Source organism: Gobio gobio, assembly GCF_949357685.1.
Source record: "Gobio gobio genome assembly, chromosome: 8".
Classification (NCBI taxonomy): Eukaryota; Metazoa; Chordata; class Actinopteri; order Cypriniformes; family Gobionidae; genus Gobio; species Gobio gobio.
This window is the reverse complement of record NC_137114.1, coordinates 38,577,403-38,649,491: the sequence shown is the minus strand read 5'-3', so window position 1 is coordinate 38,649,491 and position 72,089 is coordinate 38,577,403. Positions and strand designations below refer to the sequence as shown.

Here is a 72,089-nt window from a genome sequence, read left to right as displayed (position 1 = left end):
TGCAGACACAACACTCGTCGTCACAGAGCCTCAGGAACAATGATGAAATGGGGATGAACTTGAAGACGGAGAATCGGCGGCAGCGGTTTCCATTGAGGATGCTAACTGGGGTTGCCACCCGTCCCGTAAAATACGGAATTGTCCCGTATTTACAAGGAAAATGACGCGTCCCGTATAAAACCAATACGGGATGCAAATTGTCCCATATTTTACATAGGTCCACACATAGTTCAATTAACATACAGATTTTGCAGTGTGGAGAATACTGATAGCAAATATAAAGAAATCAATTTCACAATAAGTAGTACAGGAGCTCATTTGTGCGTGATTGCGTTTTAGCTGCTTTGTTGCCATAGCGGCGGAGTCTCGAGAACATGTGCTGTGCCGTGTGCCTGTAAACTTGCGCGTTTTTTTAAAAACATGTCGAGCTTGCGTCGCGTCCACCGTTTGAACGCAAGAGGATCTCCAGATATAGAGATGAATATCAAAAAGGTATCAATGGGTCTGTCCAGTAACTCAGGATGAACTTCAGGCCAACTGCACACTTTATGAGAAGCATTTCAGTGTCTCAGACTGACTGACTTAAAGCAGCAGCGGTGACAGACCGGTCTATGTGACACACACCTCCCTGCTTCTAAAGGTATAATATGCCTATAGTTTTTTTTAATGGATAATATATAATATAATATTCCATACATTATCAGAGCTTGGCAGACAGAATTATTAATTTTTTTGATAGGGTAATTAATAGATTATAGCCTAATAAATGTTATTATTAATTTATAATTTAGCTAGGCTATATTAATCATACATAATAAATAATCCTGTCATATAAAGTTTATGACATTTAAAAAATATTTAGATAAAAATGGGACAAATAATTACATGATAATATAGTCATAATTTAATTAAAAAAATAAACATTTTTGAAATTCAAAAAAGTGATTACTGGTTCAGAATGGCTGCTTAAAGGGACAGTTCACCCAAAAATGAAAATTCTGTCATCATTTACTCACCCTCAAGTTGTTCCAAACATGTATACATTTCTTTGTTATGTTGAACACACAGGGAGACTACTATGGAAGTCAATGGTGCCCCCAAAGCAGCCTGAGTACAAACTTTCTTCTAAATATCTTCTTTTGTGTTCAGCAGAACAAAGAAACTCATACAGGTTTGGACATCATGAGGGCGAGTAAATGATGACAGAATTTTCATTTTGGGTGAACTATCCCTTTAAAGTTCACCAAATAGGCTCTAAAGAGTTCTTTACACTAAAGGTGGCAACCCTAGGTCAGACTAGTGTGTTGGTAACTGGCTGTGTGATTTCGTGATCTGAGCATTTTAGGCCGAAGCGTTTCTGTTGCTGCTCCGTTGGGCTCGACTGTGACATAATTGTGTGAAATAATATTTTCAGAGGTTTACATTGGCAGGCTTATGTATGTTGTATCTATAGCCCTTGCTTTGAATACTTAGGCCTATTATAATTATATATATATATATATATATATATATATATATATATATATATGCATATAGTTGCGGAACGAATATAGTTAATGCGGGCGTGTACGCATTAATTTATACCAGGGTGGTCCAATGCGACTCCATAATGCCATAATGACGCCGCAAAATTCAAAGCACCTTCTCTTAAGTGTTGAGCATCCCCATAGCACCTGCAACAGAAAATATCTGGAGCCGCCACTGTCTCTAACAGCCGTTGTAAAACCTGGTGAACATGCTGGGTGTGTATCTGCATTGAGGGAGAAAAGATGAGAATGTCATCCAGATACACAAAGACAAATTTGTTAATCATGTCACCCAGCACTTCATTGACCATGGTTTGGAAGACAGCCGGTGCGTTACAAAGGCCGAACGGAAGAACGCAGTATTCCCAGTGCCCTGATGGTGTATTAAAAGCTGTCTTCCACTCATCGCCCTCTTTGATACGTACCAAGTGATAAACGTTGCGCAGATCTAACTTGGTAAACACGTGCGCTCCCTGTAATAACTCGAACGCTGACGACATTAAAGGCAAGGGGTGCTTATTCTTAACAGTAATGTCATTCAGCCCTCTATAATCAATGCACGGACGAAGAGACCCGTCCTTCTTTTTGACAAAGAAAAATCCAGCGCCCGCTGGAGATGAGGAGCGGCGAATGAGACCGGCATTAAGAGATTCATTAATGTACTTATCCATAGCCTCTCTCTCTGGTTTAGATAGGGAAAATATGCGACCCTTAGGTGGAGAAGTGTCTGAGAGAAGGTGGATCTCGTCATCATATGACCGGTGAGGAGGCAGGGAAGCCGCCCGGGCCCTACTGAACACCCGATACAGATCAGAGTACTCCGCCGGAACTCACGAGAGATCAACAACCGGAACCTGAAAAGTAGAACACACAACAGGAGAAGAAGCAGGACCGAGACATGAAACATGACACGAAGACTTCCAAGATAACACAACACTGTTCTGCCAATCAACGTGAGGATTATGTTTGGTCAGCAAGTCATGCCCTAAGATGACCGGCAATTGAGACTGTTCTAATAAAAAGAATTCGATCTCCTCACGATGATTGCCAGAGACGAACAGACTCACAGGGGGTGTGCGATGGGTGATAACAGCCATGTGCTGTCCCTTTAAAGTCCAGGCGGAGAGAGATGAAGACAGAGGAATAAAAGGAATATCCCACGATTCGGCCAAACCGGCATCCAGAAAACTTGCCTCCGCACCAGAATCCAGCAACGCCTGTGACTGAAAAGACTGTTTATAATTAATGGTTACAGGAAGTGTGGTGCAGCTTATGGGATACTTTACTGATGACACGCCCACCGAAACTCCCGAAGTCATCGGCGGGCAGTACCCTTTTACCGGGCACGCAGCGGCGATATGCCCCGCCTTACCGCAATACAAGCATAACCCACAGGACAGACGACGATGTCTTTCAGTGGCGGTAAGGCGGAGCTTGCCCAGTTGCATAGGCTCCTCCGGCTGGAGAGAAGAAGGAGCGGTGAATTCGTTCGGCTCAGAGATGGCGAGATGACGAAACGACCGGCGGATGTCTCGTTGACGGTGGCAGGTCGCGACTCTCAACACCAGGTCGATCGCCGTCTCTAGAGATGTTGGAGGATCCCGTGCAGCGATCTCGTCCTGAATGGCAGGATTAAGACCCTCGAGGAATTGAGCCCGTAGTGCAGCTTCATTCCAGCCGCTGGTGATGGCTAGCGTCTTGAACGCGATGGCATAATCTGTGACGGAAGAGGTTCGTTGCAGTAGCCTTACCAGCTCGGCGGCTGCCATATCCCCATGAAGCGACCGATCAAATAAATTCAGCATCTCCGTCTCGAGAGCCTCAAATGAAGTCGTGCATGGAGCCTTGGCCCCCCATACGGCCATTCCCCACTGTCTCGCCCTTCCGGCGAGAAGTGTCAAAACATATGCCACCCTTGACGTTGAAGCAGCGAAAAGCCGTGGCTGAAGGGCGAAGACAAGGGAACACTGCTGCAGGAAGGCCCGGCAGGTGTTGGGGTCGCCGTCGAAGGATGGAGGTGTCGCCGCGTGTGGCTCACGGTCTGCAGGTGCATTTTCAACAGGTGCAGAAGGGAAACGCCCTCCGACCGGGGAAATAATCTGGTCCACCCGGGTACTGAGCTCCGTAAATTGTTCTGACAGGGCACGGAAATCTCTGGCAGCTACACTCAACAGAGATGAATGCTGTTCAATGACCGCTGTCTGTTGATGAAGTGTGGCGTACACCGAATCCGAACTCGCTGACTCCATCATTGGCGTGCTCATTCTGTCACAATGAGTCTCGGAGTCAAATGCAAGTTCACAATGTTTATTAGAAGGATAAAGAGAGCTCTAGAAAAAGTCACAGTCCCCTGCAGACAGACCACACGTGGCGTCCATCGACGTTATCCACTCTGGTGGGTAACCGGAGAGAAATCCTCACACGACAGAAGACTGACGAAAAGACCCAAGCACTGGATAGAAGGCGAAACAGCGCCCGGCAGAGAAAGCAGTTCGTGGGAACCTGGATGACACTGGATCTCGCCTAAAAACGAAGCGCACCAGTCACACCGGAAAGGCAGGGCAGAGTTCTCTCGAGGTAAGTTCTCGTACATCCACAGGCGTCTGAATTCCGGGCATTGACAAGCCTCCAGATGCCTGCGACCGAACCTGAGAATCGCTGAAGAGAGAAACAGAAACAAGAACCTCCGACTGGACTGACAGAGTGACTGAGACCAACCAAGACAATGAGCACGCGACGAGAGACAGGACAATGTGCTATAAAAAGAGAATAACTGATGAGACACGACAGGTGAACAATTAGCGAAACGAGTGGGAGGGGCCAGTGAACCCGTGTGGAACCAACACCAACAGGTAAGAAATACATACAGACACACACGATCACCCAGGAGTCCTGACAGATAGAGATTGTTGTTTTAAGAAATGTTCTAAAGTTGTTGGATGTAGATAGTTATGTTCAAATTAGACATAAGGATTGATTTGATTGTTTGCATCAGTTGTTGCTTTAAATAACGTATTTTCTGTGTCTCACTGCCCATCTGGTTACAGCAACGACAAAGCATATGACCATAGTTACCACACACACAGAAACTACAATAACTGTCCAATTCAAGCCTGGGTTTGATTTTCCGGGGGGTTTTGGATCAGGGGAAGCTTGGATCATCTTTGAAGCTTGAGCAATGTTGGAGCTTTCAGATTTTTCTTTTTCTTTGTCCTCAGACTGAATAGCAAAAAAGAGTGTGCTGCCATTTTGGATTGTGAAACTGAGATTGAATGAATGCTTTTCAGCTGATCCAGCCACCAGCGGTGAGACAGCGGCTGTGTTGAATGCATGACCATTGCTGAAGCTTTCACGAAGCATTTGAAGGTCATAGCTCCACCTGATCTCATAGGATTTAGCTTAAAGGAAAAGACATGCAATTTATATTATTTCATTATCTAAATGTGAAACCTACTTTATGTTGTCAGTGAAAAAGTTAAAGAAATGAAAACCTTGTATTTTAAATTCTGGTATAGTAACTTTATGCTTTACCTGTCCCTTGGTCGAGGTCTTCACCAGGAGCCGTCCAGCTGAGAAGCACAGAGTTCTCCTGGATCTCAGCGATCAGATCTGTGATTTGGTTAGGAGGGAAATTTGGTGGTGTTGTGCCTGTAAAAGCCACCTCAAAACTCTCTCCAGTGGCTGTTCTGCTAAAGCTTCCAACCTCAAGTGGTTCTTCAGAAACTGGAGGCTTTGGAGGGTTCAGCACCACCGTACCTGAAATTAGAGGAACCGCGTGAATCTGCTTGATTCTGTCAGTTTTTCTTCAAGCAGCTGTGTAGCTAATTATATTGACATTTATATTCTTAGTTCCAGTTTGTGCATGAATTCATTGACTGACTCTATCTGCAGGTTACATAGATACAAATGTCTTTATGAGTGAGTAACTGAATCATTGTTGAAAACAATCATTCATTCTGGAACTAAACTTTGAGTCAGTGTTCATTGCTCTCCAGTGTTGAGGAAAGTTACTTAGGAAAGTAATGCATTGCAATATTGCGTTACTTAGTTACTTTTTAAGAAAAGTAATGCATTACATTACTTTGCATTACTTTGTCTCACCTGGGCTGGGCTTGTTTTCTTTTAATAACAAAAAAAGTTCTATTTTTGGGCAAATTACCCTTTCACACCAAAATTTAAATAATAAAATAATAATAATAGGAAAGGAAATGCAAATTCACGCGTGTACAGTATATGCAGGAGAAAGTCATTTTTGCTTATGGTTTAACTGAAGCATCGAAGGTCAGTACATTGGTCAATAAAGTGAGATTAAATGCATAAAAATATTTGCTTTATTTAACATATTTAGTTATTGGAGGTTTGTGTAGTATACTGATTTTGCATTTAATTGATTTTATGAATTTTGAGGAAGATTGAATCTTTTTTGTGCAAATCAGATGAGTAAATGCCTGCTAGTCTAGAACGCCTCTGCACTTCTTTTGCCTTCATGTGCTATCGGAATTATTGTAAATGTAAATGTTTAAAAAAATAGGACATGAATGCCCTCTCAAGTCAAACTTTGAATGCGATGAGCTAGTAATCACGACTTCAGAAGTGGGAAGTAGGATTTTTTTCTAGTAGTTACTTTACTAGTTACTTGAAAAAAGTAATCGGATTACATAACTCAAGTTAATTGTAATGCGTTACCCCAACACTGCTGCTCTCTATTTACTGAGCACCTGTTGAAGATCACTTCACTTGACTAAATGCAACACCATCAAACATAGACTACAGTTTGAGGTAGGATGGCCTAATAATACTTCTGTAAATATTATAATATAAATTACCATACGTTCGTGTAATATAGCCTATATGTGTATATAATATATCCATGTGTATTTGTAAAAATGCTTTATTGATTTAATTAATATAAATTGTCATACTTGAATGTGATAAATATCAGTTGGTTGATAATGATAATGTCATTTACTTGTATGGATATGTCTTGATCGAAATCATGATAGTTGCATTGTGATTTTTGTGTCTTACACACTTTATACCCGTGAACAGCTGCGTACAAACCACGTTACACGAATGAAACACAATAAGAGCCTCAACTATTCCCCCCGGTTTCACAGACGAGGCTTAAGCTAGTCCCAGACTAAAATGCATGTTTGAGCTATTTCAACTGAAAGCAAATTGCATCTTATCTTATAATATCTTAAAATATGTCAGTGCCATTGTTTAGTCTCAAGAAGCACACAAGTAATGTTTTTTTCTTCTTCTAAGGCACATTTATAAAAGCTACTTAAATTCCCTAATTGAACTAAGACATGGCTTAATCTGAGCCCTGTCTGTGAAACCCTTTATTTTTTATTTTATACAAACTTCAAAGTGCTGGAGTGATGCGTAATTACTGGTGGGTGCATTTAGTTTTCCACTTCTAGTGAAGTATTGATGTAACCTTTATAATCTTCATTTGCAGTGCCCTTCGAACTGAACATGTAGACTACACCCTCCTTTTTGGAACAAAGACTCACTTAAGATAGTGGAATAGCCTGTGAAGTCCACTTCGCAGGGCACTTTCGGTTGTTTGGAATGAATTTGTTTTAAGAACTGATTCATTCAAAGGCAAAACAAGTGACTTTACAAACCATTCTGCTTTGGCTTCGCTTTCAACTGTTGTTGCTGGCAAAAATTACATAAAAATGTAATATATTAACTCTTTTTTTTAACTGCTGTATAACAGTAATATCACTTGCAATTGTGCTGTTTGTCTGAATGCAAGTTTTTCTTTTCAGATGTGATTCAAGTTTAAAGGGGCTATATGCGTTTTTCTGAAATTTAAACTCGCGACTGACACCTGTGGCCAAAAAACAGAACTGCTCTTATTTTCTGCTCGCTCTCGCAGCGGTGGTGACGTCACATCCGCAGACAGCGCAGGAAAAAACGACCCGCCAGAAAATAGGAAAAATAGGATACAGGCTTATAGGTGCACCCACTGTGAGCGGACAAGGTGTCAGTATGCTCATCAGGAGATGTTTGAGTCATAAATGGTAAAATAAAAAGGCTATTGTTAAGTTTATTTTGGGGAAAAAGTTGCATATAGCCCCTTTAAATGTATTTTCAAAATGACCCATGGTTTACCGTTTACCACATATCCAGGTACGTATGGGGCACCACTCTTTTTTGGGAGAGTAAAGCTGGCTTGTCCATCTTGATTCTTCACTCTTACTTTCAAGCTGCTTCTCCCTTTTTCAAACTTTGTGAAATATCTAGAATAGATGCCATCATTTTGAAAAGCATCAGCTCCTGAAAAAAAAAAAAGGATCTCCGAGTTATATAATTTGGAAATGTACCTTATTTATTTATATTAAGTTGAGTGCACACTTGGAACAAGAATAATGGATAATTTACCTGCTCCATTGTCCAGGAGTTGTAATGTTTCTGTGGACCCAGAGTCAGTCTCCAGCATAGCCACCACTTCAGCATTTCTTACAGGCCTGTAATTCTGACTGACCTCAGCAAACACTACCATGGGTGTAGTGCCGTCACTGAACTGCTGGTTCATGCGGGTTTTGACTATGATAGGAGGAACATCAGCATGCGCCGCTTGACTCGTTACTGTTATAGTCAGAGACTGAAGTGTTGGACTTTGTATATTGTATTTCCAGTCCCCAGGCTAAACACATGGAGAAAAATAATGGTTTGCTGTAAGTGTATTTGCTGAATCATAAGTCTTGGTCTGAAGTTGTTGTTGATCATATTTTAATAACATTATCTAAAACTCTTGGCCCAGATGTCTTTTATTGTGTTATAATATTTCATGTTTAGCATACATGTTTAAACTTTATGGTCTGAACTATAAAAGTAATAACTGGTTCATAAAAGTTGTCATACCTCTGCAGTTCCTGGAACTTTAAAGGTGACTGTTTTCATGGGTATATCATGACTCATTTGTGTCTGATTGTAGGTTGAGCCACTCGGTGACTGTATGGAAATGCTAGGAAAACTTTTTTCATAGATTATTACAAAGCTGGTTTTGTTCCCAACAGTCTGATCCACTGATACTGTTCCATTGAACCAGTCTGATGTTTTTTTTCCGACACTTTCTAGCTAAAAGAGTGATACAAAAAACGAAACATTAAAATACTCAATTGTGTTGACACTTTCAAAGTATTAATTGTATCATGGACAATGGGCGATCAGTTGCCAAACCTGAACTGGTTCATTTGTGTAATCTCCAGTTGATAATGTAAATGAAGCAAATGCATCCATTAACTGGTTTGAGGTGAACACATCATTGGATACGATGAATTTCCCCCCTATTTTCACCATGAAACAATTTTGCATCACATACGTAACTGGCACAGATGTATTTTGATTTAGATATAGATACTTATTTTTTTTTTACTTACCAGTTTTTTCCGCCATATCCTCCAGTGCTTTAGCTGCATTGGGACCTAAAGCTACTGTGTGTATAATGGCACCACTGGCTATTGCCTTCAGACTACAATCACCAATGTTGTCCGTTGCCTCGCCATCTGTCAGGAAAATGATTTCATCTCCTAATGCATCCCCGTCTTGTGCTAGTACCTGATGGTTAGAAAATAGAGAGCATTTGCCTAGAATAAACTATTTATACACTTCACATATTGTAAACATAAAATGAACAATTAATATGGTACCTGTAAGCCTAGATTGAGGCCTTTACACATGTTTGTTGATCCACCTGGTGTTTTTGGCAACAATTTGATGAGCTTCTCTCTTGTGGACTCGTTGTCAATAGTAGTCAAGGGGCTGAGAGTATTAGCATCAGTACTAAAGGACACAATTCCAACACTGGCATGATCCTCAATGACGGTCCGCAGTAAATGTGTGGCAGCCTGCTGTTGTCGAATGATTCTGGAGTCCTAGAAAAATGAAGTCATTTCATTGGAATGTGTTCATCAGTGTAAAGGATAAAATAATGCAGGCACTATTGTTTCAAATGAAGTTAAGTTTTTTTATGTTTGCATACTGTTGACATGCTTCCTGAGACATCAAGGATGAGACAAACAACCCGTTGCATTCGTTGCACAACTTTGAAAGTTGGTGCTGGTGGAGAGGACGCCATTGGTTTTAGAGAATTAAGCTTGTCTTTATCCACAGAATCCTCAAATATCACGGTCCACGTTGGCTTGTTGCCACACTTTTCATTCTGCAAGTTTGGGGCTTCATAATTGTGTTCGCTTGCTTGACAAAATGTGATCACCTAAAAAAAAAAATGTCACCGAAACACTCAGTTCAATACAAAAGAGAGCTTAATTATCTTTATGTCTTCAGATCACTGAATTTCAACTTTATATCTCAAAATAATGCCTGTTAACTAAAACTGAATATTAGCTTCTTGTAATTCAAACTTTGGTAACACTTTACAATAAGGTTGTATTAGTTAACATTAGTTAATGCATTAGTTAACATGAACTAACCATGGACAACGCCTCTGTTCAGCATTAATTAATATTTGTTAACGTTAGTTCATAAAAATCCAGCTGTTCATGGTTTGTTCATGTTAGTTTACAGTGCAAAGCCCACCGGCAACTATAGTTGCTGCAGTGTATAGTTGTCATTTTCCTTTTGTAAGTATTTTTCTAGATAGTATCTGTGTTTTATATCTCAATGACACACAAGAAAACAACCAAATAAAAGATTTCAAGAGAAAAAAAAGGTATTAACTTCCTTCCTGTCACATGAGACTGCCAACTTCCTACCCCTACTTCCAGGAAGCATAACGAAAGCAAACCCTCCCAAAGAAAGGTTATTTTCATGTTACTAATAATATTTTTTTGTTGACATACATCTACATAATCGTGAAGGTCTCTAGAATCATCCAAACAAAACAATTCTTACAAGAGATCTATAGTTTTTTGTATACTTAGTCAAAAGTCCAAGCAGCAACTATAGTTGCCGGTGGGCAAATTACTTGTAAGTACAATATAATGGGGGAAATGGGATATACTGTGTTAACAGGTTAATAAATCAAGATTTTTGGTCTTTAGTGCTTTTTGCTTTCATAATATCCCACCTAAAACACAACTTAACCCTTTAACTGACATCTCTACTGTACACAAGACCTTAATTCGATAGGGAAAAATATAATATTTTATGATATTATGTCTTGTAAGGGCCAAAATATTGAGGACCCTTCATCCAATTTGGAATGGATGCATTTCAATCTAATCAGTCAATGACCCTAATTCTTTTTATGACTAGTAGCTTATGATTCCATTATAATGTGAAAATGTAGACAAGTAATGAGTTTACATTTACATTATTATATGAAATCACCTACTACAGTCAGCCATTGAATACTATGGGACTATTTATTTATTTATTTATTTTTGTTATATAGATGTAATTTTTTCGTCATTATATTAATTTATTTTCATTTAATGTTTTGATACACAATGCCCTGTTAGGGCAACTCAATGGCTGCACTTTGTTCTGCACTATGTTCACCACTTTTTTTAAGATATTTGTTGTTTGTTGTATTTTCATATTCAACAGATTATAAGATAGATGCAGCTTTTTTGAGTTTGGATCGAATGTTCTTCGACTTTTATACATAATAAATTTGTTTGTGAATAAAGATTGATCTGTTGAAAGCAGTTATTTTGAGTTAGATGCCCAATGTTCTCATCCTAGTCCAATTTGACATCGAAGGGGTGCATATAACATATTTGCCCACCGGCAACTATAGTTGCCGCACATTCAAATACGATTTTCAAGAAAAAAAACTAAAACCTGGGGAAAATAAATGCAGAACATGTTCACATAGGACACTATTAACATGACTATGTGCATGAAACCATTCAGACACAAATAGGTTAACTAATGTTAGCAAGATTTTAATAATACATTAGTAAATGTCGAAATTAACATAAACAAAGATAAATAAATGCTTTTTAAGTGGTTCATTATCAGTTCATGTTAACTAATGAACCTTATTGTAAAGTGTTACCCAAACTTTATATTTTGCAAATGGTACGTGTGTTACGGAATGGTTGAGTTAACAAAGCGCACAATGAAGAATGAATTGGATTAATATTTAATAAACACAACCAAACACCATCTCAAACAAGGAAGAACATGTGACAGAACAAAGAAAATGTATACATGTTACCGTAACACTTTACAATAACAGTACATGAATAATCATATATTAATACATGAATTAATAGTTAATTCAACATGAACTCATGATTAGTGAATATATGAACTAATCATGAACAAATGAAGAGCTATCATAAACTAAGACAGGAGTCATAAGGATTCATGCATGAATAACAGCAGCATTAATACATGTTTTTACATGTTTGATAATTAATGCATTAATTAACATGTATGGGTAAACTAAATCAAACAGGCTTTCTAAGAATGAATAACAAATATTTTGACTTTGAAATACACCTTAAAATGTATTATTGTCATAATTTAAACAATTTTTTATCAGAAGCTTCATCATAAATATTACTGAAAGCCACAGGAATAGTTTTTCATTACTTTCACTGATCACCCTTATCAAACATAGAAAATACTAAATCTGCTATATTTTATCTCAAAAGGTCTCAGTCTGTTTTGTGATATTCTCTTTCCCATCAAACTAAACCTACTGTGACTTATAACAGTTCCTGAGAAATCAGTTCCCAAAAAATAACCAAACAGGAAGCATGCAGTAAAGTCAGGAAGTGAGGGATCGTCTGCTGGGATCCGTACAGTTCTCTCTCCACCCAGACACAGGCCGTGATGATACTGTACCTCCATTCTCTTAACTGGGCTGAATACTAGTTATAGTTACATGTGTATTTGATAGTAAGTTTATGATAAATCATGAGCTGAATTTGATAAGTAGTTAACAGTGAATTAATCATGATGTGCCCCCTCAAGTAAAGTCATGACACAATGATGCATTAACAAGCCATGAGTTGATGTTAGTGTATGGTTAGTTAATAATTAATTAATCATGATGTGCCCCCTCAAGTAAAGTCATGACATAGTCATACAGTAACAAGCCATTAGTTGATGTTAGTGTATGGTAAGTTAACCATGGTATAGTAATGCCGTGCCCCCTGAAGTAAAGTCATGACACAATGATGCACTAACAATTCATTCATTACAAAATGAATAAACATATACACTAAGAATCCTTATTCCTTTACACCCTTGGTACAAAAAAACAAAGATAATAAGTATTTGTAGGCTAGTTCTTTTATTTATATTTATATAATTAAACATATATGGACTTAAAAGAAAGCCCAAACAGTTGTGGCAGTTGTGGCCGGTTAGAAAGTCGGACTTGTAACCGGAAGGTTGCGCGTTCGAGTCTCAGGTCCGGCAGGAATTGTCGGTGGGGGGAGTGAATAACCAGCGCCCTCCTCCACCCTCAATACCATGACTGAGGTGAGACCCTTGAGCAAGGCACCGAACCCCCAACTGCTCCCCGGGCGCCCTGGCAATATGGCTGCCCACTGCTCCTGGTGTGTGTGTTCACTACTGTGTGTGTGCACTTGGATGGGTTAAATGCAGAGCACAAATTCCAAGTATGGGTCACCATACTTGGCCACACGCCACTTCACTCACTTTTTCACTTTCAAACATACCTGTAAAGACCCACATAAGGCATGTTTACATGTAAAACAGGGCGCTTCCACCGGCTAATGCTAATCGAAGCATATAAGTTAATTAAAAAATACAGTTATTAAAGTACACACCTCCAGAAATATCCCAATACAACAATCATACAAACATGTCTTAAATTATTATTTCAGTTAACCAAAGCAGTCAACATATATTATTTGATGAAAATGCCAGCAATACCGAAGGAACACTGCTAACGCATTAGGAGCACCGAGAGCACCACTAATGAGTATCCCACCAGAAACAAACCCTACATACTGTAGTTCCGGGAAGAAAACTAGCTGTGTGTAGAATAATTTAACTATAAAAATCTGAAAACGGTTTATATCAAATTAAAATGATTAGTGATAGTTATTAGTCTATTTTCCACGTTTGATTAGACAAATGTGTGTAATTAATGGCTCACAAAAATGGCTAAAAATCAAAGCTGCAGATGGCAGATTATAATAGGCTATTACAGTTTAAATTATGACAGTATTAAATCACATGTTTAATTCAAAGTCAGAGTACTTCTTATTTATTCTTAAGGAGCCTGTTTGATTTAGTTTAACCATACATGTTAATTAATGCATTAATTATCAAACATGTACTAACATGTATTAAAGGGGCTATATGCGTTTTTCTGAAATTTAAACTCGCGACTGACACCTGTGGCCAAAAAACAGAACTGCTCTTATTTTCGGCTCGCTCTCGCAGCAGTGGTGACGTCACATCCGCAGACAGCGCGGGAAAAAACGACCCGCCAGAAAATAGGAAAAATAGGATACAGGCTTATAGGTGCACCCACTGTGAGCGGACAAGGTGTCAGTATGCTCATCAGGAGATGTTTGAGTCATAAATGGTAAAATAAAAAGGCTATTGTTACGTTTATTTTGGGGAAAAAGTTGCATATAGCCCCTTTAATGCTGCTGTGCTGTTATTCATGCATGAATCCTTATGACTCCTGTCTTAGTTCATGATAGCTCCTCATTTGTTCATGATTAGTTCATATCTTCACTTATCATGAGTTCATGTTTAATAAACTATTAATTCATGTATTAATACATGATTATTCATGTACTGTTATTGTAAAGTGTTACCCATGTGACAAACAAAGGGAAGTAATGAGGTGATTAACTGTACTGTGTATTGTACGTTTAATAAATTACTAAAATAATTGTCTGGAACGTGTGGAAACATGCAAAATCTGTACTTACAGAATCATGGCTTGGTTGGTACATTATGGAGCCGTCTGTGTTTTGAGAGCTGTTTGGAAAAAACGTGCACCCCTTGGTAGGTAGTGAAGTTTGTGGATCAGTGCTGCATTGTTTAAAAGCTCCATAATCAGTAAGATTAAAAATGCCTCCCTTAATGCTTTTGCTACACCTACAAACAAGCAAAAAATATACATTTAATATCAAGGACATTTTAAAAATATTTATATTTTTATTAACAGTTTGACACCTTGTAGCTTCAACCTGGCCATTAGAGATGTAGAATGGCTTTGTTTCACTGTATTCATTATATACGCCCCATCTCAGATGAGCCCATTCATGAACCAAGACCCTTCCTGCAAATAAACAAACAAACTAAGTGAAAACTGTAAAACAAACCGGGGGGTATTCCAGAAAGCAGCAGCCTGTACCATGAAGGCAGTTTCGCTGGCTAGCCAGGTAAGTTTCAGTTTAGATTGCGCTAATCCTGGGTTTTAGGTACCATGAAAGTGGCTTGGCTTTTAGCGGCGCGCACTCAAAAAAATTATTTGTTGAATTTACTCAAAAAAGCAGCGTCAAGTGGTTCCACGCAACTACTGTATATGGAGTCATTTTTACAAATAACAATTTTGTTATATGAACAAAAGAAATTCACGGACAAAATTTCTTTGAGTAAATACAAACCATTTTATTGTGTCACTGTTACATAATATTTATGTGTGCAGTTTAATTAATAATGTTATGTTAAATTTATAAAAGTTTATGTTAGGTGAATACATTTATCGATTTAATTTAACTTATCAAATTAACTATTTGCTCTACCAAGTGGAAAACTATTAAAGGTCCCCTTCTTCGCGATTCCATTGTTCAAACTTTAGTTAGTGTGTAATGTTGCTGTTAGAGCATAAATAATACCTGTAAAATTATAAAGCTCAAAGTTCAATGCCAAGCGAGATATTTTATTGAACAGAAGTTCCCTTTCAAAGCCTACAGCGAACGGCTGGCTTGGACTACATCCTGGTACTTCCTTCTTTAATTACGTCAGTAGAGCAGTAGAACAGACTAACCTCCGCCCACAAAGAAACGCGAAAAAGGGGGCGCGGTCTTGTTGCTGTCCCACGTGGAGAAGCGGAAGGTCGCGTGGAGAAAAGGAACTGTTGTGTTGAGTGTGTTTATCGCCATGTCATCGAGACGCTGTTATTTTCATCCAGGAGTCAAATCTCCTTTGTTTGGCTTTCCCAGGGACGCTGTAGAGATTATTGAACGCATACATCTCTCCGTTAAGAGGCGTGACCTTTCCAACGTGCGCTAAGCTGCTGTCAAATTACAACACAGGAACCGCTTTCACGTGCGCTAAATTGTGGTCGAATCACAGCACAGGAACCGCTTGCACAATCAGAACTCGTTACGTGTTTCTGAAGGAGGGACTTTATAGCACAAGGAAATCACCAGCCGTTTTTAGGACACTGGAAACAGCGGTATACAGATAAGTAAATAGTGTGAAAAATACTGTGTTTTTTTACACGCGAAACATGAACACATGTTATATTGCACACTGTAAACACAATCAAAGCTTCAAAAAAACACGAAGAACGGGACCTTTAAATAACAAGTTTATTTTTAGAAGCAAAATGCAAATATAACTCATTGGACAAACTTAATTTAATTGAGGGCAGGAATTCCATCCAATAAATGTGTGTATATGAGTGCCCACAGCCTAAACACAGACATCACTCTTCTGAATAATAATGGTAACCACAAAATTACAGAAACTCCTCTAAATGTCCAACATAACATTAAACAACATAAACTAAAACATCTTTCCCTTTACTGAAAAACACATAAAATAATCAAACAATTAATCACCATAGAAACTAATGCAAACACGGGAAACAACAGAAAACCAACTCAAACATAGACCAAACGTAACAAATATGCCTTTCAGACGTACACGTATAAATGTTATAGGAGGATAAATAATGTTCACCTCTTGGTCCGTAAGGCTGAGCGATAGCATTTTTTAGGAGGAAGTTTGGTGTGAAATGAATGTAATCTCCCTCAACTCCACATGCACCGTACTGATGAGTGTATGGCTCATCTGAACCAGCATTATCGATTCTTATTTTGGCCTGTGTTCGACATAGAGATCGGGTCAGCAACATCATATGTGAATGAAATGACTGGAAATTAATATTTTACAATATATAATGCTCTATGCCATAAATAATGCTCTACCTTTTCAAAGGACTCTGTTCTTGCTTTGTCAAAACCTGTATTATTCCAGTGGGGTGGAACTAGTATCGTAGCCTCTTTGAAATAAACCTTTTCATCCAATGCTTGATGAAGATGAACCGACCCTTCAGTGACCATTTGCTGTCAGAATGAAAGTGAAAAGATAAAATAAGAAAAAACTCTGCTCTGTGAATTCAGAAGTAATTATTTAATTTATTCATTTCACAAATACTGCCAACAAAATGTGGTAACATACTGTAGATTTCTAAGATTAAAAAACAATTGGAACACACAATCTATAACATCTTTCACAAAAGCCACTAAAAACATTAGTGCACATAAAAGTTTGTTAAGACAAAAAGAAGCACATTTACCTTTATTTTATCAATCAGCGTGTTGTCCTGTGGTACTTTTGAACTTATCGCAATGGTAATGTCAACATAACCGTTTCCATCTAGTTTGATTCCAGTGGAGGTGGACGACAGCAACATCCATAATAAGACAAACAGCGCTCTTGAGTCCATAGCTGTAGAGTTAAGATGAACAAAAACTCCCAAACCCCTACCAAGTCAACCCTATATTTAAACCCTATCAAGTCAAATATTAACTTGAAGGACACAGATGGAATGTCATATATTGGATATGAATCATGATATCTATATAACTGGGCTAGGTCATGTAAGACACATAATTACAGTACAATGGGGCAGCATGTTAGAGATGCTATCAACAGCTGTTTATTTCACTTTACATGACTGTTATTGCACATGAACCTACAGTGCTACTCTCACACGGACCACAAAAGAAGGCTCAAACACACAGTAAAAAAACTGTAATATTGTGAAATATTATTATAATTTAAAATAGCTGTTTTCTATTTGAACATGTTTTAAAATGTAATTTATTCCTGCGATAGTATAGCTTATTAAAATAAATAAATAACGACACATGAATCGATCAATTTGTCACTTTTATAATTCAAAGTTATTTCAAAAACCACAAATCCCTTTACTCTCATAAATGTATGTCACAATCAGCAACTTGGTTATTATTTAACAGAATATGATGTTTACTTTGGGCATGTGATAAAAAAAATGCTTTGATCTTGAATTTTAAATCAGTGCATTGACTGATTGATTTTCATCATTTATCACAACTTTTCACTAATCTTTTGTCAAATCAGCTTAGATTCACATATGTTGTTCGGATTTACAGTGTGACTGTCTTTAATCATTTCTGTACATGATAATCTAATGCAACATCACATTGTTAAAACACATTTTAATTAAAAAATTTAATTTTCAAATGAAGTGTCTTCATGTTACATTTACAACTGTAGTGTGATGAGGGGTGTGAACGCAGCGAAAACTTTAGCACCCCTAATTTGGTCAAAGAAAGAATTAACACTCCCATCGCTGAGCCCCCAGAGATCGGTGATGTCAGTGCGCGCCACCCACGGGTCCCGCCACTCGCATCCCACTCTGTCACCAGCCTCCTGGCAGAGCAGACCCCAGTGGAACGTGCGTCCTTCCCTGGTCTCCTCTGTCAGGACGCAGCCGTTAACCGCACCCCCACACCGGGACGCCCAACAGCCTCCCTTGTCCGGGTCGGTAACGCTGCATCGCTGCCCCACACCGGGTACGTCTGTAGTCCGAATGACCCCGCTGGTGCAGTTCCTGGGAGCCTGGCTTCAGATTCCAGGGCTGTCCCGCTGGGTCGCGAAGACAGTCAGGCGCGGCTAAGCGATTCAGTTCGCGCAGGTTCCTCCCTGTTTCCGGGGAGTCCGCTTTACTATGGTCGGGGCCAATGCCCCTGTCATGCGAGCGGAGGTTGCCACCCTACTGGCGAAGGGTGCGATCGAACCTGTCCCTCCAGCCGAGATGAAGTCCGGGTTTTACAGCCCCTACTTCATTGTACCCAAAAAGACCGGTGGGTTGAGGCCAATCCGGGACCTGCGCATCTTGAACCCTTACCTACACAGGTTTCCGTTCAAGATGTTGACAGCGAAACGCCTTTTCGAATGCGTTCGTCCCGGCGATTGGTTTGCAGCGATCGACCTGTAGGATGCCTACTTTCATGTCTCCATCCTACCTCGACACAGACCGTTCCTACGGTTTGCTTTCGAGGGGCGGGCATACCAGTACGCGGTCCTCCCATTCGGGCTATCTCTGTCCCCTCGCGTCTTTACGAAGATTGCCGAGGCAGCCCTTGCGCCCCTACGGCAGCACGGGGTTCGCATCCTGAACTACCTCGACGACTGGCTCATACTGAGTCACTCTCGAGAGCAGGTTTGCGAACACAGAGATCTGGTTCTCCACCACTTAGCCTGTCTGGGCCTTCGGGTCAACTGGGAGAAGAGCAAACTCTGCCCCTTGCAGAGGATCTCTTTTCTCGGTATGGAGATCGACTCGGTCGCCATGTGCGCGCAGCTTACGAGCGAGCGCGCGCAGTCTCTGCTGACTTGCCTCCGTCAAATCGAGAGCAAGAGTGCGGTTCCACTGAAACATTTTCAGAGGCTCCTGGGGCATATGGCATCTGCAGCCGCGGTAACGCCACTGGGATTGCTACATATGAGACCGCTTCAGCACTGGCTTCGTGATCGAGTCCCGAGATGGGCATGGCGGTCTGGCACGCTCCGGGTCCAAATAACCCGGGCCTGCTTACAGACACTCACTCCGTGGTCGAACCTCAGTTTTCTACGGGCCGGCGTGTCCTTAGAACGAGTTTCCAGGCATGTTGTTGTATCAACGGATGCCTCCTCCACGGGCTGGGGTGCCATGTGCAATGGACAAGCAGCCGCGGGCTCCTGGACAGGACCCCAGCGCCTTCTGCATGTCAATTGCCTCGAGTTGCTGGCAGTACGGTTCGCCCTGCACCGCTTCCGAGCGTTGCTGAGGGGTCAACACGTACTTGTCCGGACAGACAACACGGCCACTGTAGCGTACATCAACCACCAGGGCGGTCTACGCTCCCGCCGTATGTCTTAACTCGCCCGCCATCTCGTTTTATGGAGTCAGAAGCACCTGAGGTCCCTTCGTGCTATCCACATCCCGGGAGACCTGAACCGTGCAGCCGACGAGCTCTCACGGATTCAGCCACTTCCTGGAGAATGGAGACTCCATCCCCAGACGGTCCAGCTGATTTGGGAACAGTTCGGCGACGCACAGGTAGATCTGTTTGCCTCCCACGACTCTTCCCACTGCAGCCTGTTCTATTCCCTGACCGAGGGCACGCTCGGCACGGATGCACTGGCGCACAGCTGGCCCCAGGGCCTACGCTTATATGTGTTTCCCCCAGTGAGCCTTCTCGCACGAGTACTGTGCAAGATCAGGGAGGACAAGGAGCAGGTCATGTTGGTCGCCCCGTATTGGCACGGCCAGACCTGGTTCTCAGAACTGCTACTCCTTGCGACAGCCCCTCCCTGGCCTATCCCTCTGAGACCGGACCTCCTCTCTCAGAGACGGGGCACCCTTTGGCACCCGCGTCCAGCGCTCTGGAAGCTCCACGTGTGGCTTCTAGACGGGACGCGGCAGGTTTGAGTGGCCTGCCAGCTACGGTGGCCGCCACCATCACTTCCGCTAGGGCAGAGTCTACACGACACCTCTATGCGTTGAAGTGGAACCTCTTCGTCACCTGGTGCTCTTCCCGCCAAGAAGACCCCTGGAATTGCCCGATTGGGTCCGTGCTTGAGTTTCTCCAAGAGGGGCTGGAGCGAAGGCTGTCTCCCTCCACCCTGAAAGTGTATGTGGCTGCAATATCTGCCCATCACGACCTCTTGGGAGACAAAAAGGTAAGTCAGCACGACCTGATCATCAGGTTCCTGAGGGGGGCGAGGAGACTGAATCCTCCTCGCTCTCCTCTCGTTCCCTCTTGGGACCTCTCAGTAGTCCTAAGTGCTCTGCAGAGGCCTCCCTTTGAGCCTTTGCGGTCGGCCGATATTAAGTTTATGTCGATGAAGACGGCTCTTAGAGGGGTGCTTAGGATCACCTCGCCAGGTTGAAGCGCTCTGAGGACACAGTTGCATCACAACAGAACGTTCAACCTGGGGGACCCCAGTGTACCCTTTGGCCGCGGCCCCATCAAGGGTGGAGAAGGCGGAGGAGACTGTAGACCGATCACGGGAAGACAACGGGGACTTCCAGGACCGGGCAATCTCCTCATGCAGCTCGGGAAAGAAAGGTATTGGGGGCGGGGACTGACGTGAGTCAGCGCGGGCTCCCAAAAACCAATCATCGAGCCGCGAGCGTTCGGGACAGGGTGGAGGGTTCCACTCTAACCCTAAACTCGCGGCTGCCCGAGACAGCATGGCTGTCAGTTCTGGGTCCGACTCGGGCAATGCTGGCTCGCCCGAAGGCGGCAGCACAGCCGAGTCATCATCCTCAGAGGACTCGAGCCCACCTTGTGATGCGGTGACCGACATCGCATCATCCTCCAAACGAACGCCGAGCGCGAGGGAGCCGGAGCTGGCCCCGCGATTTCAGTCTGAACACTCACGGGTTGCGGAGCGCTAGAGGGGGGTGTGGCCCGAGGCATGAGCGTCGGGGCTTTGTTCCACAACGTAACCCTCAGGTCACCCTGACCACCAGCCGAAGTACCGGCCACGGGGGGCACGGTAGATCGGGGTGTGGTTGAGGGGACTTTCACTTCATTATGAAGATCCTTAAGTCTCGACCGCAGCACCGCGATGGTCATGTTCCCTCAGTGGGAACATGACTCATCCACAAACGCTGCTTGAGCATGCTGAACGCCCAAGCATACCAAGCAGAGATTGTGCCCATCAAAGGAAGTCAACGACCGGCCACACCCAGAAGTACACGGGCGAGACATCCTGAAAAGGATGTGCCACGTGTAAGCTCTTTTAGGAGAGGAAGCTTCGCAGAGACGCCGAAGCGCCCAGGGACCACACACCAGCTGTCAGATGGACCACTGCGCAGATCAGCAGGCAGGCAGTATGCGATCACTGGAACGCGCCATAGATCCAACGCCTCTGGAAAGCTGCTCGTCTCGAAGGCTTGACAAAGACTCAGTTGTAGGCTTGAAGGAGTGAAGAGGTACTCTTGGCTCCAAAGCCAAAGATTGGTTTTACGATCTAATTTTTGAAGCGTCAAAGTGGTAGTTGCGTACTGTCAATGGAGAGACAGAAATCTCTCAGATTTATTAAAAATATCTTAATATATGAATAATTTGTATTCTGAAGATAAACGAAAGTCTTACGGGTTAGGAACAACATGAGGGTGAGTAAATGATGGCATAATTTTTATTTGAATAAAAAGAATGAATGAACAAAAAAATGTGCTTTAAATCATCATAATGAAAAGTTTAATACATGCCTTTTTACTGTTACAGTACATACACTTTTTTTGTTCATCTGTATTTGAAGGTGCTCACATTTCAGAGGAAGAAAAATCGATTGAGAATCTATTATAAATGAGAATCATAAATGACAATACTTGTAAAAATATTCAGAAAGTAAGACATTCTGTTTGATAGAGATTATGGTTTTAAGAAATGTTCTAAAGTTGTTGGATGTAGATAGTTATGTTAAAATTAGACATAAGGATTGATTTGATTGTTTGCATCAGCTGTTCCTTTAAACAAGGTGTTTTCTGCGTCTCACTGCCCATGTGGTTATAGCAACGACAAAGCATATGACCATAGTTACCACACACACAGAAACTACAATAACTGTCAAATTCAAGCCTGGGTTTGATATTCCGGGGGGTTTTGGATAAGGGGAAGCTTCTGGATGAGGAGAAGTTGCTGGATCAGGGGAAGTTGCTGGATCAGGGGTAGCTTGGATCATCTTTGAAGCTTGAGCAATGTTGGAGCTTTTAGATTTTTCTTTTTCTTTGTCCTCAGACTGAATAGCAAAAAAGAGTGTGCTGCCATTTTGGATTGTGAAACTGAGATTGAATGAATGCTTTTCAGCTGATCCAGCCACCAGCGGTGAGACAGCGGCTGTGTTGACTGCATGACCATTGCTGAAGCTTTCACGAAGCATTTGAAGGTCATAGCTCCACCTGATCTCATAGGATTTAGCTTAAAGGAAAAGACATGCAATTTATATTATTTCATTATCTAAATGTGAAACCTATTTTATGTTGTCAGTGAAGAAGTTAAAGAAATGAAAACCTTGTATTTTAAATTCTGGTATAGTAACTTTATGCTTTACCTGTCCCTTGGTCGAGGTCTTCACCAGGAGCCGTCCAGCTGAGAAGCACAGAGTTCTCCTGGATCTCAGCGCTCAGATCTGTGATTTGGTTAGGAGGGAAATTTGGTGGAGTTGTGCCTGTAAAAGCCACCTCAAAACTCTCTCCAGTGGCTGTTCTGCTAAAGCTTCCAACCTCAAGTGGTTCTTCAGAAACTGGAGGCTTTGGAGGGTTCAGCTCCACCGTACCTGAAATTAGAGGAACCGCATGAATCTGCTTGATTCTGTCAGTTTTTCTTCAAGCAGCTGTGTAGCTAATTATATTGACATTTATATTCTTAGTTCCAGTTTGTGCATGAATTCATTGACTGACTCTATCTGCAGGTTACATAGATACAAATGTCTTTATGAGTGAGTAACTGAATCATTGTTGAAAACAATCATTCATTCTGGAACTAAACTTTGAGTCAGTGTTCATTGCTCTCCAGTGTTGAGGAAAGTTACTTAGGAAAGTAATGCATTGCAATATTGCGTTACTTAGTTACTTTTTAAGAAAAGTAATGCATTACATGACTTTGCATTACTTTATCTCACCTGGGCTGGGCTTGTTTTCTTTTAATAACAAAAAAAGTTCTATTTTTGGGCAAATTACCCTTTCACACCAAAATTTAAATAATAAAATAATAATAATAGGAAAGGAAATGCAAATTCACGCGTGTACAGTATATGCAGGAGAAAGTCATTTTTGCTTATGGTTTAACTGAAGCATCGAAGGTCAGTACATTGGTCAATAAAGTGAGATTAAATGCATAAAAATATTTGCTTTATTTAACATATTTAGTTATTGGAGGTTTGTGTAGTATTCTGATTTTGCATTTAATTGATTTTATGAATTTTGAGGAAGATTGAATCTTTTTTTGTGCAAATCAGATGAGTAAATGCCTGCTAGTCTAGAACTACAATAACTATAATGTTTACACACAACGCCTCTGCACTTATTTTGCCTTCATGTGCTATCGGAATTATTGTAAATGTAAATGTTTAAAAAAATAGGACATGAATGCCCTCTCAAGTCAAACTTTGAATGCGATGAGCTAGTAATCACGACTTCAGAAGTGGGAAGTAGGATTTTTTTCTAGTAGTTATTTTACTAGTTACTTGAAAAAAGTAATCGGATTACATAACTCAAGTTAATTGTAATGCGTTACCCCAACACTGCTGCTCTCTATTTACTGAGCACCTGTTGAAGATCACTTCACTTGACTAAATGCAACACCATCAAACATAGACTACAGTTTGAGGTAGGATGGTCTAATAATACTTCTGTAAATATTATAATATAAATTACCATACGTTCGTGTAATATAGCCTATATGTGTATATAATACATCCATGTGTATTTGTAAAAATGCATTATTGATTTAATTAATATAAATTGTCATACTTGAATGTGATAAATATCATTTGGTTGATAATGATAATGTCATTTAGTTGTATGGATATGTCTTGATCGAAATCATGATAGTTGCATTGTGATTTTTGTGTCTTGCACACTTTATACCCGTGAACAGCTGCGTACAAACCACGTTACACGAATGAAACACAATAAGAGCCTCAACTATTCCCCCCGGTTTCACAGACGAGGCTTAAGCTAGTCCCAGACTAAAATGCATGTTTGAGCCATTTCAACTGAAAGCAAATAGCATCTTATCTTATAATATCTTAAAATATGTCAGTGCCATTGTTTTGTCTCAAGAAGCACACAAGTAATGTTTTTTTCTTCTTCTAAGGCACATTTATAAAAGCTACTGTAATTCCCTAATTGAACAAAGACATGGCTTAATCTGAGCCCTTATTTTTTATTTTATACAAACTTCAAAGTGCTGGAGTGATGCGTAATTACTGGTGGGTGCATTTTGTTTTCCACTTCTAGTGAAGTATTGATGTAACATTTATAATTGTCATTTGCAGTGCCCTTCGAACTGAACATGTAGACTACACCCTCCTTTTTGGAACAAAGTCTCACTTAAGATAGTGGAATAGCCTGTGAAGTCCACTTTGCAGGGCACTTTCAGTTGTTTGGAATGAATTTGTTTTAAGAACGTATTCATTCAAAGGCAAAACAAGTGACTTTACAAACCATTCTGCTTTGGCTTCGCTTTAAACTATTGTTGCTGGCAAAAAAACCCTCAATATTAACTTTTTTTTTTAAATTGCTGTATAACAGTAATATCACTTGCAATTGTGCTGTTGGTCTGAATGCAAGTTTTTCTTTTCAGATGTGATCCAAGTTTAAATGTATTTTCAAAATGACCCATGGTTTACCGTTTACCACATATCCAGGTACGTATGGGGCACCACTCTTTTTTGGGAGAGTAAAGCTGGCTTGTCCATCTTGATTCTTCACTCTTACTTTCAAGCTGCTTCTCCCATTTTCAAACTTTGTGAAATATCTGGAATAGATGCCATCATTTTGAATAGCATCAGCTCCTGAAAAAAAAAAAAAGAATCTCTGAGTTATATAGTTTGGAAATGTACCTTATTTATTTATATTAAGTTGAGTGCACACTTGGAACAAGAATAATGGGTAATTTACCTGCTCCATTGTCCAGGAGTTGTAATGTTTGTGATTTCCCAGTTTGGGACTCCAGTGTAGCCCACACTTCAGCATTTATTACAGGCCTGTAATTCTGACTGACCTCAGCAAACACTACCATGGGTGTAGTGCCGTCACTGAACTGCTGGTTCATGCGGGTTTTGACTATGATAGGAGGAACATCAGCACGCGTCGCTTGACTCGTTACGGTTATAGTCAGAGACTGAAGTGTTGGAGTTTGTATAGTGTATTTCCAGTCCCCAGGCTAAACACATAGATAGGATAAGCAGAAAAAAATATGGTTTGCTGTAAGTGTATTTGCTGAATCATCAGTCTTATTCTGAAGTTGTTGTTGATCATATTTTAATAACATTATCTTAAACTCTTGGCCCAGATGTCTTTTATTGTGTTATAACATTTCATGTTTAGCATACATGTTTAAAGTTTATGGTCTAAACTATAAAATTAATAACTGGTTCATAAAAGTTGTCATACCTCTGCAGTTCCTGGAATTTTAAAGGTGACTGTTTTCATGGGTATATCATGACTCATTTGTGTCTGATTGTAGGTTGAGCCACTCGGTGACTGTATGGAAATGCTAGGAAAACTTTTTTCATAGATTATTACGAAGCTGGTTTTGTTCCCAACAGTCTGATCCACTGATACTGTTCCATTGAACCAGTCTGATGTTTTTATTCCGACACTTTCTAGCTAAAGGAGTGATACAAAAAACGAAACATTAAAATACTCAATTGTGATGACACTTTCAAAGTATTAATTGTATCATGGACAATGGGCGATCAGTTGCCAAACCTGAACTGGTTCATTTGTGTAATCTCCAGTTGATAATGTAAGTGAAGCAAATGCATCCATTAACTGGTTTGAGGTGAACACATCATTGGATACGATGAATTTCCCCCCTATTTTCACCATGAAACAATTTTGCATTACATACATAACTGGCACATATGTATTTTGATTTAGATATAGATACTCTTTTTTTTTTACTTACCAGTTTTTTCCGCCATTTCCTCCAGTGCTTTAGCTGCATTGGGACCTAAAGCTAATGTGTGTATAATGGCACCACTGGCTATTGCCTTCAGACTACAATCACCAATGTTGTCCGTTGCCTCGCCATCTGTCAGGAAAATGATTTCATCTCCTAATGCATCCCCATTGTCTCGTGCTAGTACCTGATGGTTAGAAAATAGAGAGCATTTGCCTAGAATAAACTATTTATACACTTCACATATTGTAAACATAAAATGAACAATTAATATGGTACCTGTAAGCCTAGATTGAGGCCTTTACACATGTTTGTTGATCCACCTGGTGTTTTTGGCAACAATTTGATGAGCTTCTCTCGTGTGGAATCATTGTCAATAGTAGTCAATTGGCTGAGAGTATTAGCATCAGTACTAAAGGACACAATTCCAACACTGGCATGATCCTCAATGACGGTCCGCAGTAAATGTGTGGCAGCCTGCTGTTGTCGAATGATTCTGGAGTCCTAGAAAAATGAAGTCATTTCATTGGAATGTGTTCATCAGTGTGTAAAGGAGAAAATTATGCAGGCACTATTGTTTCAAATTAAATTAAGTTTTTTTTTTATTTTTTATGTTTGCATACTGTTGACATGCTTCCTGAGACATCAAGGATGAGACAAACAACCCGTTGCATTCGTTGCACAACTTTGAAAGTTGGTACTGGTGGAGAGGACGTCATTGGTTTTAGAGAATTAAGCTTGTCTTTATCCACAGAATCCTCAAATATCACGGTCCACGTTGGCTTGTTGCCACACTTTTCATTCTGCAAGTTTGGGGCTTCATAATTGTGTTCACTTGCTTGACAAAATGTGATCACCTAAAAAAAATGTCACGAAACACTCAGTTCAATACAAAAGAGAGCTTAATTATCTTTATGTCTTCAGATCACTGAATTTCAACTTTATATCTCAAAATAATGCCTGTTAACTAAAACTGAATATTAGCTTCTTGTAATTCAAACTTTGGTAACACTTTACAATAAGGTTGTATTAGTTAACATTAGTTAATGCATTAGTCAACATGAAGTAACCATGGACAACGCCTCTGTTCAGCATTAATTAATATTTGTTAACGTTAGTTCATAAAAATCCAGCTGTTCATGGTTTGTTCATGTTAGTTTACAGTGCAAAGCCCACCGGCAACTATAGTTGCTGCAGTGTATAGTTGTAATTTTCCTTTTGTAAATATTTTTCTAGATAGTATCCGTGTTTTAGATCTCAATGACACACAAGAAAATAACCAAATAAAGGATTTCAAGAGAAAAAAAAAGGTATTAACTTCCTTCCTGTCACATGAGACTGCCAACTTCCTACCCCTACTTCCAGGAAGCATAACGAAGGCAAACCCTCCCAAAGAAAGGTTATTTTCATGTTACTAATAATATTTTTTTGTTGACATTATATATATATATATCTACATGATCGTGAAGGTCTCTAGAATCATCCAAACAAAACAATTCTTACAAGAGATCTATAGTTTTTTGTATGCTTAGTCAAAAGTCCAAGCAGCAACTATAGTTGCCGGTGGGCAAATTACTTGTAAGTACAATATAATGGGGGAAATGGGATATACTGTGTTAACAGGTTAATAAATACAAGATTTTTGGTCTTTAGTGCTTTTTGCTTTCATAATATCCCACCTAAAACATAACTTAACCCTTTAACTGACATCTCTACTGTACACTAGACCTTAATTCGATAGGGAAAAATATAATATTATATGATATTATGTCTTGTAAGGGCCAAAATATTGAGGACCCTTCATCCAATTTGGAATGGATGCATTTCAATCTAATCAGTCAATGACCCTAATTCTTTTTATGACTAATTGCTTATGATTCCATTATAATGTGAAAATTTTGTAATGAGTTTACATTTACATTATTATATGAAATCACCTACTACAGTCAGCCATTGAATACTATGGGACTATTTATTTATTTATTTTTGTTATATAGATGTCATTTTATCGTCATTATATTAATTTATTTTCATTTAACATTTTGATACACAATGCCCTGTTAGGGCAACTCAATGGCTGCACTTTGTTCTGCACTATGTTCACCACTTTAAGACTTTTGTTGTTGTTTTAAGATATTTGTTGTTTGTTGTATTTTCTTATTCAACAGATTATAAGATAGATGCAGCTTTTTTGAGTTTGCATCGAATGTTCTTCGACTTTTATACATAATAAATTTGTTTGTGAATAAAGATTGATCTGTTGAAAGCAGTTATTTTGAGTTAGATGCCAAATGTTCTCATCCTAGTCCAATTTGACATCGAAGGGGTGCATATAACATATTTGCCCACCGGCAACTATAGTTGCCGCACATTCAAATACGATTTTCAAGAAAAAAAACTAAAACCTGGGGAAAATAAATGCAGAACATGTTCACATAGGACACTATTAACATGACTATGCATGAAACCATTCCGAAAAATTTGGGCACAAATGGGTTAACTAATGTTAGCAAGATTTTAATAATACATTAGTAAATGTCGACATTAACATAAACAAAGATAAATAAATGCTTTATAAGTGATTCATTATTAGGTCATGTTCTAATGAACCTTATTGTAAAGTGTTACCCAAACTTTATATTTTGCAAATGGTATGTGTGTTACGGAATGGTTGAGTTAACAAAGCGCACAATGAAGAATGAATTGGATTAATATTTAATAAACACAACCAAACACTATCTCAAACAAGGAAGAACATGTGACAGAACAAAGAACATGTATACATGTGACAAACAAAGGGAAGTAATGAGGTGATTAACGAGATGATAAATGAACAACAGGTGATAGGGATTAGCCCCAGGACAGCACTGTACTGTGTATTGTACGTTTAATAAATTACTAAAATAATTGTCTGGAACGTGTGGAAACATGCAAAATCTGTACTTACAGAATCATGGCTTGGTAGGTACATTATGGAGCCGTCTGTGTTTTGAGATCTGTCTGGAAAAAACGTGCACCCCTTGGTAGGTAGTGAAGTTTGTGGATCAGTGCTGCATTGTTCAAAAGCTCCATCATCAGTAAGATTAAAAATGCGTCCCTTAATGCTTTTGCTACACCTACAAATAAGCAACAAATCTACATTTAATATCAAGGACATTATACAAATATTTTTCTTTTTATTAACAGTTTGTGACCTTGTAGCTTCAACCTGGCCATTAGAGATGTAGAATGGCTTTGTTTCACTGTATTCATCATATACGCCCCATCTCAGATGAGCCCATTCATGAACCAAGACCTTTCCTGCAAATAAACAAACAAACTAACTACCAGTAAAACAAACAGGGGGGTATTCCAGAAAGCAGCAGCCTGTACCATGAAGGCAGTTTTGCTGGCTAGCCAGGTAAGTTTCAGTTTAGATTGCGCTAATTCTGGGTTTTTGGTACCATGAAAGTTGCTTGGCTTTTAGCGGCGCGCACTCAAAAAAATTATTTGTTGAATTTGCTCAAAAAACCAGCGTCAAGTGGTTCCACGCAACTACTGTATATCAAGTCATTTTTACAAATAACAATTTTCTTATATGAACAAAAGAAATTCAAGTAAAGCTGACAACATTTCTTTGAGTAAATACAAACCATTTGATTGTGTCTCTGTTACATAATATTCATATATGCAGTTTACTTAATATTGTTATGTTAAATTTAGAAAAGTTTATGTTAGGTGAACACATTTATCGATTTAATTTAACTTATTAAATTAACTATTTGCTCTACCAAGTGGAAAATATTTTTAGAAGCAAAATGCAAAGAAAAATCATTGGACAAACTTAATTTAATTGAGGGCAGGAATTCCATCCAATTAATGTGTGAGTGCCCACAGCCTAAGACATCACTCTTCTGAATAATAATAACCACAAAATTACAGAAACTCCTCTAAATGTCCAACATAACTGAACATTAAACACTAACATAAACTAACAACATCTTTCCCTTTACTGAAAAACACATAAAATAACACTTTAATCCCTAAATTTACTCTCCTAATGCAACCCTGCAGTCCCTTGCAACCCTGAGTTTGATCAGCTATACCATCATGGTACAGGCCCCAGACCACTAACGTGACAAACACAGGACTATATATACAAACACAGACCAATCAAAAGAGAAACTGGTGCAGAGACTCAATCAAACAATTAATCACCCCAGAAGTATAATATAATAATGGTAACCACAAAATTACAGAAACTCCTCTAAATGTCCAACATAACATTAAAAAACATAAACTAACAACATCTTTCCCTTTACTGAAAAACACATAAAATAATCAAACAATTAATCACCATAGAAACTAATGCAAACACAGGAAACAACAGAAAACCAACTCAAACATAGACCAAACGTAACAAATATGCCTTTCAGACGTACACGTATAAATGTTATAGGAGGATAAATAATGTTCACCTCTTGGTCCGTAAGGCTGAGCGACAGCGTCTTTTAGGAGGAAGTTTGGTGTGAAATGAATGTAATCTCCCTCAACTCCACATGCACCGTACTGACGAGTGTATGGCTCATCTGAACCAGCATTATCGATTCTTATTTTGGCCTGTGTTCGACATAGAGATCGGGTCAGCAACATCATATGTGAATGAAATGACTAGAAATTAATTAATTTTACAAGATATAATGCCATTATGCTCTACCTTTTCAAAGGACTCTGTTCTTGCTTTGTCAAAACCTGTACTATTCCAGTGGGGTGGAACTAGTATCGTAGCTTCTTTGAAATAGACCTTTTTATCCAATGCTTTATGAAGATGAACCGACCCTTCAGTGACCATTTGCTGTCAGAATGAAAGTGAAAAGATAAAATAAGAAAAAACTCTGCTCAGTGAATTCAGAAGTAATTATTTAATTTGTTCATTTCACAAATACTGCCAACAAAATGTGGTAACATACTGTAGATTTCTAAGATTAAAAAACAATTGGAACACACAATCTATAACATCTTTCACAAAAGCCACTAAAAACATTAGTGCACATAAAAGTTTGTTAAGACAAAAAGAAGCACATTTACCTTTATTTTATCAATCAGCGTGTTGTCCTGTGGTACTTTTGAACTGATTGCAATTGTAATGTCAACATAACCGTTTCCATCTAGTTTGATTCCAGTGGAGGTGGACGACAGCAACATCCATAATAAGACAAACAGCGCTCTTGAGTCCATAGCTGTAGAGTTAAGATGAACAAAAACCCCTACCAAGTCAACCCTATATTTAAACCCTATCAAGTCAAATATTAACTTGAAGGACACAGATGGAATGTCATATATTGGATATGAATCATGATATCTATATAACTGGGCTAGGTCATGTAAGACACATAATTACAGTACAATGGGGCAGCATGTTAGAGATGCTATCAACAGCTGTTTATTTCACTTTACATGACTGTTATTGCACATGAACCTACAGTGCTACTCTCACACGGACCACAAAAGAAGGATCAAACCACAGTAAAAAAACTGTAATATTGTGAAATATTTTTATAATTTAAAATATCTGTTTTCTATTTGAATATGTTTTAAAATGTAATTTATTCCTGCGATAGTATAGCTTATTAAAATAAATAAATAACGACACATGAATCGATCAATTTGTCACTTCTATAATTCAAAGTTATTTCAAAAACCACAAATCCCTTTACTCTCATAAATGTGTCACAATCAGCAGCTTGGTTATTATTTAATAGAATATGATGTTTACTCTTGGCATGTGATAAAAAATGCTTTGATCTTGAATTTTAAATCAGTGCATTGACTGAATGCTGTCTGTCACTGCACTGTAAAAAAAGATTTTCATAATTTATCACAACTTTTCTTTAATCATTTCTGTACATGATAATCTAATGTGACATCACATTGTTAAAACACATTTTAATTTAAAAATTACATTTTCAAATGAAGTGTCTTCATGTTACATTTACAACTGTAGTGTGATGAGGGGTGTGAACGCAGCGAAAACTTTACAGTGGGTGGGAAACCGTCTTGTATTGCTCTAGAATCACAAACTGCATTTATGACAAAGAATTGCAGTTTCCATTGTAGGTGCCATGATAATCTATCAATAAAAGTATGCACCTTATCACCTGCTGCCACTGCAGAACATGATGACTAAAAGACAGGGAGGAGCCGTCGTTTAAAGGAGACTGAGGCGATCATGAATTGGTGAACATATTATGGAACTAATCACAACTTTTTAGGGGGGCTGAAGCCCTCCTAAAAATGGTCTAGAGACGCCCCTGGTGCACAACAGCATATATACTCGATACTTAAAGGAACACTCCACCGTTTTTAGAAATAGGGCTTATTCAACTTCTTTCCTACATTTAGATATGTGGGCAAATGCATTTTTGTCTCAGTGCATGCATTGTTTTAGTTTGGCAGGGTCGCCGCTAGCTTAGCTTAGCATAATGAATGGAATCCTATGTTGCCAGCTAGCATGTCCCGAGTAAAAAATCCCAAAAAAACCCCCCCACCTAATTACTTCTTGTGGCCTGCGTATTCTCAACGAGTACAAATAGCGATGCAGATTAAGACTAGGCGATTTTCGAGGCAGATATTGATTTAGGACTGTATTATGGGGAAGCACAGGCAAAGCACTTCTAAGCACTTCTACCCCTTCTAAGGTTAAAATAGGTGGAATCACAATTTTAGTACGAGAACGAGTAAAGAGCATATACTTCCTTTTTAAAAGAATTTATAACCAATTTTAATTTTAACAATGAAGATTGCAATACCTGAACGGAATCTTGTTGCTCTATGGCTTTATTCATGGACTGTGCTACTGTATAAATGATTGTATCATCAGCGTATAATTGTAGTTTAGCTATAGTAAACTCATAACCTAGGTCATTAATATTTATTGAAAATAAAGCTGGTGCTAAGATTGATCCCTGTGGGACACCTTTATTAATTTTTAAAATTTATAGAAGTGAAATTTTCGACTGAGACACACTGCGTTCTTTCTGATAAATAATTATTAAACCAATTTATACTCATTTTGCTAAAACCTACGCAGCTGAGTCTATCCAACAAAATGTTGTGATCTACAGAATCAAAGGCTTTTGAGAGATCAACAAACAGAGCAGCACAGTGTGGACTATTATCTAAAGAAGTAATAATATTGTTTGTGAGAAGCATGGCCGCTGTTACAGTACTATGTCCTGACCTGAATTCATTTAAAATATTATTTTCCGTTAAAAATCGTTTAATTTGATTGTTTACGGAAGACTCAAACTTTTGCCATCACTGATAACCTTGAAATAGGACAGTAGTTATCTAATTCATAGGGCTCACCACCTTTTAGCAACGGCAGAACCATAGCTGATTTCCATGCATGAATTATTTCATTAGAATTTAAACTTAAATTAAAAATAGAAGCAATAGGTTCTGCTATGAGATCTGCAGCAATTTTTAAAAAAACAAGACTCTATATTATCAGGCCATGCTGATTTTTTACAATCTAAATTGAATAGGGCTTTATGAACTTGTGCTACTAAAATAGGAGTAAAAGTAAAAAGATGGGTAGAGCGACATGTATCAGCTTCAACACTCCCTTTTACTTATATTCCTTTAAATAATAATAATAATAATAATGCATTTTATTTAATGGCGCCTTTCACAACACCCAAGGTCACCTCACAAGCAAAATACAGATCAATACACAACACAACACGAACACTTCGCATATACAGATAAAGTGCAGTCAAGACTCAATAAAACATGTTATAAATAAGCCTGTATAAAAAGATATGTTTTAAGACGTGTTTTAAAAGTCAATAAACAATCGCTTTTGCAAAAATCAAGCGGAAGGGAGTTCCATAGGCGGGGGGCAGCATAACTAAAAGATCTGGCACCCATGGTAGTCAGTCGAATCCGAGGTACCACAAGCGAAATTGAAGATGAAGATCTCAGAGTACGTGAAGGAGTGTAAACATGAAGAAGTTGAGAAAGGTACTGGGGTGCAAGATTATGAAGTGCCTTGTAAGTAAGAAGCGGGATCTTGAATTCAACTCGATACTTTACTGGAAGCCAGTGCAATTGCTGAAGAACTGGAGAAATGTGCTCAGTAGAAGGTGATCTAGAAAGAACACGTGCTGCAGAGTTTTGAACCAACTGAAGCTTATGTAGCAATTTAGAGGGGACACCTGTGAGAAGACCATTGCAATAGTCTATATGTGAAGTGACTAATGCATGAATAAGAACTGCGGTATTGTTGGTTGAGAGGAAGGGACGGAGACGGTTAATTTTACGCAAATGGAAGTATGCAGTTTGCGTGATATTATTAATGTTTATTAGAATTTCAAATGATAGTGTGCTATCCATGATAACACCCAAACTTTTAACCTGTGAGGAAGGAGATATTGCATTATTGTCAATGTACAAAGAAAAACTATTAGATTTCGATAAAACGGATCTAGTGCCTTAAATTTCAGCTAAACAGCTGGACAAAGGTGTTGGAGGAAAAGAACCAGTCAGTTTGGCAGACAGGTAAAGTTGGGTGTCATCCGCATAACAATGAAAATTAATACCATGTTTTTTCAAAATATAACCAAGGGGAAGCATATAAATAATGAAAAGTAGTGGGCCCAAAACAGAACCCTGGGGAACACCAGTGGTGACTGCAGATGTTCTTGATTTAAAACTGTTTAATTCAACATGCTGAGTGCGTCCAGAAAGATATGACCTAAACCAAGAAAGAGCAGTGCCAGCAATCCCAATTAAATGACTAGAATCAGAGGCTGACTCAGCAACAATAACGTGGTTATTAAAAGTAAAAGTACCAAATGTTTTTTTTCCCCTTTATAATTATTTCCTTTACTTTTAAATAGTCAGGTAAACCAGTAGTGGATTTTAGACCAGAAACTGATTTGGTCAACTTCCAAAATTTTGAGGGATCATTTAGATTTTCATTTATACTAATATGCATTAATTCATATGCTTAACTAATGGATCGTCTCAGGGCATGTCAGTGTTGCAGTCCCAGCCAGCCAACAGGTTGCTGATACCATATGTTGGCTATATTAAGTTGGATGTTGAGCTTTGTGGTCAGGTAAGCATTGTCCCGCAAGATGGCTGTATAGGCAAGTGACCGGCTTAAGTTAAAAAAACATTTTTTTATTTGTCCATGTCATATTCCCAGGTGGCATGAGGAAGTCATGTATTGAAGGAATGACCAGTTTTCGTGAGTCATGTTAGACTGAGATTGCAGTCCATGTCATATTCCCAGGTGGCATGAGGAAGTCGTGTATTAAATGAGTGACCAGTCTTCGGTGAGTCATGTTAGACTGAGATTGTAGTCCATGTCATATTCCCAGGTGGCATGAGGAAGTTGTGTTGTATACCGGCTGTCACAATGAAAGAGGTGCCTGTAGCAGAAGTTCCATCAGAAGATGTCGATCTGCCAATGTTGGTGCCGGAGGTTCCTCTGGTAACTCTGGGGCCAGCCTCCCGGGTTCCAGTTCTCCTGGGCACTCTGACTTTACAGAGTTGGCCGGTAGGTGTTGATGAGGTGACCCTGGTTTCTGGGGGCGTCGAGGTTTCAGACTTAGTATCAAGTACTCCTCCGTGGCCTGTTAGATGGCCGGAGGGCCGGTCAGGTATACAGGGTGTCCCAGGGAGGGGATCTGTGCGGACCACTACAGGCCAGGAATAGTCCACACCTAGGCATCGTTGGGTTATCGTCGGGACGCCGGTTTAAAAAAAATAGGGGGTAGAATGTGGCAAGATAAGTGACCTTATCTTAATGGCCTGCCTGGGTCTGGATAATAAGCCAATGAGGTGCAGGCGGCCGTAATATTTAAGGATCCTTATTTCGGTCCTGCTGATTCTGGATTCCTTCTCCCCCTGGTATTTCCTATTCCCGTCCCCATTTGTGTACAGGTATGTTGAGATCCTGTTGATGGTGTAATGTGAATCGCGTAAGGCTGCGCTGTATCATAATATGCGCTATTTATAGATTAGAGCGGCATTGGTGGCGTCTGCACTGTGGCAAGTTTACGGCGGAGTTCGCTCAGGTAGGTTGTGTTCATTTTAAGTCACTTGCTGTTAAACTTATTGTGTATTGCTCTCAGTATAGCACCAATAGCACGTGTTAAACGCTGGCCTATAGACTGATTCACGGTACGTGTTGTGAGTAATCATACAGCTTTGTGTCTGGTGTTTATTCAACCCAAATCGTAAGTATGCCCCTCCCTTTCTCACATTTGGGGGTCGGTGAATTTGGTTAACATTCTATCTGTTTTGTTAAAGGTAGAAGGGGAATTGAACTTCAAGATATCTAATCCTTATTGCTCGCTAAAGATGCAACATGTGACGCCGCTGCTGTTTTGCTTACGGTTCCCTTTTTATACGTTGTTGTTCATGTATCCGTGCTGTGTATGAGGCTGTGCCGATCACAGTTTGCTTTTGGCTGCCCGCGTACGAGCCTTGCTGTCTGTGGGGCTGTTCATTCCTCTTAATTTGAGTGTCTACAAGTGTAGTTTCAGTTTATCAATTTATTTTCTTTTGCATTCCTTTCTTAAATGCATTGCCCTGTTACCCTGGTACCATGAGGTGCTGTCCACCTGCCCTTGCTGTAGGTGTCACCAGGGAGCCTGTGCTCAGTGTTTGTAAATTTCATTTTGTTTTCTTTATTATTCAGTGTAATTTGCGCAAGTTATTTTGTGGTCTTGTGTTAATGTGTGTTTCTTTTTCCTCCAGGAGCCGGTGTGGAACGGGGGAGGCTAGCTGCTTCATTCGTGGTGTTTTTTCACTGTGTGCTGTGTGTGCTGACACAACTTCCTTATAGTGTGTGTGCGCGTGGTGCCTGATTTGGTGTGAATTCGAGGTGGGTTGGGACGACCTCCTGAGTTACAGCTGGCCGGCCAGTTGGACATGTCTCACGAGAGTTTTAATGCTTTTGTAATAAAATATATTTTTATAACGATACCCCGTCTCACAACGTATTCCTTTGCCTTCAATTGGTAAAACGTACCTGTGTCCATATTTGGAATATTTCCCTGGTCCCTGGTTAATTTAACTGATTCATGTGTCCTATCACTGGGGTATTGGCACACTTAGTTAATATTGATTAGTTTTACAATCTCTTTCTGAACATTTTGAAGTGTCAAATTGGTAGTTGCGTAGCTGTCAATGTAGGGACAGAAATATCTCAGATTTTATTTAAAATATGAACGAAAGTCTTGGTTTGGAACATGAGGGTAAATGGAGACAGAATTTTAATTTTTGGGTGAACTATCCCTTTAAGTAATGAATTAAATCATTAAAATTATGCTTATGGTAGTAACAGTTGGTATAGGCTAGTAATTCTTTAATGTTTCAATTCAGTAAATTTCCCACTTTATTGTCATTGGAAAATGACTGTTTTGCAAAATTTGCCTTTTTTATTTTTATTTATTTATTTTATAAATGTTGAACCTCGATTAAAAATGTGAAAACGACACTATGAAAATATTAACACTCCTCCGATACACAAGAAGGCAGTAACGAGATCACATAATGTAATATTATTCAACCACAAGCGAGAGCAGCAGAAATCGCAGTGCAAAGCAAAGCAAAGGGTTACTGTGTTCCACTAAAGTCGTTTTCTTCCACCAGGGGCGCTTGACGGCCCAAAAGCAGAATCGATCATTGAGCCACATCCAAATCTCAGGGTTTGTTTTGTTTCACGGTGGGCATTTATACACCTTAATTAATAATCATTAAGTTATATTCAGTCCATAGATCCCTACATGACAGACAAAACAGAAATCCGCCATAATGACCTATACACGAGTATTTACAAAATTCCTTTTAAAACATTTACAAACGACTGTCATTGGTCCATCCTAGACAGCGTTGTGAAAAGTAACACTTATCACGTGACAACGCTGGCTGGATGACCAACACAAGTAACGTTATGGACAATAATTAACATTAGAAAAACGACATTTGTAATTTTTAAATGTCGTTCAATTGAAAATACACAGTGAAGAGTCATAATAATTGTACACCTATCGTATCTGATTAATTTGAAACACCATTCGGACCGCTAATCTCTGCCTATGTCAGATTTCATGTTCACTGCTAATGGCCATTCTACCCCCTCGTTCTATTTCAATGAGAAACCAAGAGGGAAAAGGCACAATATGAAGTAAACAGATGTTCCCAGTGTCTTGATATCATTCAAAATATTTAACAGTCAACATACCATCTAAATGTTTTTACGCAGCCTGTCATTTCGCCAATTTACCGCGTGTCGGCCGATGCGGAGGCGTTTTCGATGAATCCCTGCTGCATTACAGTATGTGCAGGAGGCCTACAACTTAACAGGTCTGTGTAGAATTGGAATGCTTTATATGTTGAGGTTTATTCTGAATTTCACTTGATTTAATAATGAATAGACCTAATAATGTATAACGTACAAGAATGACTTGCATTGGGGTCCAAATATCTGAGACCACTAGTCAAAATTAATGATTTTCTTTAAAAATGTTATGATTAACAACAATTTTAATGAACAAATTTGAATATTTACTCGAATTTAATAATGTCTTAAAAGTCACCATGAAATAAAAATGGACAATGCTTATTTGTTTATGGTATATTGCAGAGTTTATTAGAATTGATTTATTTGTGCACATCATTTTTTTTTTTCATATGCCCTCGTAATTTTTATTAGAAAAACATAAATTTGTGATGAACTCTGATGACGTGTGCACCGGCATGAGGGCAGGACAAAAATAATCCCACCCCTCCAGCAACTTGTCACTCACATTAGATAATTTTCAATGGATACAAGTCCCGCGCTACATTTTATTTCTCTTTTGAGATGTAATTTAACTCAGATATATGTCACAAAAGATAAAAAGGGGGATTGCAATTTCTGTGTCATGCCGATTTTAGTATTTGGTATGCTCCTCTTTTTACAAAAGACTACATGGTCAGTGTAAAAAAATGACCTAGTAGGGACATTCTGGTATTAAAACACAGTAAAATTAAGAAAAACAAGATTTCTAGCTTTTTTAAATTTAACGTGGCACAGTTTTAGAACACTTTAATGCCTGAGATGCCGCAAAAGACACAACATGGAAACACAAGCACTTTTGTCTTGCACAGTCATTCACATAGAAAAAAAGCAGCGCAGTGGAATGCAAAAACGCATTCTGTGTGAACGGCCTCTTAGGTCAGAATCTGAAATATTTCTTATCATGTGTTCTTTATTTTCAGGTTTTAATTAGTTTTTGAACCCTAGATTTTCATTGTGGTCTCTGACCTCACAATATGAAAAAGTAGTGACATTAAAGTCAGCATGAAATGATGTATATCTGAGTGAAACAACTTCTCGAAACAAGAAAAGAATAATGGGCGGGGCTTGGTTTTGTTTTGTGTGGAATTGATTGGATGGTTTTGGTGGTCGATCTCATGTGAGTGACAGGTTGTCCCGCCCTCGTGCCAGTAAACACATCATCAGAAAAGATGGTGCTGCAAAATATGAATATGAATATTGCAGTCTGAACGAGTTCTTTTAATGTACCCTCTTTCCAAAGTGGGTTGCATGTTTAGGGGCCTCAAACAGGGAGGAGACCATGAACCTGAACGAGAAGAAGCCCAATAAGTGGTGGACCGAACCGGACACGTTTGCCATGCTGGCCCTCATAGAGCAGATGGGTCTGGTCCACGAGCTGGACAAGAAGCGTCAGCGCAACGAATCCCTCTTCCGACGCCTCCGTTTGAGTCTGTCAAAGCGGGGCATCCACTTCACCGTCACCCAGATCCGTAACCGCTGGAAGAGCCTCAAACATAAGTACCGTAAGATCAAACTGGCCAGCTACCGGAGTCCAGCTGCACGCCACTCTGCCATCGAGTCTTTCCGCTACTTCCACATGCTGGATCACATGTTGGTGCGCAGACCAAAGCCGGGAGGCAGGGAGGACAGCCTCACAGATGCTCATGGCCTTCTTGGACTCGCAGACCTGGATGACCACACAGACAGTACTTCTGCCCATTACCTTTTTGCATGACTTGCAGTTTTTTTGTCTATATGCTAAGGGATAGTTCATTCAAAAATGAAAATTCTGTCCTTTACTCCCCTTAATGTCCACTAGATGTAATGTTAACATGGTATGCTAAATGCTGCTCTTCTCCTTACAATGAATGTGATAGCAAATCTTCTAAAGTCATACGATTTTGTGTGAGGAGAAAGTTGTTATTCACTGATAATCTTCACTTCCACCACAGCTCTCAAATTCCATTCATGTTCATTCATTTAAATATGGTGCAGTGGTATCAAATCAGCATATTTCCAAGTTTATTTTCTTTGTAGGAGAAATAGCCTGTATGTGGAACACAAAAAGAGTTTCACAGAAGAAAGAAAGTCACATGGGTTTTGGTGTATAAATGATGACAGAATGTTCATTTTTGGGTAAGCTATTACATTTTAACATTGGAAATGGTGGCGACCCAGTCATATTTTCTTACTTTATACAGGTTTGTTTACAGTTTTCATGGATGGTGGCTTGTCACACAACCTCACACACACACACAAATATATGAGAACCGTTTTATGCTCCCAATTTTAAATGGCGAGGCTTAACCATATATAGTAATTTTGGACAATTATATGGTTAGTTACATTTTATTGTTTTATTTTGTTATTCATTTTATAGTTTTATCTATTTTAATGATCTGAGTACGTGGTTTCAAGTGCATGATGGTGCACTTAGGGCGTTTCCGAATCCACTTTTGCTAGTTTAACAACGGAAAAAACAGTCAGCGTACCAGGTACACAGTCCAAAAGGGTTGTACCTAGTGTCTTGATGAGTCATGGGTGTGTTTTGGGTGTAACGTGCAATAAACCAATCAGAGTCTCATCTCCAATTCCCTTTAATGTCCTCATAAAATCGATCTTATTTACTTTGTTAGCACGCATTACCGGTCTTAGGGTGAACAATTAATCTGAGCAAGTTAACACAGAAAAAAATAGTTTGATATAATCTTTAATCAAAATCTGAAAAGTAACTTCCGGTCTGGAATGGCTTTCCCTTTCTGATGACGGCAGTTTGACGGCCACTCCCCTCCAACCGTTAGTCTGCTATGAGCGAGAGATGGAGAGGAGGAGCGCTGAAGTAAAACCCTGCCCTCTGTTTAATATTCTGCGTAACTTGGAAATACGTCATAGCACTGAAATAAAATAAGTTGCAACTTCCGGTTCACTGGGACTTTAAAAGCCAGTTGTGCTTGCACCATGGTGGATTTGTTATTTACATGGCGGAATTTGCGAGCGGAAAGACAGAATGCTTCTCCAGAGAGGAATCCTTTAATTTTTAATATTTAAAAATGTAATAAGCAGAGTGTATGTGTGTTGTGCACCCGCTTATAGACGCATATTATTAACGCACACTTTAAATAACACAAAAAGTACTGGGCTATTGACTTTAGACCAGGTGTTTGTTGGTCAATGGCGCAGTCATTTTCAGTTGCCTCAAAATAGCAACGCGCCAACAATGCACCTGAACACACCTCGTTTTTCAGCCACGCTCTTCCATTGTAGAAAAGTAAAATGTCCCAATGTGGCAATGACATCTTTCACTGATTTGGGACCTGAGTCTTTGCACTAGTGAACTCGGGACACGAGTCTAGTGAACTTGGGACTACAGAACAACTCATTATGTCGGTGTGAAATAAACAGTTATGGAAATGTAGAAATTAAAGTTAAAGGGATAGCTCACCCAAAACCGAAAATTTTATGTTTTTCTACTTACCCCCAGGGCATCCAAGAAGTAGATGTCTTTGTTTCTTCAGTAGAACACAAATTAAGATTTTTAACTCCAACCGTTGCCGTCTGTCAGACATATAATGCATGTGAATGGGGTCTAATTCTATAAGAGTAAAAAAACATTCACAGACAACTTCAAATTAAACCCATGACGACACATTTATGTCTTAAGACACGAAACGATCGGTTTCTGAGAGAAACCAAATGGTATTTATGCTATTATTTCACCTCATATCAGACGAATGTCATCAGCTCTCCAGACCGCCATAACTTCCTGTGAGTAAGGTCAAAATACCAGTGCGATCATAGAAATATACACTCTAAAAAAAAAAAAGGTTCTATATTGCACCAAAAATGGTTCTTGGCTCGTAATCATAGGGGAACCTTTTTTAGTGCTATATAGCACCAATTTTGGTGCTTCAGTGGTTCTTCAGCGGTTCTTCAGAGGTTCTTCACCGGTTCTTCACCGGTTCTTTGACTAAGGTGCTATATAGCACCTCTGAAGAACCGCTGAAGAACCACTGAAGCACCAAAATTGGTACTATATAGCACTAAAAAAGGTTCCCCTATGATTACGAGCCTTATTTTTTAGAGTGTATAAGTTGATTCCTCATTCGACTGATCCCGTCAGGCACTAATGAGGCATCTATGTATTTATATATGACCGCGCCGGTATTTTGACCTTATTCGCAGGAAGTTATGGCGGTCTGGAGAGCTGACGACATTCGTCTGATAATAGGTGAAATAATAGCATAAATACTGCTTGGTTTCTCGCAGAAACCAATCGTTTCGTGTCTTAAGACATCAATGTGTCGCCACGAGCCACAGGGTTTAATTTGAAGTTGTCTGTGCATGTTTTTTTTTTACTCTAATAGAATTAGACCCCATTCACATGCATTATACGACTGACAGACGGCAACAGTTGGAGTTAAAAACCTTCATTTGTGTTCTACTGAAGAAACAAAGACACCTACATCTTGGATGCCTTGGGGGTAAGCAGAAAAACATCAAATTTAAATGTTTGGGTGAACTATCCCTTCAAAGCTCCAGTCTCCTCCTGGAAATCCTGAAAAAAGTCAGTTGGTGCCTCAGTGACTACTTCACTCAGAGAAGCTGTCCATCATGACTTCACACCCCCCATTTTTATAGCATCAGATAACTAAATAAAACCAAACTTATTTGAAAAAACGTAAACACTTGAACTTACATCAGCGTGGAATTTGATTGTTAAGTTTGTCTCACGTCCCATTCGATTACATGGAGAGGGGCGGGGTTTATGACCTATACTGGGACCAACCACCTGGGTGCGATCGAAGCGTTTTGGCTTCAATTTTTAGGACTTGTGGGGCACACTTGGACTGAAAACATAATGCGCATGACGTCACCGTTTTCACAAATTTGCGTTTTTGTAGTTTACACGGAGATGATAACTTGCACTGTAACTATAACTTGGTGTTGTGTAAACGCACCCCCAAAACTACACATTTTATAACAATTCCTAATCAAACAAATCTGATTCAACTCAGCTCATTTGTAGAGACTCGAAAATACAATACCCGAAATAGATGGGTCAGATAAGGGAGACATCCAGTTAGACTTCCCTTTTGCACACAGACTTTGATGCAGGTTTGATTCTCCAACCAACAATGATAATTCTGGCATTATTTACTTGCTCACCTTCATGTTGTTCCAAACCTGTATTCATTTTTGGGTGGAGTATCTCTTTAAATGTCATCACTCTAGAGTTGCTCCTTATAATTGTGTACAAGTCTGTTTATGCAAGTCCCTTTTAATTGTGATCACTGTACAAGATGAGAATGTGTCCTGTTTATCTCCTCTTTCAGGTCCTTGGCCTGAAGGCCTAATCCCTGAAGGTGTAATTCCTAACTGTGACCCTGAGAGCATGTCTTCTAAACTTGAACCTGATGTTGACGAGAGCCTGAATCCAGGTGACATGGCTGGTTCCGAGCCTCCAAGCTGGGCCGTAGGACCAGATGAAGTTATGACCCTGGGCTTGTCAGGAGAATACCTCTATGCAGTAAAGACCGAACCACCATCCCTGTGCACTCCCAACAGTACAGAAAGTACAAGAGACGCCGCCGACTGCGGCCATGACGATTTCCCAGGTGACGTATTAATTCAGTTCTGTGTGGTACTACAAACTAAGGGTGTGTTCACACTTGTAGTTCGGTTCACTTAGGGCGTTTTCACACCTGAAAGTCCGCACCAAGGTCCGAACCGAAGTTCATGTTTTGATACATTTTATACATTTGGTTAGTTTTGGTTTGGTTTCACATTGCAATTATGTGAGCGCACTAAAGAACTTTACATGACACACTTGCGTCCACTCGTCATCATCTATGTGGGCTGTATCTGGACATTGATTGGTTTGTAAACGGACGTGCGTCTGATGTCAGTGTCTTTGACAAGAATGAATGAACGGACGCATATCGTTGCCACATTGCTTGACTATTTTCTTTTCGTTACGTTTAAAAGTGGACATTTCAAGCCTTATATACACATATTTCTCATGTTTGTGAGACAAGTAGCCTGGTTTATTTGAGACGCGCTCCAGTTCATGTGCAAAGCATGTGATCGCTCCCACGATTATTGTCTGCTGTAAACTATTTGCTTCTTATTTATTCAATTTCAGGCAATTATCTGATGAAACATTGATTAAAATTAAGATACAATTTATGCAAAACGAAATTCACATTAAAGAAAGGCTTTCTAAGCAAAATTATACAAAATGTCTTTCAAAATAATTTCTGACCTTCTGTCTTTTTCCGCATCTTTTCACTTTTCATAATCAATGTAGCCTAGATTAAATTTAAAAATAACATTATAATATAAAAAATAAACAGGAACTTCCTGTAAATGGTCTGAAAGTATGAACCATACAGAAAATGCTTTCACACTAGAAACGAACCAAACCTTTGTTCAGTTTGATCCGGATCGAGACTATCTCTTTTCGTCAGACCAAATTTCGTCTGTTTGGTCTGGACCGTGGTACAGGGGAGGTTTCACACCTGTAATTTTGATTCGGACCAAACTGAAAAGTCAGAAAATCCGGACCAAACAAGGTATGTATGAAAGCGCCCTTAGTTAGTTTGGTCTGGACTAGGGGTGTCCCCGACTAATGATTTACACATTCGAATCAGAATTGTCGAATCTTTCTATAGTCGACCGATAGTCGAATCATCTATGTGTGTGTAAATGGGTTGGGAGGGGCACGACAGTCAGCAGGAGGGTAAAACTATTTTTATTTTATTTTACACACTCCACACAGCAACAACTTTTAATAAAGCGACCAAAACTGCCTGCCAACTGACAGACGAACTGACAATGGCTTTCTTATTTAGGTTTAAATAAAAGGTAATGTGGTGGATAAACATTCGTAAAACGTTTTCTCATAACATTTTAAAGCCACGATCGAAATACAGAACATCACACAAATATATAAAAGAACATTTTGATAAATAAAAAAAAAAAAAAAAACCTGCCTAGAGAGGAATAGAACACACTGACCGCAGACAGGATTTGCATTTTTGCATTTTGCAAAATTAAATTAAATCGGCAAAATTGCTGTGCCAGCATGCTTTCAGTGCAGCGCAACATCGAGACAACGAAAAACAATAAAAAGCATTAATTTACAGAATTAAATTAGAACAGAATATACATTTCTAATAATAAAAATAAATAAAAACGAAATAAAGTCAGAATCAAGTCACAGGGAGCATAATAAATATGTGCAAAATGCCAAAGTGCAGGGAAACATATATATATATATATATATATATATATATATATATATATATATATATATATATATATATATATATATATATATATATATATATATATATATATATATATATATATATATATATATATATATATATATATATATATATATATATAAAAAAATAAGCCACAGGTAAATTAAGTAACCCTGAGTAATCAATAAATAAAATAAAAATAAATAAATTATTAAAACAACGAATGTTTAGACAGAATTGTGAAATTTCTCTTTTTAACTGCCGAAACAACAATAAACGCTAAACTGGCAGTTTTCTAGCTAAACATGTTCACAGCAAATTAAAATTAGAAACGGCTGAAATGTTTGGAAACAATTGTACCCTACTCTATCTAAAAAAATCCAGTCTTTCACTCTGCTTGTGTGCGTTTGAGTCTTTTCGAATTGTGTGCGGGGAAAACCAACTTGTTAACGTTGGCCGGCAGCAGTGCGCTCTTAAACTTGCCCGTTTTAAGTGGAAAGCCATGTTTGTTGTTGATGAGTGGTAGGACATGAGCTGTTGGCACAACTTGCATTTTACTTTTTTTGGATAATCTTTTACCATTTCAAAGTGCATCTACACTTTAGAGTTTCTTATTCCAGACATTGTTAAGTATTCTCTGCCGCCAAGATGCGCCTCCTCTGTCACGGATCAGGGAAAGTGAAACTTAAATCTGTCACAGGGGTGGTTGGATTTATCACACACAAACACACACACGCACACACACACGTTAAAAATATTTATTGAACGCTTCTTTCTTTCACGTTTTTTTTTTACAGTATTATCATAATTAAAGGCTGTATATAACTTAATATAACCGTACAAAAGATTCCGATCGAAGATTCGACTGTGAGATCGGTGGTCGAATCAGGCTCCGCATATCGATGCATCGAATCTTCGACTAATCGGGGTCACCCCTAGTCCGGACCAAAAAAAAAATGTAGGCCTGGTCCGCTTAGCTTTCACATTGGCTTTCACAAAACCGAACCCAAAGGCAAAGGGATATGTTCACAACCTGATTGGTTGGCTTTTATTAAGTGTATTTTTAATGACGGGGCTTACTGAACATTCAAAACAATGATGTGTGCTGGGCTAAATGCGCTTGATGTATGAGCGTTCCCTACATATGATGGTATTTGGACCAGCTGAGAACTCGTGAAGAGCATATCAGTTGTGTTAAGGAGTCAAAACAGTGGCAGGAATCTCTCCCTCACACACACAAATGAAGATCTGCCATGAGGAGACGCGGTTCTGATGCCTGTACCGAACTGTGATGGCAACATCACGACTATAATTAGAAAAAGCAGGTATGCTTGAGCATTCTGTGACGTCATGTCCCTTTTTTTGGTTCGTTTAGATGTCCTTGGTCAGTGTTGCGTTCATATTTCAGTCGAATCACACCAGAGTTCGCTTGGAAGCGAACCGAGACCCATTTTTTCAGCGGTCTAAGCCCGCTTGTTTTGTGCGCACCAGGGTTCGGATGGCAGTTATTCAAATGAACCGCACTAACAGAGCAATCACACCAGGGTTCGTTTTAATCTAACTAAACATGACAAGTGTGAACACACCCCAAAAGACCTCACGAGTCACAGTTCTTCTTGTTTTATCCCAGCAGGAACTTCTGAGGAGACCAGCAGCCTCATCCTCCAGCAGCTTACCATCCTGAACCACCGGCTTGGAGAACAGCTGGCCGAGCAGAGAGCCTTCCACTGCAGCATGCTGGGAATGATGGATCGCCAGATCCAGGTCCTGGAGCAGCTCTCCATTTTCACCAGGAACCACCAACCCAAGCTCGAATCCCCAGGGACGGACTCTTCAGTTAGTCCGAACATGCATGAAGTTCAAACGCAGACTCTTGAGCCATGTCCCATGTTCCTCATGCCCAAAATCGAACCAACAGCTACCCCTTGGAAGGTCTCTCTCGTGGAAGTCCACAAAAGGTCACCTTCTGAATCGAGCAGTGACACTGAGACTTCTCAAACCACGGAGGGATGCAAAGAAAGCACTTCTAGCCCACCTTCTTTAGAAATCTCATCCTCAACCAAGAACGCTGTTGTGCAGAATGGATTGTGTAAGCACGATTGAGTGATTTTAGTGGGACGTCATGCATTCGGTAGGAACAGCACCACAAGTTTTTTGTCCTGTAGATGTTTCAGGATGTTGCTTGTCTGATGCAATATCTGAAACATCAACATGTGCATTGTTTTTTTCAGTTTCATAGGAAAGTATTCAGTGCTCTGATGTTTTAATCAGTAACACTTTGGAGAAATAGAACAATAGACTTATCGCTATTATTTATTTACTTTGGTTTGTTTGCGGACTAACACCCGATGTGAATCTTAGATGGTAAGTAACTCAACGGTGACTGTTTCGAAATCGCAGTTCGGACCAAGGTAGCTTAATGTCTGTAATCATCTTGGATTAGCTGAGAGAAAAAAAAGGTCATTGGTAAGCTTAAAGATGTGTAAAAGTATGAATTTCTTCCAATTATGTTTGGGACACATTTTAAGACATTTTAACAAAAGAGTGTGCGTTGTGTCTAATGTCAACTCATATGTGGTTTAGTATGAACTTATAAGTCTGTTAATTTCAATAACTGCTTGCCTCTTATTATAAAGTAATATTTCACTGAAACGTGTCATAATATTTTTCATATTAGTTGTAATGGCACTGATTCCAGCAATCAGAACGTTCTCACTAGTGTACATAGATAAAGTCAGTGTCTGGCTAAAACAATACTAGAGTGGAATTCGTAAAAACAAATGAATTGTACTACATTAGAGCAATTTAACCAAACTTATTTGACATTGTTTTTGAAATTGACTTAAAAACAAAAGACAGCTGATATTTTGTCATTCATTTGTAAAGCAACCTAATAATAACGTGTAAAAAAACTAAAACAAACGTATAACTAATAAATTATATTAGTTATAATTATTTTTTAATCATTTAACTTATTTATTTAATAACGGTATATTTTATCAATGCAAAGTAACCTTTTTAATCATAATTTGCACAATTTACTGACTCTTTCAATCTGCTTTCAATACAGACACACACATGCAGTGTCATAGACTGTAAAAAGATGTGTAGTCTATATAATACACATTATATAGCACACACACATTACTGTTCAAAAGTTACCGTGAAAGAAGTCTCTCATGCTTACCAAGGCGTCATTTATTTAATGAAAAGTACATTGAAACAGTAATATTGTGAGATATTAATAAGCGAACTTGTTTTGAGTGAGCGCTGATATCGGGTCGTTGTTCTCCATAACAGCAGGTGGCAGTGTTAGTCTTAAATATCAGCGATACTACACTGAAGAACTGAAGACGGAAGGATTTTGTGTATCTGTGGGGATTTTCATAAATGTATTTTTCTTTCATGACTGAATATACATACAATGAGTAAGTAATTTAAAACCTGTGTTTATGGTAATGCCATATATTTAATGTCAACAAGTTGAGCTGGTTATCGCTGGAGGTGCAGTAACATTAGCTGAGTTGTCTTGAGCAGCTGACTTCACTTCAGTCATAATACAGATTATGTACATTTATAGGCATGTTTAGGATTTGTAGCTTTACGTAACAAATAAATATTATAAATGTAAAGTACCAATTGCTAGAACAGTTTTAGAAGCAAGTTTGCAGTCGTCGGTATCGAAATAAGTTAATCATTTAATTAATTTACATAAACAACACATAACTTAACTTACACCGAAGAAAGCTTCTGTAAAGGTCTAATATATATAACCTAACGTATATGTATACACAGCTAAAACTTTATTCATAGGAGAAAACTAATACGCAAAGTATTAGTGATTCGGCAGGGCTTTCAATCTTTTAGATGCCACGGTCCCCCAAATATGATTATCCTTATGCGACAGACCCCCATCCTAAAGTTAAAAGGCAGCTATAAAGCCAGGTTTCACAGACAGGGCTTAGATTAAACCAGGATTAGTTCAATTATTTAAGTATGTTTTATAAACACGCCTTAAAAAACATTACTGGTGTGCATCATTAGTCCTGACACAAAGCAATGGCACTGATATATTTTAAGATATGTCAAGTTGCTTTCAGTTAAAACAGCTCAAACATGCATTTCAGTCTGGGACTAGGCTTGAGCCTCGTCTGTGAAACCAGGGGTATATTTTTTTAATGTTTAAATGTTCAGTTTATTCTGTTAAAAATGAATATAATTAAATATGTAAAACATATTTTTATAGTAGTTTTTCCTACTCACTATAGTACTGTCCTTTTACAGTATATGTATTATTTGTTTATTTAATGTATTTATTCATTTAGTTTAATCAAAATGTTATTATTTATTTAGTTTTCCATTTAGCTTTTCTCTAAACTTGCCCACAGACCCCCTAGCACTAGTCTCGCGTAGCCAGACCTTCAGACTGACAGCAGAATGTCTGGACTCTATCGCAGCTTTCATTGGTCGAGGACCGCCCAAGAGGACGTTTGACTGACATGTAACGCAACCAATCACAATTGGTTTTGTTCTGCGTCATTCTTAGGGACATGAAAATGTAAAGTCGATGTACCTACAATGGGCCTATCCCAAATGACACACTTCATATGCACTCGGTCTTGTGGACTTACAATAGCTGCCGTGTCTGTTAAGTCCATGAGACTGTAGGGTGCTCACGAGTGCCCCCTTTGCAGTTGATATGCCATTTGGGATAGGGCCTTACATGTATCTACGTGTATCTAACAGACTTACGTGTATCTAATAAATTATTCATTCAAGAACATTGTGCAAGTTTACTGCAACAATGGAGCCACGAACTTCACATACTTTTGAAAATCCAGCATTTAGTTGATCCTGGTACGCGCTCAGTGTCACAGTTGTAAACACGACAGCGTTCTTCTTCCACGAGGGGGTTTGCCGTCATGGCATTTGTTTCCAGACGGACCATTAAAGACCGCGACACACATGTCACCCGGACATCCTGTAGAATTCAACCAATCAGATGGCTACTTCGAAACCCCTGAAGTGTTTCCAGATAAGTGTGCCAGATTTATCAGACGTTCAGCCAACGGTCCACAGTCCCTTTCGGCCCCCAGTTTGAATTAAACATCAACACGTGACACATTATCCAGCAAGTTGTCATAAACTCTTTGTCAGATTGTATACTTCTATTCCAGCTGTTTTTAAAAGCAGCTATATCTCTAGTCATTTGAAAAATATTCCCGGGTAGAAAAAAGAGTGGTAGAGCAACTTCGTTTTGCCCGTGGGCCTGAATGGGTAAAACCCAGAAATGGCCATCTTTCTGTAGGAGTGTTTCCAGATGTTTGAGAAACTTTCCATGGATGTTCTCTTTCAGATATGGCAGATGACGCTCTGTTTGAATTCCTCCACATGGAGATTGTTGCTCACGTGTACAAGGAGCAGGCGACCCGGGAGGACATTGATAAGGTATCATCTTACAGTCCAGTCTACAAAACGCACAGACTACACATATATATTCCCCTTTGCTTTAATTATATGTTCTAGCATTTGTATTTTGTATTTGTGTCATGCTCTGATTTGCTTTAAGGAGAGAGTGACGTGTGTATCTACTCTAGAGGCAATGGGCTTCAGAGTTGGACAAGGACTGATTGAAAGGTATTCTGATGTACAGGGTTACAATGTTATACACCTTGTGGTAGCACTTTATTTTACAGTCCTATTTCCCTTGTGCATACTATGTACTTATAGTAATTTTAAATAATTGGTTAATAAATAGGTACTAAGCCTGGACCTACCCTTGAACCTAACCTATAAATGTTTTTACATGTACTACATTGTATTATTATTTGGAATCCAGAGGTTATAAACCTAATGATGGCATGATTTTGCGTATGTTTTTTGAAAAGGTTTACAAAAGACTGCCCCAGTTTCAAAGATGACTTGGACATAATGAAGTTCGTCTGTAAAGACTTCTGGACCACCGTCTTCAAAAAACAAATCGACAACTTGAGGACTAACCATCAGGTCTGAAAGTTCAATAATGCATTTAAAGTGCCCCTATTATGATATTACCTTTCATGTAGTGTGTAATAGAGCTGTTCGTGAATGTAAAAGGTCTGCAAAGTTTCAAAGATCAAAGTCCACGATAAATGGAGCCATTGTCTCTCGAAAGAAAGAACCAATTCTGAGCCGAGTTGTCAGACTAATTCCAGTCTTCCTGCATGAACCTATGTAGGTTTCTAACAGATTTGCATAATTCTAGCCTATGTTCCTCGTTGGCTGCCTGCAAACAACATCTACTTTACCCGCCCTCAAACACTAGAGTTTTAGCTGAGGCTTGGAAGAGTTTAGTTTGTGTTAGGGGTGTAATGGTACACGTATGCACATGTACATTTGTACCGTAGACGGTGCACGTGTGTACCAAACGGTACCGAATGCAATCTTTAACAGTAGGCTTGTTTTACGCGCAGAATATATTTCAATCCAAGTTCCCACATGAACATATTAAGTATTCTGTTCATTTTATATTGAAATTCAAACAATAAATTATTTAATGTGACTTGACATTTGTATTTGTATGACATTTGTATCTTTTTGAGACCAATGATATTGGACCTTCTCACCATCTCACATTTTACCATCTCAAATTCAGTGCATCTGTTCACATACCCCTAACCGATAAACACACTTTATTATTAAACACACGTTAGATGCTTTATTTCCACTTTTTTATTGAAAATAAATGCCTTTCCGATCTGATATGTGATGGGAAAAGGGAGGAGAGCGAGTTCGGCAAAAGGCAGATTCGAACCTCAGATTGATTTGCATCAAAACTTACTACCATGTGCCTTACCCCTACACTATCGCCACCTTAAGTAATTTGGTGTCTTCCGTAATTTTGTCTGTCACAACTATTTGCACTTAATGTAAATGGCATCTACTCCAGTAAAAATTTTTGGACCCACCCAAATTTATTTCCCTTCTGACGCCCATGCATAGACAGTAAATGAATATGGACCTAGTGTCCGTGACGTCACCCATAAGGTTCGGAAGAGCAGTTTCGAAGCCTCAAAGTCGGCCATTGGCATCTTGGTAGCGCGTCATCACACATCACTCCCGGATAACTGACAATTAGGCAAAGAGGCGGGACGTGACTGGAGCTGAGGTGACGCGATGACTAACAGACAGCAGACAAACGGCTATCCACCTGTCACTCAAAGTGGCCACGCCCTTAATTATGCAGAACTTTAAGGCTTTATATGATGTAAACAAATGAGTTATAAAAAAAATTCACCCCCCTCACAGTTGTCATGAAGGGCAAAATTAGCCGTATAGACCAAAACCACAATTTGTACAAGGCTGTAAACATGTGTTTTTCTGCTGTACAGTTGGGCATTTTAACATGAGGCTCAATGAGATTCTGCTCCCTTCTGGAGCCAGTCTTTGAATTGCAGTTTAAGTCACTTCCATATTGGCTTCAAGAGAAACTGGAGGCGCAAGAGTTAATGTGGTCATCTCTTCCTAGTCAAAGAATAAACATAAATCAACATCTGAAAGTATGCTGAGGATACATTGCAACTTACTGAAATGTATCATATGTCGTGTTTCAACGGTTGAAAGGCGTCAATAAAACAGCTGTAAACAATGTCACATAGCATTATTTACCTCAGGCAAGTCATCCAGTGTCCACAGCTGGTTAGTTCACTAGAGAAATTAATTATTTCTCTAAATATATGCACTATAAGCCTATAAACTGCATTCTACTTAACCTGTTAGTGATAGTCTTGATTATTTAATGTACTGAAGGTTTAAATAAATCTGTCATGAAAAAGACAGCCACTGTGTAGGATATAAGTGACTATATTTCATTCCGAATTGGAGTAAAAACATAATTGTATAATTAGTTAATGCAAAAACTGCCTTATGTGAAGTTTACATGTTTGCATACAATATGTTGATAATTTAGGCTATTAGTTTGGGCTCTGTTGTTAACCTTTATTATTATATTAATGTGCAAGTAAGGGCTCCCTATATAGGTTACAGCATTATCTTTAAGTTATAATATATAACTTTTAGTTATAATTTAATTAATTTAAGGACTGACACAATTTGTTCAGTAAACCACTGTTTAAAACAAATAAAAAAAAAGCTATTTTATATTTAGTTTTCTGTCCCCTGCTGTACCGAACCTGTACTTAACTGTGACTTCAAAACTGAGGTACGTACCGAACCGTCAGTTTTGTGTCCCGTTACACCCCTAGTTTGTGTTGAGAAAACACTGTTTTATGCGCTGCGAACGCAAATCCACTTTGCATGCATCTCTAAAGGATTAGGATTCAGGCTTGAATTGATATGGTAAAACCAACGCTATTGTTACTGTTGATATCACTGTGTATTCAAGTCCTAAGGAAGATCCAGAGCTGAAATTCAGATATGGTAATGGACGTTTCGTTTCCGACATGCACTGTAAGCAATAGACCAATCACAACATACTGGGTCATCTGACCAATCAGAGCAGTGGAAGCTCTCAGAAAGGAGGGCTTAATAGAGACTCAACTCTTTATCTAACTGCTTCTGACAAAAGAGGTAATTCTGCAATGTATATTATAAGAAAATTAAAGTGTTTCTTGACCTTGAAAGGATGTAAACCTATTGTAGGAGACAAAATGCTATTTTAAAGGCTCCTGATTTTGTTTTGGATACTTCTCATTTATTGTGGTGCACGTGCGGGAACTGTATCAATAACAATCGTTACGTGATCACTAAAGTGAATGACTGATGTAACATTAAAGTTTGCAAAACAAATCTTGCTCCATCCTTTATCTCTACTCAAAGTAGTAAGAACGACAGACAATCTGCATTAATAGACACCGTTTTAGGTAATAGTGGAACACAGCTGCTTTGCAGAACTATTTCAGTAAGACCGTAATAACGTGAGTTAGCCGGAAACGTACACAATATAAAACACAAAACTACATATTTTGAACACTTACAGGTTGGGATTCTGAGGAGCAAGCTGGTCCAAATAAACTTGGTACTGACTCATATTTCAAGAGCAAGAGTTTTTGCGAATCCCTCGTTGAACTCCGAGATTTGAGAAGCAGTCGTCAGTAAAATGGCTTTTGAGGGCGGGTCATGTTGTTAGCGGGCGGACAATGCACAACATAAGCGGGCATTATGCAAATGTCATAAAACCGTATCGCAGTGGGATTCGAATTACAAATGACTCGTATAGGCAGTTCGGAGTCAATTCTTTCTTTTGGGAGACAATAACTTTATTGTGTACTTTCGACTTTACAACTTTGCAGAATGTTTATATTCACACACAGAATTTGAAAAAACATAATAGGGGCACTTCAATATGTGGCAACGCATTTAGCCTTTTGTAATTTATTTTTTCTTTGGCTTTGTTCTAGGGCACATATGTCTTACAGGATAATAAATTTGCACTACTTACTCAGTTTTCCAGTGGAAAGCAATACCTTGAGGAGGCCCCAAAAGTGAGAATGCTATTTATGCCCTTTCCTATTGTCATATTCTGACATTTATTTTATTTTGTCTATATTATTTTTTTAAAACGATAAGAAATATTAATAGATCTACATAATGTGTCTTGCAGTACTTGGCCTTTTCCTGTGGGATGATTCGGGGCGCTCTCTCTAACCTGGGCTTGGAAAGTGTAGTGACCGCAGAGGTTTCTTTAATGCCATCATGTAAGTAACCTTATAATCAACCTTATATATTTCTCACCCTTTTAACTCTTAGTAACTAAATAACAAAAAAAATGTGGCTACATGGTGTTCAATGTTAGGGGCTATTTGGATGGTTCTTTAATGACAAGCGTATACACTGATAAAGTGTGATTTGACACTTTTATTGAGACTGCAACTGTCTTCGCTGCCTTTCTAAATAATTTTTCTGTTTTTTATAGGTAAATTCCAAGTTGTAGTACAGAAACTCTAGGATGGACTAAATGAGCTGTGAGCAGCAATGTTTCTTCAATGAAAACTTCTTCAATGTGAATTAGATGGACCTAGATTTTTAATGTTTACAACATTATTTTTGATATAATGCTGTTTGCAGTAGTCAAGTCATATTTCAGTGAAACAGTTCCCTTGCGTTTCTATACATATTTTTCTCACTAACATACAAAGTCTTGACCTGTTTGGAAATATTCTGTATGTCATATTTTACCTCTACACTTCTTATTACAAGCTAAATTACAGAAACAGATCATGGAAACGTATTTTCATAAATGTGAAACTTCTGATTTGTTTATTATTCATTATATATCAGATTCAGATCACTTAACATATTTTGGCCATTTGACTTTGGTTGGATAAGACATTAGATGTAAAAATGTTAGATGTATAAATTCTTTTCCACTGAATGTAAATTATTTCTCCATATTTGGGACAGTTAATATCTACAATTTTCTCAAACAATGATCTAAAGCCGTTATTTAGGAATGACACATCTGATTAATTATTTGAAGAATAAAATGGATTCTGCAAAAACAGCTCTTTGTAGTTTAGAGTTTGGGAATGTTACTGTTATATTCTGTAGTTTAGAGTTTGGGAATGTTACTGTTATATTCTTAGTGGTGAAGTTTAAAAAAAAAAAAAGATAGATTCCTGATTTCACCAGAAGAGGGCTACCTTTGTCAGTCAGATGGATGTCAGAGTGAAAGCTCCAAAAATATTTTATCAAAAGTTTCATTTAAACGAGCTGCTTGCTCTTAAGTTATTCTGAGAACTCTTTACAGCTGCTACTTCAGTTAACCCAAGTTTTGTTTAACTAGTTGGTACAGTTTTGTGTACCGTCCTTGTTTATTTACTACACAATTCTAGATGAATTTATACGTTTTCAAATAAATGAAGAATTTTATTTTTTTTAAGGGTTTGAATGAACAATGGATTTTGTATGGATTTTGTTTCTTAGCACTACCCGAAAGTTTAGACCTTTTTTTTTCAAAAGAGAAATTGATTGATGCTTCTATCCACCAATGTGGCAGTTAAATAATAAAACATAACAATTAAAGGGATAGTTCACCCAAAAAATGCAAATACCAACGATCGACTACCACTTCAAAAAGTTCACGAAGACATCGTACAACTAATCCATATGAATCGAATCGAAACATGAGAATGAACCTCATTGGTTCTTGCTGAAGCTCAAATGTGCCGCGTAACACCAGAATGAACCTCATTGGTAGCCTGACGTCGTCATACTCAATTATAGTCAGAATATGAGTCTGATACTGCTCCGTTGGGCTGTGATTATGGGGCGTGTTTCAACCGAACCAGGAAAGACCTCAATTGGATAGACCTACAACCAATCAGAGCAACGGAGCGACGCATAATGTTAGTTATCAAATGTCAACAGAACTCAACTGCACTGTGTTGCCATGTCCGCGGGTTGAAGCGACCCCAATTATGTGATATACAAACCCAGGAATGCGATTTTTAGCTGCCAGCCCTGCCAAAATAACACATATTTTACCCCCCAAATGCATTTTTTCCCCCGGAGAACCCCCCCCTGGAAAGTTATTGGGCTTGTTTTTGGCTAGTTTTGAGGAACGTTAGCAATTGGGCGGGTTTTGTTGTAAAAACTTGGCAACCCTGTCTGCACGCACGCTGGAATAAGTAGCCTTACGTCAGAAGAACAAGATTAGTGTAAACGATCTTTGCCGGTGTTGTAAAAAAAGAATTTAAGGATACACAGAGTACTTACCAACACGATCATTTCTGAGAGAAATAGTAAAGGTGAATGCATATACGAACAAGTTCTCCGTTTAGGATTAGAACAAATTCAACCCAAGCGGCTTTTGATGACGTGGATGATTACGTTACTGTTTATCATCTGTCCATCATCGTCTAAAGCCCGCCCTGACAATTTCATTGGTCCGAACAGTTTCTGTTCGGGCATAATTACTTCTCTACCGATCAATTCCAGACCGAACTGCCCGAGTAAAAATGTTGTGGGCGGGGCTAAGTTCGGCTGGCATCCAGGCTACCTCATTGGTTCTTGCAGAAGCTCAAACGTGCTGCGTAACACCAGAATGAACCTCATTGGTTCTTGCAGAAGCTCAAACGTGCTGCGTAACACCAGAATGAACCTCATTGGTTCTTGCAGAAGCTCAAACGTGCTGCGTAACACCAGAATGAACCTCATTGGTTCTTGCTGAAGCTCAAACGTGCTGCGTAACACCAGAATGAACCTCATTGGTTCTTGCAGAAGCTCAAACGTGCTGCGTAACACCAGAATGAACCTCATTGGTTCTAGCTGAAGCTCAAACGTGCTGCGTAACACCAGAATGAACCTCATTGGTTCTTGCTGAAGCTCAAACGTGCTGCGTAACACCAGAATGAACCTCATTGGTTCTAGCTGAAGCTCAAACGTGCTGCGTAACCCGAGAATGAACCTCATTGGTTCTCACACGTCAAGTGAACATGCTTGAGCTTCCATTTACCACAACTGATGTGTGAGTAGATGAATGTTTATATGTGAATAAAAGCCTAAATTCAATCTGTTCAGCATATAAAGCGATCGTTTCTCTTCAGAAAATTTGGATTAAACCTTTCTTTTCATATGATTAGTTTAATAATCTCTTTATGAACTTCTTGAAGCATAAAAGTGGCAGTTGCATAGCTGTCAATGGAGGGACAGAAATCTCTCAGATCGAAAGTCTTACGGGTTTGGAATGACAGAATTTTCATTTGTTGGTGAACTATCCCTTTAGGTGTATTTATGCCATTTGTTTTCTTAGAAAATAAAAACTGTAGAAAGAGAATATTCAAATGATCGTAGCACAGATTAAAATGGTTTCTAATATCCTGAACAATTGTTTTGATATCTATTCAAGAGAGAACGTTTCTACCGAAGTAGGAAATCAAATACTGACGATGAATTCCTCATAGAAACAAAGGATCTAAATGACATGTTGCAGAATGATCGAAGGAAAAAAATGCCAAAAGACTTTACTTCACAAGACTTTGTTATTATAGTCTTGCATAATTATTGCATATGTCAATATCTCAGCAACACAAAACACTACTAATGCTCTTTTTCTGTTTATGAATTCCAGACTGGTATTCTGTAGTTTGTTTGCATTTTCCCCTCTTTTCCTGTCAGACCTAGTGTGGAAGGTCATGCGCTCTTCTCCTCTCGATTATATGTCCCAAAAGCCGCCGCCTCCTGTTATAAGAAACAAACAAAAAGTGCCGTGCTTAAATGGAAGACCCACATAAAGAACTTTAGGAAGGCTTCCCCAGTGAGAGCCCATTCATGAGCCCTCTTTTGTGGAGCGGGTTCCCTTTGCTGCTGGTGGAGGTAAATAAACGCCCTCAGCCTGAGCGCCAGCTGTCTCACTTCTCCTGCCATGTCATGAAAGGGTTAGTGGAAGGGAGTCTGCGGCTGAATCCAACTAAGGCCAACTTCAAACACACCTTCTGTCCCACAGCACATACAGGCAAACATCCAACACATACACATCTTCACTTTCACCCTTTCATTTTGGTCTTTTAGCATGGACTTGTTGCATTATAGGTTTTGCCGGAGCCCCGCACAGGATATGGGGAAAAAGCATGTATTTTGTGGCCGTGAATTAACAATTAGTTCTTAAAACTTACTACGTCAGCACGTTTACTATTAATTTCCTGTGGACGTGCAGTAAATTGTCTCTTTGTTTCAGTTAAAACGAGGGGACAAATTAGTGTAATGTGGGAATTAATTCCTAATTCGTGGCCACAATATATATATGTTTTGTCTGCATGTCATGTGCAGGGCTCCGCAATCTTGATCTTAAAGGGGCTATATGCAACTTTTTCCCCAAAATAAACGTAACAATAGCCTTTTTATTTTACCATTTATGACTCAAACATCTCCTGATGAGCATACTGACACCTTGTCCGCTCACAGTGGGTGCACCTGTAAGCCTGTATCCTATTTTTCCTATTTTCTGGCGGGTCGTTTTTTCCTGCGCTGTCTGCGGATGTGACGTCACCACCGCTGCGAGAGCGAGCAGAAAATAAGAGCAGTTCTGTTTTTTGGCCACAGGTGTCAGTCGCGAGTTTAGATTTCAGAAAAACGCATATAGCCCCTTTAAGATAAAAAATAAAAAACTGTCAAGAAATATCGGGGTCATTTTTCACCCAGGATTATTATTGTTAACTAAAACTATTGATCCATTTCTGTTCATTTAAATAAAGCTGAAATAAAATATATAAAAAAAAAAAAACAAGTTTAAGTTGAAGCTCTATAATTATTAACAGGAAATAAATAAAAACTACAACAAAATAAAAATAAATTAAACATAATTAGCAATATTTAAAAACAATAATAAAATCAAAAATGAACAAAATATAAAAATAAAAGCTAATTTAAAATATTAATAAAATGAAAATAACCTCAAAATTAAAGGACGAAAGATATATATAAATTAATAAGTGTTTTAAGTTTTTTTAAATTTACTTTTAATAAAGCAAATACACTTTTTTTTTTTTGTAAAAAAAAAATTATAATAAAGCACATTTCCCCCAAAAAAATTGTTTACAGTAATGCAGGCCATTTAAAAAAATAAATAAATTAGGTTAGGTTAGGTTACTTTTTTAATACCCGCAGGTAAATTTGTTTAGCAGTATAATGATATGATACAATAAGGGCATCCATATCATAACAACAAAACAAAAAAACTATAAAAAAAACAAAATAACAATTACATGATACATGATACTCATGACTGAGCTATGAGAGATATAAGACAAGAGAAAGGCAAGATATAAACCTGTACATTCATATACATATACACATCCCTACATATATACATACATATCCCTATATAAACATGCATACATACATACATAGATAAAAAAAATCCTATTTATTATTCAACACTGTTAAAACTGCAGGAATAAAGCTGCTTTTATACCGTGTAAATGAATACATTCTCATTACTTAATACAGAAAAACAGGGTGACTTTCAGTACTGTATTACGGTGAAGAGAGTACTTTTTTTTTTAAAATAAAGGATTTTGCTAAATAAAATAAGAGACATGGACTTGGTCAGATATTTGAAGGGTGTTTGCATTGTCATGGCCTCATGGAAGGCAGATCCCCCTGTCAGCGATGAACCCATCTGTCAGATGCATGTGATACTGCTTTGAAATGCCTGCTGAAAAGCTGTTCTGCATTTCTTTGGCTAACTGGCATTAATATCTCACAGAGGAACATATAAATGATAAACTAGACTAGGACAATACAACCCACCCACTCCTCTCTCTCTCTGTGTGTGTGTGTGTGTGTGTGTGTGTCCCTCCCTCTGCTCCTCAAGTGCTGCTGGGGGATTAATGGAACTATGGGAACTCGAGCCACTGAGACAAGCTGCAGCTGGTCTGTGAATGCAGCGAGAGGAACACAAAATCCCACCATAACACTCCACTGCTTTAAGTGTACGACTTACTCTGATGCTTTAACAAGCCTGCTCATTAAACCTTATTACATGTACTGTGGTGAAATTGTGAAACATTGTAAGATCAACGGTAGTGTCAATCAGAAAAAAGTGTGATCTTTAAGGGCTTTTTTTTCCAGTGAGGTGATATATTATAGTTTAAGATTTATATGGATTCTTTATCATCATCATCATCATTTTTATATATATATATATATATATATATTTTTTTTTTTTTTTTTTTTTTTTTTTTTAAATGAATGTAAAATTATCAAAACTATGAAATAACACATATGGAATAATGGGAATTAGGTATTGGCTGAAATGTTAAGCTAATCAGATCTTTATTATCAAAAAAAAACACATATGCATATTGTACACATATAACCGTTATAAATGTACAAAGGATGGTTTTCAAACAGTACTGGAATTCACATGCTAGACACTTGAAACAAAAATACAATAATGAAATAAAATATCTATGAATATAAAATGTGAATATAAAATATGAAAAATTTTATTCACATGCATCCAAAGAATTTTTACACATTACACTGAGCATCATATAAATAATCGAGCAAATAAATTGTATTATATAAATTATTACACACACATATATATATATATATATATATATATATATATATATATATATATATATATATATATATATATATATATATATATATATATATATATATATATATATGCCACTCATATTTATTAATTTATATCATACATTCATGTCCAAAGTTTTCGCTAGTGCACATTTTACAGTTGTGCAAAGGATAGTTTTGGAGTTTGCATGCTGGACACTTTTTTGCTAAAATAATAAAATAAAATAACATGAAAAAAGTTTTGGCAGTGTGCATGTTATGTTTATTGTTCAGTTCAAAAGCCATATTTTACTAGAGCAGCGGAGCATCTTTACATAACGTCATAAAGTCAGGCCATCAGAGCACTGTTTAACATCTTGATTGACAGGGAAAATGGGTAACAACCTTTCCCCTTTTGTCATAAATTGCCAAGATGTTTAGCAGGACGAATCCCAGACGTGGACCTGTGGTTGAGGGCTGGGTGGGAAAAAAATGCTTTTAAAAGTGGCAAACAATAACTTTTAATTTGCCACTCTTATTTTAAAAGAGAACCATGCAGCAGTCTCTTTGTAAAAGAGAGAAAGTGAGGGGCACAATGCCGGGATATCTGTGGAGTCTTTCTTTTTACTATGCTGAAAGGATTACGCTTTTAAAAAGAAAGAGAAAAAACTAAAGACCTGTACCTAATCACTTCCCCTGGTAATTCCTCTGCTTGATTAAATGAGGGGGGGAGCGTAGCGGAGAGGGAGAGCAAGAGGATTTGAGAGTTGTTTTAGGGCCAGGAAAGCCCCTCTATACCTGAAGTTCATTATGTGCATGGTTTGAGGTGATGGAGATCTAATGTCTACTTCACTGGTGCAAGATTTAATGAGATTTATGAATACATTTAATCAGCATGGATGTCATAATTATTTTGATGCAAATCAGAACAATGCAACCGGTTTACAGTATGCTCGATATGTTGCGCTGTTTTATACCTTGGTGACCATCATTCGGCGGTTAAGAAAGCATTGAAAATTAGCCTGATAGCTTAGTTTATACATGCATTTGCGCTTACCCTATATATGCATTCATCTTTATTACATGTTAAATTAAATGTTAAATGTCCAAATATTTCAGTTATAAAAAGTATATGTACATTTTTCACTTAATACGCTATTATTAATTAATTAATAACAGTTTATCAAGTGAAAGAAACATTTGTTTTATTATACACTATATACTAAACTATACAAATTTTAAACGAATGTAATCATTAACTGATAGTTCACATACCCATTTTCCACCAAGGCAGTTTGAGTGCTGGTTCAGAGCTAGAGCCTTCAAATCGGTTCTTTGTCTTTCAAGCAAAGCACCAGCTCTGAACCAGGAAAAGTGTTTCTTAAAGGGATAGTTCACCCAAAAATGAAAATTAGCCCATGATTTACTCACCCTCAAGTCATCCTAGGTGTATATGACATTCTTCTTTCAGACTAATAAAATCGGAGTTATATTAAAAAGTCCAGGCTAATCCAAGCATTAATAGTTGCTCTGTTTTTGAAGTCCATAAAAAGTGCATCTGCCCGTCAAATAACGTGCTCCACGCGGCTCCTGGGGTTAATAAAGGCCTTCTGAAGCGAATCGACGCGTTTGTGTAAGAAAAATATCCATATTTAAAACTTTATCAAGTAAAGTTTCGACCGACCGCCTTTCGTGTTCAATTTATGGAAAAAGTGTTGAAACGTCCACTGCCGATCGAAAGACTAACTTTATCAAGTAAACACCAGGGGCCTCATTTATAAACGTTGCGTACGCACAAAAGAAGGCGTACGCCGCTCTCTACGCAATAATTGGTATTTATAAAAAGCAAACTTGACGGGAAAATGTGCGGTCCTTCACGCAAGCTCTGACCCAGGCGTACGCACAAAAACGGGTGAAATGAGAAATGGCGACACCGTCGGCAGATGGAAGAAACACGTGAAAGTGTGTGAAACTTTAGACCGTTGTGTAAAAGAAATGGCAATACTGCCTCTCATAAATAACAAGAAGACTTCACAAAGCAAGTCTTACGTAATCGATCAAACGGGTGTTCGTGTAGGCTGTTAATTGTACAATTAACAGCCTACACGAACACCCGTTTGATCGATCTGCAGTGTAAAACAAACAAAATCAAACGAAAATTACAACAGATGCAAATTAACCCATATTTGCAAAAAGAAAAGTGAAATATGTTCTGCAATAATATTGGCATGTTATGCAATTCATCCTCATAAATAATATGGTAAACAGAACGAAATAATGTGCAAAACTGATATTCTCGTCAATGTGTCCGTCTGGCGGAGCAGATAGGCTATAGATTCAAGACAGATAGATAGATAATTAGGGAGATATATAGATAAATAGATAGATTGATGTATTCATTGTCCACTGGGGAAAGTTGTTTCATAGTAAAAATGTCTTCATCAGCTACGGAATCATGGTATTCATGCATATGCCTTTAGTTTGTTTTATTTTTGATAAAATAACGTGTCTCAACCATTCAGAAAGCTGCGAGACTTTCCATTTGCACTGAACTAAAGCCTATTTCCTATTTCCACGTAGATTATAACCGACATCTGTAGCTTGTCAGATGCAATTAAATGGATGGAAATAAAATGCCCCATCACAATGCATAATGACGCACAATGGCTGATATTGCGCTCTTAGAAGATGTCGCAAATGGAAGGAGTCGGAGTGAACGCATCTTCAGACAGCAAGAAGACTTGCTGGCAAACGAGGACACACTCAGGCGATGGTGCGCTAGACGCTTTTTTGCCTCGACTTTGATGTCCGACCATTTCTTTTTTATTTCGGCCACGGTCCGAGGTTGTGAGGCTACAGCATTTACGGCGTCTGCAACCTTTTGCCACTCAAGTGCCTTTTTGGCATTAGTAGCCTAATGCCCACACTGTGCCCTCCAAAACAACATTTTTCTCATCTTTTCCACCTCGCCAACGATAACTTCTACTTCACATTGAGTGACGTTACGTTTTTTTAGTTTTCAAATGTGGCAAATGTGTTTGCCATGATTTCCTCTCTGTGTTTGCCATGATTTCGCAATCGATGAATATTAACTTGGGGGCGTTTCGCGGACTATTTATAGGCAACTATGGGCGTGACATGAAGCCGCAAAAGCTACGCTACATTTAGAATTGATTGTGATTTATTAAGGGAAATCTGCGTAGGACGTGCGTGCGCACGGTTTTATAAATCCGAATATTTCTGTGCGTACGCACGTCCTATGTTTCATCCGTACGCCAATTCTGACGCAAATCCTACGCAAAGTTTTATAAATGAGGCCCCAGGTACGCTCGTCATGACGTCACGTACGCATCTTGAGTTTCACTTTCAACTTTCAACACTTTTCCATGGAAGGCGATCGGCTGGAACTTTACTTGATAAAGTTTTAAATATGGATATTTTTCTTACACAAACGCATCGATTCGCTTCAGAAGGCCTTTATTAAGTCAAGTCAAGTCAACTTAAAAATAAGAAAAATAATGGAAAATAATGCAGCATCATTTTATTAGCCATTCTGGAGAAAACGGTTATGTCATCAGTTAATTTCAATTATCATACAGTGGCAGTGAGGGCTTTAGATCGGTAATTAGATCAGTAATTTAGTTTATATGGTTAATTTAGTTTAATAATTAGATTTATTTGGATATTTAGTTGAAAAATGTAGAAAAATGTAGTGTAAAAAATGTATTAACACCCCGGGGCTGCGTGGAGCAGTTATTCGATGGACAGATGCATTTTTTACGGACTTCAAAAACAGAGCAACTATTATTGCAATTATAATGCTTGGATTAGCCTGGACTTTTGTAATATAACTCTGATTGTGTTCATCTGAAAGAAGAATGTCATATACACCTAGGATGACTTGAGGGTGAGTAAATTATGGGCTAATTTTCATTTTTGGGTGAACTATCCCTTTAAGTAGCATCAAAACATTGCTGGTCTAGAAGTAAGAACCGCTTGCGTCAGGGGCTGGGAGCGGGGTTACCGTGACCAACAAGACCAACACAAAATTGTGACCGCCATTTTTAAAGGGCAACTAATCAAGCTAATAGCTACTCAATTGTAATCTCCGTCTATACAAATTACGACGAGCTGCACAAATGCGTTGGATTCGCTGCGTTTTGATGCCGATGTAGGATCGCAAAGCCACGTGCATCAATAGTAACGCAACATTCGCCATTGTTGATGGAAGGCTTGTTCGAGATGCATCGGCGCTGTGCAGACCGATCACCATATGACATCAAAGTACAACGAGGGCATACGACTCCTTATGCGTTTGAATCGCTCTTGCAGTACTTTGATATCATACGCTGATCGGTCTGCGCAATGCATCTTGAACAATCCTGGTGTGTTTGTGTTTCCCGCTGCCTCGCTAGCATTGCTGATAAAGATGAGACGTAAACAGTGACCTGGCCTGGCTCTGTGGTGGCATGTGGAAAGGCAAACTGGCTCAGAAGGCTCGTCAGTCGAACCAAACTCCAAACCGACACTAGCACTAGCTCTGAACTAGAACCCGGTTCATGCGGGTGGAAAAGGGGTAATAGAGATCGGATTTCAAGGGCGGACCCAATTTGTCATGACACCGGTTTCGCCAGGAAAATCCAAGACAGTTATGCACGCTCCCGAGAACCTCTATTCCGTTTAATGACACATAAACGCTTATGCAATATCAGGATTATGTCAAAACAGCTATTCTGTACTGTAAAGTCAATGTGCCTGTAGTTCACTTAACAGCCACCGGTGTCGCTAATAACAAGGGTTTCTGAATTCTACATAAGCCCCCGTTTCCACCGAAATTACCCGGAACAATTTGTACCAGGAACTTTTTTTCCCCCAAACCTGCTACTGTCTTCGTTTCCACTGCGGTCTAAAGTACCGTGAAGATTAGGCAAACAGTAATCATTGCGATACTGTCTGCAACAATAACAAGTATAGAGGAGATGCAAGCAGCGCTGCTTTTGCTAGTTATGTATTGGTTTACTAAAGAGGTAATTAACAAAATGGCGGAAAAGAGACAAGCACTGATACTAAAGCGTATTATGAAAGCTCGTAAAGCTAGATTTAAAATAAGACAACGCATGTTATTATCAGCTATTACGGACATTGACCGCGCGATTGCTGAGACAAACGCGCGCCATCGGACAGAAAGAGCAAGACTGATATTTACTGAACGCAGAACGAACCTCGCAAGACTTTTAAAAATGCCAGTTGAAATACAATGCTGCGTGAGCTCAACCAATCAGCATGTTCAGCGCCCATGTACCACCCCCAAAAGTTCCGGAACTTTGAAAAAGTACTACCTCCCGGCCCCTTTAAATTTTACTACTTGTTTCAGAACATTCAGAGAACATTCAAAAGTAACGTTTCCATAATGTTTGCAAAATAAAATGGAATATTTGCTTTACACTGTGTCTACGGCAGATGTGACAGTTGTTGCGTCGTGCCACAACAGCTTGACAAGGCAGTCTACTGGACATGGCAAAGCTAACAATCCAATTCCATTTGTCCCTCAAATCAGAAGTAGCATGAGCGCTTGGAGTACATCAAAGATAGAATGTACATCAATTTACCGTCAGGAATTTGTCGCCGCATCCAGTGTAGACAGCATCACTGATTATAATGGGTTCTATTGGCTTGTGTTGCTTCGCATTGCACCGCGTGTGTCTGGTGTAGACGCAGTGTCAACGTTCACATGACCAAAAAAAAAAAAACCTTTTTAAAACACTGGCCATTTTGATTTTCAGCACATTGATTTCACAACTTAAAGGCACAATATGCAGGATTTTTGGATTAAAATATCCAGAAACCACTAGAGAAATTTGATATATTTTGTTGACTTGTGTATACTTACATGATCCCAAATGTTTCCAAGAATGTTTAAATCAAGCGAAATAAGCAATTTTATTCCGTGCGTCACCTTTCAATGACATCATGCCTGTGTTACTCTCGATTTCCGGTTTTATTTTGTAGAAACCATGGAAACACCAAAGAAGCTTTAATATATTATGTGTTTTATTAGACAGGTGAGCAACTGTTTGGATCATTCATCGACAGAAAACTAATCATTGTTATACAGCTCAACACAGTTAGTCTTATTTTTCTGGTTTTCTTGATTTACCGCGAGTACCATGTTTTACCATGCCTAATATTGATCTATCTTACTGCAGTGTGCAACAAGTGTCTCAGCCGCCGAGTGAACACACTGAGAAGCATTGTAACATAACTTTTAACACACTCAAATGATGTATCTACTATAGAAAAACAAGCGGAAGCGGTCATCTGCGGCATAATAAAAGTTCCGCGAAATCATCAAGCTATGCCTTTGTTTTGTCTAGGGATGTCTAGCGGCGAAAAAACAACAACATATTGTGCCTTTAATGGGAATGTTAGTAAAACTTTACACATATTTGTGTTAACTGGGAAGGCCTCTTTCGCTACTGTAAAGTACTTTTATATAGACAACTTACACAAATGCGAAATGAGAAAATTCATTTTGCATAGACTACATAATTTCATCATGTTCCCTGACCAATTACAAGGTTTTAAGTCTTTTCAGCGGTGCACAGACCCTCAGACTAAAGGAAAGCTATTACTTTCGTTGTTTACCTAATGAAATGCTGTGTCAGTGGAAATCCCTTCATTGGCAGTCACTCAACCTTCTCAGCTGATTCACTCTATGTCACACTGCTGGGGTCCAGTAGGATCCATCCTTAAGAAAAAAATCAAATAAAAGAATGTCTCCTTTGTCCATCTTCACCCCACCTCTTCTGCCCCGTCATCCCATTTGGCTTCTCCATGGTGATGGGACATTTGTGCATTTGTGCAGTGATGGACGGTCTGATAGACGGTCCTTTTGCCTCGCTGGCTCTTCCATGAACAGTCCGCATTGCGATGAACCTTTTGTCCAGGGTCTCGCTACGTTCCTCCGGTTCTAATTGAATCAACCGTATTGCTGTTACCAAGAGCATAGAGGCAAGGGGGTTTCTCGGAGGGCAAAGGACAGGTCAAGACCTCTGATCCCAGCGCAGAACCTGCTGGGCACAGCCAACTAGTGTCAAACCTTGGGCACTGGGATGAATTAGCACTGTGTTAGTAATGAGTCCCAGCTGGAGCATTGGAAAGGAGACTTCTCATTTTGTCTTTTATATGATACCCTTCTTACAAGCTGTACACTCGCACATGACAACCGTTCTTATGAAGAACTTCGCTTTAGTCAGATACTTTAAAGCGCAAAAGAAAGTAATTCGTAATCTCGAGTGGATTGAATAAGAGTTTTATGTACTACTAATGCCAATGTATGAACAGTCAGTTCAGGAATAGAGATGGGAATCATAAAGAAATATGGGTTTCAGTTCCTTAACTGTTACTATTCTTTTAGAATCTTTTAGAAACCTTTTAGAAAGGTTAATTGTAGGCTACTTAAGGGCAGTACTAAATAAAAATAAATATATATATTTAAACAAAATAAGAAAAAATTGTTCAAAAGTTTTCACCACTGGCTCTTATTGCATCGTTTCCTTCTGGAGAATGGAGAATGTTTCAACCTCTAGTTGTGTTTGAGTCCCTCAATCGACCTCAGTGTGAAAAGATGGATCTCAAAATCATACAGTCTCTGCTGGAGAGGAAAAATTTGCTGGAAAACTGAAGAATTTTCAGGACCTGGAGGATTTTCTGAAGAACGTTGGGCAGTTTAACTGCTCAGGACAAACAAGGGACTCAAGAACAACCATCACAAAACAACAAAACAGTCGTGGATCATCCAGGGAACGACACACAGTATAAAGAGACGAGTCATACGTAAACTTTTGAACGGGGTCATTTTTATATATTCAGCTATTTTTGTTTTGTTTTGTGGACTATACAGTATGTAAACATCTTATTCAGGATAGTACTAAATAAAAAATAACACGCATTTTGTTTGATCCCTCTTATTTTGTTAAAATTATTCACATTTTCACAGATTTAGCAAGAGGTGTGGGAATTTTTGAGCTAGACTGTATATATTATATATTTACAAGCTTTTATATTATGTGATTAATCGATTTGACAGCGCTACATATAAAACATATGCTACATATGTGTTTACATGTTTTTTTTTTTTTTTTAAATGACAGTTTTTCTAGAGGCAGCATAAACGCAATACAATAACCAGCCTTAGAAAAGCAACAATACAAACAAAATGTGGTAACATATTTCATTCATTCATTCATTATTTTAAATGCTACTAACTGAATGATAATGTGTATCTTTAATTACTAGTGTGTTTAATTTACTAAAAAGAATAAGACTCATTCATCTAGGAATGGCAGTGCTATAAGTTTTAATTCACTAAAATAACCGACTCATAAGTCTTTCGTTCTGGAATCAGACAACATTGGTAGCGCTATATGATTTTAATTCACTAAAAAGAGCCAACATATAAGAGTCATTTGTTCGGGAATCAGACACTGGTCGTGTGGTATGTTTTTCAATCTCAAATCGATTCATTGCGATGAATTGCATCTAAAATATAAAAGCTTGTAAATATATAATATATAGTCTTGCTCAAAAGTTTACACACCCCTTGCAAAATCTGTGAAAATGTGAATACTTTTAGTAAAATAAGAGGGATCATACAAAATGCATGTCATTTTTTATTTAGTGCTGTCCTGAATAAGATGTTTTACATAAAAGATGTTTACATACTGTATAGTACACAAGACAAAAGAAATAGCTGAATTTATAAAAATGACCCCGTTCAAAAGTTTACGTACCCTTGATTCTTAATACTGTGTGTCGTTCCCTGGATGATCCACAGCTGTTTTGTTGTTCTTGAGTCCCTTGTTTGTCCTGAGCAGTTAAACTGCCTAATGTTCTTTAGAAAAATCCTCCAGGTCCCAAAAACTCTTCCGTTTTCCAGCAAATGCTTCCTTTCCAGCAGTGAGTGTATGATTTCGAGATCCATCTTTTCACACTGAGGACGATTGAGGTAGTCAAACACAACTATTAAAAAAGGTTCAAACATTCATTATGCTCAAGAAGGAAGCGCAATGTTTTAAGAGCCAGGGGTGAAAACTTTTGAACAGGATAAATAAAATGTTTTATTCATTTAGTACTGCAGGAATAAGACTACATTGGTTATGTTGTATGTTTTTAATTCACTAAAAAGATGTAACTTTTAAGAGGCTTTAATTCTATAATCAGACTACAGTGGTCACGCATTATTATTACGCAATTTTATATAAACATATAATTAGAGATTTAAATTATTAGAAGATAAAAAGAATGCTTGATATAGCAAAGCCATTCATGAGACGTAATGGAAAACTAAAGGCTGTTGATGGAGATGCCTGTGGGATATGAGCCTAATTGTCTCCACAAGTATCAACCCTGAAGCTCATATGTCCTACTTCTAGGGGCAAAGAAATTTCAGACCTTCGTCCAGAGTGTTGACGCCCTCCCTCAGTCGCCCCTCAGGAGTTGCAAATCAGACCGATATCTTGGTTATTAATCAAGTGCCTTCAAGAAGGAATAAACAACAGGCCTGGAGGACAGGCCTGGATAATGTAGGCCTGGTTTGGATTCAGGGGTCGTTTAAACGCCATCGTGCAGGAGCAGTGGGGGTGGAGGCGGGTCAGTTTTTATTTTTTACGCTGTTCCAAAGCAATTTAATGTTGCAACAAAAATGCTTCTAGAAACAAAAACACAGTGGACAATGATAAAGATCACAACGTGGCATGATACTTGAATATTGTTTGCATATGAGCATAAAATGTTATGTTAAGCAGCAGAATCTGTATATAGTAGTGGCCAAAAGTGATGTCCGGCCAAGGAAAAATCAACATCTTTACCCTTTATTCAAATGATTATTATATGCTTGGAGTCAATTGTTCATGCGGTCAGACTGTCATACAAAGAAATTATGAACACATGCAAAAACAAGAGAGAACCAACACATTAATAACTGTTTATTTTGTAGTCAATGTATGCTTTATGTTTTTCTGTGCCTTTTTTGCATAGTAAAATAAAACCAGCTGTAGTTTACCCCCTTTTTTTGCTAAATAATTTTGTCAGAGAGATACCTTAACCAAGTTTAGTG

General features: G+C 38.6%; 4 protein-coding genes across 7 annotated transcripts in view; 2 read left to right on the top strand and 2 right to left on the bottom strand.

Moving 5' to 3' along the window:
- Window positions 1-17,133, bottom strand: part of LOC307130378 (calcium-activated chloride channel regulator 3A-1-like) — a gene marked incomplete at both ends in the record, with an annotated part of 20,047 nt that extends 2,914 nt beyond the window's left edge. The window contains 15 exons of the mRNA XM_079823342.1: window positions 2,566-3,856; window positions 4,557-4,924; window positions 5,058-5,282; window positions 7,653-7,817; window positions 7,923-8,187; window positions 8,406-8,621; window positions 8,724-8,830; window positions 8,924-9,101; window positions 9,194-9,418; window positions 9,529-9,759; window positions 14,381-14,549; window positions 14,628-14,733; window positions 16,365-16,506; window positions 16,613-16,750; window positions 16,984-17,133. Of these exons, the coding sequence (XP_079679468.1) occupies window positions 2,566-3,856; window positions 4,557-4,924; window positions 5,058-5,282; window positions 7,653-7,817; window positions 7,923-8,187; window positions 8,406-8,621; window positions 8,724-8,830; window positions 8,924-9,101; window positions 9,194-9,418; window positions 9,529-9,759; window positions 14,381-14,549; window positions 14,628-14,733; window positions 16,365-16,506; window positions 16,613-16,750; window positions 16,984-17,133 (3,976 nt within the window). The remainder of the gene's footprint in view (window positions 1-2,565; window positions 3,857-4,556; window positions 4,925-5,057; window positions 5,283-7,652; window positions 7,818-7,922; window positions 8,188-8,405; window positions 8,622-8,723; window positions 8,831-8,923; window positions 9,102-9,193; window positions 9,419-9,528; window positions 9,760-14,380; window positions 14,550-14,627; window positions 14,734-16,364; window positions 16,507-16,612; window positions 16,751-16,983) is intronic.
- Window positions 17,134-22,199: 5,066 nt separating this feature from the next.
- Window positions 22,200-31,576, bottom strand: LOC307130377 (calcium-activated chloride channel regulator 3A-1-like; the record flags this gene model as incomplete). Its single annotated transcript, XM_079823341.1, has 14 exons — window positions 22,200-22,648; window positions 22,782-23,006; window positions 25,083-25,247; window positions 25,354-25,618; window positions 25,849-26,064; window positions 26,167-26,273; window positions 26,366-26,546; window positions 26,639-26,863; window positions 26,983-27,216; window positions 29,307-29,475; window positions 29,554-29,659; window positions 30,817-30,958; window positions 31,056-31,193; window positions 31,427-31,576. 14 exons carry the CDS (start codon window positions 31,574-31,576, stop codon window positions 22,200-22,202), a joined length of 2,772 nt encoding a protein of 923 aa, XP_079679467.1.
- Window positions 31,577-38,498: 6,922 nt separating this feature from the next.
- On the top strand, window positions 38,499-48,595 carry LOC307131148 (uncharacterized protein). 2 transcript variants are annotated; one of them, XM_079824636.1, is made up of 4 exons: window positions 38,499-38,722; window positions 39,940-40,384; window positions 44,012-44,293; window positions 47,580-48,595. In XM_079824636.1, the coding sequence occupies exons 2-4, from the start codon at window positions 39,979-39,981 to the stop codon at window positions 48,047-48,049; spliced, it is 1,158 nt and encodes a 385-aa protein (XP_079680762.1). In that variant the 5' UTR covers window positions 38,499-38,722; window positions 39,940-39,978; the 3' UTR covers window positions 48,050-48,595. The 2 variants fall into 2 exon arrangements, with proteins under 2 accessions (XP_079680762.1, XP_079680761.1); XM_079824635.1 differs by having other exon boundaries at window positions 47,577-48,595.
- A 659-nt stretch (window positions 48,596-49,254) lies between these two features.
- trappc6bl (trafficking protein particle complex subunit 6B, like) lies at window positions 49,255-58,767 on the top strand (the record flags this gene model as incomplete). 3 transcript variants are annotated; one of them, XM_079823206.1, is made up of 7 exons in its annotated part: window positions 49,255-49,374; window positions 51,303-51,394; window positions 51,516-51,583; window positions 51,835-51,952; window positions 55,345-55,428; window positions 55,548-55,641; window positions 55,860-58,767. In XM_079823206.1, the coding sequence occupies exons 1-7, from the start codon at window positions 49,371-49,373 to the stop codon at window positions 55,889-55,891; spliced, it is 492 nt and encodes a 163-aa protein (XP_079679332.1). In that variant the 5' UTR covers window positions 49,255-49,370. The 3 variants fall into 3 exon arrangements, with proteins under 3 accessions (XP_079679332.1, XP_079679333.1, XP_079679334.1); XM_079823207.1 differs by having other exon boundaries at window positions 49,274-49,374; window positions 51,519-51,583; XM_079823208.1 differs by lacking the exon at window positions 55,860-58,767 and having other exon boundaries at window positions 49,277-49,374; window positions 51,519-51,583; window positions 55,548-55,649.
- Window positions 58,768-72,089: the final 13,322 nt, after the last annotated feature.

What these genes read in the sequence shown, in the direction of transcription:
- LOC307131148 (XM_079824635.1), top strand. Translation starts at nt 39,979, where the DNA reads ATGAACCTGAACGAGAAGAAGCCCAATAAGTGGTGGACCGAACCGGAC. An exon ending in CCTGGATGACCACACAGACA is followed by an intron (nt 40,385 to 44,011) that starts GTACTTCTGCCC and finishes CTCCTCTTTCAG; the next exon opens with GTCCTTGGCCTGAAGGCCTA. An exon ending in CGGCCATGACGATTTCCCAG is followed by an intron (nt 44,294 to 47,576) that starts GTGACGTATTAA and finishes GTTTTATCCCAG; the next exon opens with CAGGAACTTCTGAGGAGACC.